Source organism: Aegilops tauschii, chromosome 2 (assembly GCF_002575655.3).
Source record: "Aegilops tauschii subsp. strangulata cultivar AL8/78 chromosome 2, Aet v6.0, whole genome shotgun sequence".
Taxonomy (NCBI): Eukaryota; Viridiplantae; Streptophyta; class Magnoliopsida; order Poales; family Poaceae; genus Aegilops; species Aegilops tauschii.
In genome coordinates, this window is record NC_053036.3 from 256,066,426 (window position 1) to 256,138,514 (window position 72,089).

The window sequence follows — 72,089 nt, forward strand, 5'->3', positions numbered from 1 at the left end:
CTCTCCTCCGAGCTCGAGATAGTCTAGAGCCCTCCCATGGCCACCTCAGCCATCGCCGGTCGCTGGCTAAATTGGCACAAGGCCGAGCCCATCCCTTTCTTCCTCCACCACCTAGGCCCTCCCCTAGTAATCTAGAGCCACTCCAGCGCTTCCCTTCTTTCCCGGTGGCTATGTTCTTCGAGTTCGCCGGAGCCCGAAGGCCTGGTCCGCCGGTGCCCGTGTTGCCATCGCCCTGGTCCACCCGGCCGTTCATGGATGGGCCCGGGAGATGCGCCGGAGTCAGCTGAGCTCGTCCATGTGTGGAGCCTCGCCGGAGATATCGTGTAGCTCCGGCAGGCCTCGTCAGGGCCGGCTCTGCCGTGGCTAGGTGCGGGCGAGAGGAAGGAGACGAAAGCGCGACCCCCTCCCTGCCAGCTAGCCGGTGGACCCCGAGGTCCCACCGTCAGGCGCACACCCCACTGACACCACCACCGCTGAGGTGGATAAGTGGAAGCGGTATTCTAGCAGATACGTTTCCCTCCGATGAAAGCGTACTCTTGTTTTCTGCGGTCTGAAATGCGCTTTCACTTCACTGAAAGCGTATTTTCTGGATCACGCTTTCTGTTTTTCGGTCAGGGACTTGTTTGTAGAGATAATTTTTACAGAAAGGTCCCTGTCAGAAAAACCCTTGTATCTTTTCAACCACACCTCCAAATGAGGTGATTCCAAAGCCCACTTCTTCATTTTTTCAAGCCCGTTCTGTTGGTTTAATTTTCACAATGGTTTGACACTATGAAAATGACCTTTTTGCCCTTGCACTTAATCAGCCCCCTCCGAGAGAGAACATTTTTCGGCGATTCTTTCCGCGAGCTTCTCGCACGTCTTCCCGGTGATTTCTTCCACCCCAGGCAAGCAACAACAATCACTTGCATGATAGTCATGCAGTAGCCATGATTTTCAACATGAATGTTTAATAAATGTTAGCTTGTTTTGATATGGTTAGCATTGTTTCGGTGATGCTTAGAGATATGTGTTCATTTTCATACTATGCTCTTTTGCATCTTATTATCTTGCACTTATTACTAGTATTATTGTTATATGTCATGCTTGGTAGTAGTAGCAGTGTGTTCTTTCGGATGCATGTTTACGATCTGTTATCTAGTGCCGTAGCTATGCATGTTACTTTGTATCCAGTTGGTTATGTGCTTACTTGGTAGTATTCTGGATGAGCTCTTGCATGGTATTTATTTATGATGCTAGTGGTCATGGCAGGCTCATGTGTAATGTTGTGCTCGGCAGTTTGCCATGCTCATTTAGTTAATGTTTCATTATGGTTATGCTCGATGATTATGTTGCAGTTCCCTCATGCTTATGTTGATATCATGCCCATGCATTGTAATTGCATCATGTTATTTTATCATGGCTCAGCATATTTGCATTCAAGTTTAACCGGATTAAATTGAACTTGAACAACTGTTGGCTGAGTAATGGTGCCACCATATCGAGCTGACCAGTGCAACCACACTTGCCTTTATGGGACAGTCCTAACTAGGTCTATTGTCGTGCCTCTCGCGGGTACCTCCAACGAGGGAAGGTTATGGGCACGCGCTACCCTGATCAGGTAGCCAGACAAAAGCCTTGTGTGCCCGTAGTTGTTGTAGCCGGCTTGTCCCTGTTTGGGACCGTTTTTGTTTTGCCACGATGGTGGCCGTTTTTCCACGACAGTGGCTGTTGGTGCCTTTGGTAGGCACGGGGCCACCCAGGACTTAGCCTAGTGAGGAGTGATCGGAGTGGCCGGGAGAGTGTCATGGCAGTAGGACGGTTTTGTCGGAACGCCGTTGGTCCACCCAAATGGGAGTGCGAGGCCATGGGTTCTGTGGTGTGGGTACAATGTGCTAACCTCTGCAGAGTGTATACTAAATCTATCGATAGCCGTGCCCGCGGATAAGGGTCCAGCTCGTAGTTGGTCACACTATGGGTCAACAGTAATAATAGTGATGTGCTTAATAACAACCCCGGTTCGATGATGAGATAAGTTGGTTATGTGATCCGTGAATGATCACCGTTTGGTTATGAGGTAACCCATTGAGCCCAGAGTGGTTCCATTTGTGACCCGTGAATGATCACCGTGCTATCGTAGATACCGTGTTGTTGGATATTCGTCATGTTGTGCGAGAATCATGGGTAAAGACCAAGATCCTTGTGGTCATTTAATGATTACTACGGTATTGTTTATACCAAGCTTGATTTGATCCTGAGATGATCTTGTGATGTCCGAGGTTGGTAAGTGATGCATGTGATGGTTATGAAGTAACCCGAGCAGAATAAGTGGTGCACATAGTGTCATCATGTTGCATGTTAGTATCGTCAGATTTATATGTTCATGCCATGCTCATATTGTTCTAGCTGTATCATGTTCATGTAGTTCATGCCATGTTATCCTCATGATCTCATGATAATTCCTGCTTAACCTGTAATTGTCGTGCAGTTGTTTGTCTTGAATGGTTATGGTTATTGTGAGCTTGCAAGTACGTTCAATGTACTGACCTGGCGTGTCATGCCAGTTTGCAGGTCATGCCAGATTTGATTGCTTATTTGTCGTGAATTCCTTATTTGCGAGCTAGGATAAGCGTTCCAGCCAGAGTCCCTGCGGAGTGGAGTTCACCACCGTCGTCGATGTTCCGCTGCTAGAGTTATTCTGATGCATCGTGTTGTTCTGCTACTTGCATAGAGCAACTGTAGCAGGCGTAGTGTCGCCGTGCCAATGTAATCCCTTTGTACCCATATAGATTGTAATAAAGAGTTGATTTGTTCTATGCTAAGAAGTGTCGTATGCCAGAAGACTTCTCCTTGATCTCTGGGCTGGAATACGGGGCGTTCCGGTTTCTCTGAGCCGGGGTGCCATAGGCTTGGTATAAGAGCAGGTCCGACTGTAGGACGCCCTAGTAAGTCCGAGCGGTAGAAATTGGTAGTTTAAAGTCCGGCTTGTTTATTGGATTTGGTTGCCGCATTTTTTTGTTGCATAGCATGGATATAGCCTTAATGTTTGTTGCTAGCGGTTTATCTGGTGAGTGTAGCTGGCATCGGTTTGGATCCACTACAGCTCAGCCTTTGCATTTCTCTAGTTTTCTTTTCTTGCTCGTTCTTCGGTGTTTGGTGTCATTTCTGTCCCAGCAGAGTGATGCCAAGTGATCCCGACACTGTTTGCAAAAATGGTACTCAGGAATTGCGCCGATGTCTTTCTGTCAGCCCCGCCGATTGTTTTGGTGATGGACATGCTTCTATCCGGAATCGCTCTTTCATTTTGTCGTGTTGGCAACCCTTAATGATCTTAGTTATCAAAAAAGGACAATGTCAGTAGCCTCAGTTTTTCCCCGCTATCCTATTTCTTGGACGAGTACCGATCTTTTTCCGTCCACTTGATAATAATGTGGTTGTGACCTTCGTGTCCCACTACATGATTACCGAGTGCGTCCTCGCCTCCGAGCTAGTCAAGGTTGCTACCTGGCTAAGCTAGCACTTGGTGTAGCGCTGTTTATACCAATTCTTCCACACATTTATTAGTCCTCGTGCACATCGTCACGGCATGCTAGATCGTAGAACCGGAGATCCCGTGAGATTTGTGTGCTTAAGTAGGCATACATATTGTGTGACTAGCAGTAATATGTGACACATATTGTGTGTGAATTGATTTTTTTTTACTGGGAACTGTAGGGGAAACCCCCACAGCATATCATCACTTTATTGAGTAAAAGAGATACAGTACAAGTACAAAGGAGGATTACAAGAGGTAATCAAAGTAACTAGTTAAAAGGTACAAGTTAAAAAGAGACAAACTAATGTCCTCAAGGTGGCAGAAATGAAATCCAGCGAAGAAGATCATCCTTGAAGGCAGCTTTCACTCTATATTGCATTAAAGTGATGTCATGGATGAAAGCAGATCTCCATCTATTAAATCTAGCCCTCTCATGCCTGAAGACCTTAGCATTCCTGATGATCCAGATATTCCAGCAAGCAATGAACACCACTTCAGTGAAGAAGGGCTTCCTAAAACTCCTGCTAGCATTAAGAACCAGATGAGCCATGGAGTCACCAGAAGCCCAATCAATTTGCAGATAGTTCCAAACTCTGACACTAAGTTGCAATTGAAGAACAGATGATCCCTGGTTTCCCTAGTCTGCAAAGGACAAAGAACACAGTTTACTCCATCCTCCAAATGCCAGTGTCTCCTATCCACCATGTCCTTGGTGTTCAACCTGTCCATAATAAGCATCCAAGCAAAAACCTTGATTTTCATTGTACAAGAGGACTTCCAGATCCAAGCAGTCAAAGGGTTGAAAGATGCTGAAGCAAAAGTGTGAGAGTAAAACAACTTTGGTGAGTATCCCTTTGCAGTGCCCTTCCAAAACCAAATATCCTTGGACCCAGGTGTTCTATTAAGGCCACCCAACATGGACTGGAGAATATTCAGATCATCAAAAGCCTGGCTGGACAAATGAAGGTGGAAGTGCTGGAAAATGTCCTGAGAGTCCAAGAACTCAAGAATGGTGATCCAGGGGTCCTTAACATAGGAATAGAGCCTGGGAAATCTGAGTTGGAGAGTAGACACCTGACGATCCAATTGCAAATTATCTGACCACATGAGAGCAGTGTCCCCTGCATTAATCTGAACCCAAGCACACTCCCTAAAATGATGCATGACCTTGCAAATATCCTTCCACCAGAAAGATCCACAATCAGAAGTTCCCTGGGGGACCCTATTATGATAGTAGGAATCCCAAATCAAAGAAACCCAAGGGAGCTCTTTTTTATTAAGGAAGTTATTCACATGTTTGATCAAAAGAGCAATGTTCTGAGAGCCAAGGTTGAGAATACCAAGACCTCCCCTGTTTTTTGGCCTGCATATAAGGTCCCACGCAGCTAGGGATGGGGTAGGCTGACCCCTATTCCTCCTCCAGAGGCATTGTCTCTGGATTCTCTCCAATTGCTTAAGGATTCCAGCTGGGACAGCCAAACTGCACAGGAAGAAAATTGGCATAGATGACAGAGCAGAGTTAAGAAACTGCAACCTTTCCCCCTGATTCAAAAAGGATGAGCTAGCTGTCATTCTCCTCTCCATGCAATCAACTAATGGCATAAAATCCACCATTTTAGGCCTAGTAGTTCCCACTGGCAACCCAAGATAAGTAAAAGGCATTTTCCCAATCTGGCAGCCAAAAGCAGTAGCTAATTCAGTCAAGGCAACAGTGTCCACATTGATGGGAATAATGAAGGACTTATGATAGTTCACATCCAGACCAGTGGACACAGAAAAGACCCTGAGCATGTCCTTGAGAGCTATGAGATGGTCCTTGACCGCAGGCAAGATGATAAGAGTGTCATCAGCATACTGAATCACAGGGTAATCCTGATCATGACAAGGAATTGGTAACTGAAGAATGCCCCTTCTGAACATGTCATTAATTACAGTCTGCAGGAGATCAGCAGCTAGGACAAAAAGGAGGGGGGAGACTGGGTCACCCTGTCTGACACCCTTTTTGCACCTGAACTTCCTACCAGGGACTCCATTTAGCAAAACTGATGAGGTACCTGTGGATAGAAGTTGCTTCATCCAGAGGATCCACTTGTCATTAAAGCCCTTATATTTCAAAATTTGCACAATGGCCTCATGCTCAAGGGAGTCAAAAGCCTTTTCAAAATCCAACTTTAGAATCACAATAGGTCTCTTGGACTGGTGGCACTGGTGCAAATATTCAAAGGTCCATCCAATACAATCTTGAATTGTTCTACTTTTTATGAAACCATATTGGTTCTTGTGAACACACTGCATAATCACCTCCTGAAACCTATTGGCAACCATCTTAGACAAGAACTTAAGACCCATTCCAGTTAAGGATATAGGTCTGAAGTCACCCACCTCCTCAGGGGAGGGCTTCTTAGGCACCAGAGTAATGTAAGAGTCATTGATATTCTCAAGTTGAGCAGTACCCTCAAAGAAAGCCTGGGCCAGTTCATAAAAATCATGTGAAATAATGTGCCAGCACCTTTTGAAGAAAAGACCATTAAAACCATCTGGACCTGGGCCTTATCAACTGGCATATGCTTGACAATCAAGTCCATTTCCTCCTTCTCAAAAGGCTTAGTGAGAGTATCCAATCCCACAACTGGTTCAATGAGGGAAAAAAGATCAAAACCCATATTAATTCCCCTGGAAGAACCCATTCAGTTCTTAAAACAATTCCAGATAATACCCTCCATTTGTGAATGATCAGTCACCACCGTACCATCAGACAATTTTAGGCTAGCAATAGAATTCCTTCGATACCTCTCTGTGGCCATAGCATGAAAGAACTTGGTGTTCTCACCAACCACTTTTATGTATCTGATAGTACATCTTTTCTTCCAATAGAGGCATTGAAGGTGAAGTAATTTCTCAACATGGGTTTTGACAACTATCCTGAAATTAGATTCATGTCTGTAGAGAGGTCTATATTCCTCAAGCTCATCCAAGAGCAAGATAACACTATTGCATTTGCAAATTAGAGTTTTCATTTTGGAGATGTTCTTCTGCCATCTCTTTAGACACATCCTCAAGGACTTAAATTTGTCAGCTATCCTGGCATAATATGGCCCTTTCTGGGGTGTTTTTGCCATGAGGAATCAACACAGTCCATAAAACCCTCCAACTCCAACCAATAATTCTCAAACCTAAAGATGTTAGACTTGGGAATAGAAGTTTTGATTGTAACCATACATGGCACATGGTCAGAAGCAGTTCTGGCAAGAGGTATCACTTCAGTCATGGGATAATCAGATATCCAATCGACAGAAGTAAAGAACCAGTCAAGCTGCTCAAGGAGTGGAGAATCCTGCATATTGGACCAAGTGTAAGACCTGCCTTTGATGGGCAATTCCAAAAGGCCGAGGTGTCCAATAATCTCATTAAAGATGAACATGTCATTCAAATCACCACCAGGTAGATTTCTGTTATCCATAGAACGTAAGAAATTAAAATCCCCCAGTAACAGCCAATTCTCATCCACAGGAATGTTCAGGTGATACAGCCAGGATACAAAATTGTCCCTAGCCTCCCCCTGACAAGGACCATAAACCACCACAAGAGTCCACCGCTCATTGTTTTGCCTGGAAACAAACTCGATCACCACTGCAAATTGTTGAATTTGTAATAAAGTCCCACCAAAAATAGACGAGTTCCAAACAACTAGAATTCCGCCAGAGGCCCCCAAGGAAGGAGAGAAAGCAAAGCTGTCAAATCTCTTGGGGCAAAAACTTTTAAGCATTCTGGAATCGAAAGAAGCACATTTAGTTTCTTGCAGGCAAGCAATAGCACAGTGACTTTCGTCAATCTTTTGACGAACAGCTCGTTGCCTAGCCTCAGAGTTTAAACCCCTGACGTTCCAGCACAGGACATTCCAGTTTCTACAGTGATTATTCATAAAGGAATAACATAACCAAGTCTCCCATCCATATGACACACAGTGTCAGAGGCCCAAAAGCACATAAAAGTTCCGAACCGACATTATTACATATCCAAGGATCAGAAAATAAAAACCAAACGCATAAAGCAGATTTATGGGCTTGCCAGACCCAGCAGCAAAAGAGCACACTATTCATTGGAAGCTTGAGTTGCAGCCGCAGCAGGGTCCACCATAAGTGCATCCTCCGAGAGCAGTGTTGCATCAATCTCCAGCTCCTTGCTAATAGCTTGTATGTGAATTGATTGTTGTTGTGTGCTTTTGTTTAGTTGAGTTTTCTTTTGCTTCTTTCTTTTTGGGCCCCGGTGTTACATTATTTTCCCCCATATAAAGAGTTGCTCATCACCTGACACTGGAGTCAAAGAAGCAACAAGGAGTTTAAATATTTGGAAACTCAGCTAAACATAATGGAATTCTCAGCCGACTGTAGTGAAATGGGGAATATCTGATTTTTTAGGCCGATAATCAATTTTGCATTAGTGTGCACTCCTCACAACAGTACTGATAACTCAAGTCTACATCAGTACAAAATCCTCACAACAGTAATGATCAAGTTAGCAGCAAGGCAAGTTAGGTACAAGATCAATGGTATATTTTCAGTCAAAGGTATGTATCATATGCAAAATTTTGGCTCAGCAATGCATGATGCTTGAAATATGCAATCATCCGAAATAAAGTCAGAATGTGATATGCTCAAGGAAGGCAGCCAAACAAATGTTCTCATGCAAATAATCAGCCACAGAACATTATGGGCGTGTGTGTAGATTTCAGTCTGCATATTAGTATGAAGCTCTGGATGTAAGGAACTTAGTCTTCTTCCACACGTTATCGGAAGAAATTTATGATGCAAGGCTACTTAATTTTCCTCAGCATGATATGTGAACAATTTCCGGTCCAAGATACCTCGGTAAAAGCTTCTGACAGACAGAAATGAATTTTTCTCAACAAGCAAACCCGAGGAGAAGCTTCTCAAGTACGGAACTCAGGCTTCTCCAACACAATAATCAGACCAAGCTTCATGTGTAAGCTATAGAGCCTTCTTCTTCTTGATACCCAGACAAAAGATTTGAGCAGAAGTTAACAAGTCTTCCTCAACAAGCTACTCGGATGGCTTCTCTCGTAAGCCACACAGCCCCTGTCAGTACAACACTATGTACCATCCTTAGAGGATATATGATGAGTTGCCAATGTAGGGCAGTGCCGCTCAAGAATCAGACTCGCAACATTTTTGTCGGAAGCACAAAACAGTCAGGGCATGTGTCTTCTTCAAGAATCAAGTGTTTGGTCGCATATGATTCTGATACATGGTGAGCATGCATCCCAGTCATATCAGTCACTCATACGAGATGCAGCAAGGATCCAACAGATATACCTAAGGACAGTAAGGATCCCACAACCTCACGAGTCAGACAAGGGAAAATAAGCAGAGATACATCTCCTGAATTACAAGAATCGACAAGATCTGGGGAGGACATCATAGAATCAACAGTCTTGACAATGGTCATCAAGGACATTATTCCCGCAGCTGACAAGGAGATGTCCTAAAACCTTGTCACCTTCCTGTATGACTGGCCTCAGTAATGAGCTCGTATAGCTACAAACCCCGGTATATGTCATATGTGAGCGGACCCAGGTCAGAAAACAGGCACAAGGAATAATCTCAAAAATATTGCACTAATCACGTCCCTGGTCATACGAAGAATCAAGGACGGGTGTGGCCAAGTTATTCTAGTAAGGTGTCCTCACAAAAAAATCATGATCGTTAAAGGGTGAGACTGACAACAAAGGTATGATGATTTTTGCACGACCATCAGGGTCCGGATACCCAAATCAGTTGGAGGCCGTTATTACATATAGATCCACAAAGGCATACTCTCAGCGGCCTACTCTGTTTTACAAGGATTTCATATCCCGCTGACCTGCTTGGAATGGTTAGTCTGGAAAAATCCAAATGGGTATACCAACAAAATGAGAAAATCAAAAGCCGAACAATCAGCTCAGACCCGGTATACTCATCGATGGAATCAAGTACACAGTCAGTCTGTCAGGCAAAAGCAATTATCTGTCAGCCCCCTGTCAGGCCAGCTTCAAGATGCAAATATTTGAGTTATGACACAGTTATAACTCAATACACCGTTATATTGCTCCAGACAAAAGGCAGTCGAATCTTTGGTACATATCTCATGCTTGAGCCAAAGGAATAAATCAAAGCAAATCAGTACCACTTATGAGCAGTCAGGTCCCGTCAGAAGATGGCTATGATTAATTCTCAGCATTTATTGAAACCAGAAGGCCTGCATTTATTTGAAGCAACCCCATAACAGAAGTAAAACGGTTTTCATGACCAAAAGAAAATTTATGCTCAGATCCATTGGATATCACCACAGGTATGGAGAATCAACGTCAGTAAAAAGGAATTGGTATATGAGCAAAGACCCATTAGAATTTGGGGAAAGGTGAAGCAAGCCACCCCAGAGCAAGTTAAGTTGATCATCTGAAATTCTTGGGGGAACAATAAATAAAGGAAAAAGGATACCCGAGCTGGAAACGGTGTCCTCAAATCATACTTGTTCCCTGAGCAAGCAAATCTCGAGGAAGAGATTTCTTTAAGGGGTAAGAGTTGTAACAACCTGGCTTTTGGCCCTTTTCTTTTTCTTTTGATTTATTTGGTTTTTGCTCTGTTTTTTTCTTTTTGGAGTGGTTCTGTGGCCTTGCCACCTGGGAAATCATCATCATTCCCTCTCCCAAGTGGCTCATCATTCTCAAAACATTGCCAAGATCATGTCACTTCAATCCTTGACCAAACCCTAAAATCATTTCTAGGGAATATTCTTTTTTTATTAAAGGGATAACCCTATCTTCCCTAGGTTGTGAAGCAACCTATATTTCTGTCCATCCAAAAATTCCCAAATAATTCTCATAATTCCTTTGGGTCATATGTTGCTCAAATATGCCCAAACTTTCTTGTCCTAGCCCAATAATAATTCCCCAATAATTATTTTTCATTTCAGTCCAATGTGGCTTTCTATGAAGGAAGTGCCACCTATCCTTTCCTGATTGCTCCCAAACCTTCTGGGCATTTTCTCATGTACAAATCATTGCCTCATGCCAAAATTCAACTTTATTTGCCTAGCCAATCTTCCTCAGCAATTTTCAAACTTTCTGTCAGACAGAAGGCATTGTGAAGGAAGTACTAACTAGGGTTACCCAAATGAGTTGAAATTTTGCACACTCCTTCATGTGCTCATATCATGACCCTCCTCCAAATTTCAGCTCCATCCTTTGATCTATGTGAGCACAGTATCAAATCTTTGATTCTGGCAATATTTTCAGGTTGTGAAGCAAGTGCATTTTATGTTGCTTCATTAATTCTGTGAAATTACCAGATTGTTCTCCTACCCAAATGACATCTCTCCACCAAATTTGGCACCATTTCACTTAGCCAATATTTCTCAATTATTCCAAGTTTCTGGTCAGCAAGGATGTTTGTGAAGCAAGTACCATTTTGGTGAATCCAATTGGTATGAAATTTTTGCAGCATCTTTATATGATCAAATCATCAAGCCTTGCCAAATTTCAGCCCAAATGGAATCACCATTTCAGTGCATCACCTTAATCTAGTTTCTGACCAGATTTGGCAGTTGCATAGCAACTATATTCATTATTGGTCCATTTCTCCTCAAACTCTCCTTCCTAAGCAAATCACCCCTGACAAACTCTTTGGCTCCAATCAAGTTCCTGTTGATCACCCGTGCACGTTCAAGTTTACTGCAGTAAACTTCAGAGGTTAATTACCATTTAACCAGAGTGTTTTTCATCGATCTACCACCGCAGTTGAACCCTACCCTGGAAGAACTTACCACTAGACAACAGTTTCCAGCCCATTGCCACCGCTACATGCCAGTGCACGCGCTCTGTGTGCAGTGGCCGCGTCCAGTCGCCGTTTGTGCTTCGTCACCTGCTCCTCTCGTCGCCTTCGTGCGTGTGACCATGTCCCTTGTCTTCCTCTTGTCGTCGCCATTCCCCTGGACAGCTCACCCCCTCCGTCCGCTTCCTGAACGACGCAAGCCGTCGCGCGCCCATGGGCGAACAGTGGCGGTTTTGGCTCGGAGCTTGTCGTCTTCTTCCTCCCTGCGCTCCATTGGCCTCCTCTTCCCCGTGAGCTCTCCCTCCCGTTCCCTCTAGTCGCCTACCTAAAGTTCTCGAGCACGCACACGCGTATGCGGCGCCGGACACATATCCACGACGACGAGAGCTCGGCCTCCTTGCCTCGCGCCTATTTAAGCCCTCCCCAGAGACCCCCGAGCTAACCAACCCCCTCTCCTCACTCCCAGAAGCCTCCCGACCTCTCCTCTGAGCTGGAGATGGTCCAGAGCCCTCCCATGGCCACCTCGGCCATTGCCGGTCGACGGCTAAATTGGCACAAGCCCGAGCCCATCCCTCTCTTCCTCCACCACCTCGGCCCTCCCCTAGTAATCTAGAGCCACTCCAGCGCTTCCCTTCCTTCCCCGGTGGCTCTGTTCTTCGAGTTCGCCGGAGACCGAAGGCCTGGTCCGCCGGTGCCCATGTTGCCATCGCCCTGGTCCACCCCGCCGTCCGTCGATGGGCCCTGGAGATGCGCCGGAGTCTGCTGAGCTCGTCCATGTGCGGAGCCTTGCCGGAGATGCCCTGTAGCTGTGGCAGGCCTCGTCGGGGCCAGCTCTGCCGCGGCCAGGCGCGGGAGAGAGGATGGAGATGAAGGCCCCATCCCCCTCCCTGCCAGCTGGCTGGTGGACCCCGCGGTCCCGCCCGTCAGCCGCACACCCCGCTGACCCCACCACCGCTGAGGTGGATAAGTGGAAGCGGTATTCCAGCAGATACATTTTCCTCCGATGAAAGCATACTCTTGTGTTCTGCGGTCAGAAATGTGCTTTCACTTCACTGAAAGTGTATTTTCTGGATCGAGCTTTCTGTTTTTCAGTCAGGGACTTGTTTGTGGAGATATTATTTACAGAAAGGTCCCTGTCAGAAAAACCCTTGTATCTTTTCAACCATAACTCCAAATGAGGTGACTCCAAAGCCCACTTCTTCGCTTCGTCGAGCCCATTCTATTGGTTTCATTTTCACTATGGTTTGACACTATGAAAATGACCTTTTTGCGCTTGCGCTTAATCAGCCCCCCTCTCCGAGAGAATGTTTTCCAGCGATTCTTTCCGCGAGCTGCTCACACGTCTTCCCGGTGATTTCTTCCACCCCAGGCAAGCCACAACAACCACTTGCATGATAGTCATGCAGTAGCCATGGTTTTCAACTTGAATTTTTATTAAATGTTTGCTTGTTTTGATACGGTTATCATTGTTTCGGTGATGCTTAGAGATATGTGTCCATTTTCATACTATGCTCTTCTGCATCTTGTTATCTTGCACTTATTACTAGTATTATTGTTATATGTCATGCTTGGTAGTAGTAGCAGTGTGTTCTTTCGGATGCATGTTTATGATATGTTATCTAGTGACGTAGCTATGCACGTTACTTTGTATCCAGTTGGTTATATGCTTTCTTGGTAGTATTCTGGATGAGTTCTTGCATGGTATTTATTTATGATGCTAGTGGTCATGGCATGCTCATGTGTAATGTTATGCTCGGTAGATTGCCATGCTCATTTGGTTAATGTTTCATTATGGTTATGCTCGATGATTATGTTGCAATTCCCTCATGCTTATGTTGATATCGTGCTCATGCATTGTAATTGCATCATGTTATTTTATCATGGCTCAACATATTTGCATTCAAGTTTAACCGAATTAAATTGAACTTGAACAATTGTTGGCTGAGTCATGGTGCCACCATATCGAGCTGACCAGTGCAACCACACTTGCCTTTATGGGAGGGTCCTAACTGGGTCTATTGTCGTGCCTCTAGCCGGTGCCTCCAACGAGGGAAGGTTATGGGCGCGCGCTACCCTAATCAGGTAGGCGGACATAAGCCTTGTGTGCCCGTAGTTGTTGTAGCTGGCTTGTCCCTGTTTGGGACCATTTTTGTTTTGCCACGATGGTGGCCGTTTTGCCACGACGGTGGCCGTTGGTGCCTTTGGTAGGCACGGGGCCACCCATGACTTAGCCCAGTGGGGAGTGAGTCGGAGTGGCCGGGAGAGTGTCATGGCAGTAGGACAATTTTGTCGGAACGCCGTTGGTCCACCCGAATGGGAGTGCGAGGCCATGGGTTCTGTGGTGTGGGTATAGTGTGCTAACCTCTGCAGAGTGTATACTAAATCTATCGATAGCCGTGCCCACGGATAAAGGTCCAGTTCTTTATTGGTCACACTTTGGGTCAACAGTAATAATAATGATGTGCTTAATAACAACCCTAGTTTGATGATGAGATAAGTTGGTTATGTGATCTGTGAATGATCACCGTTTGGTTACGACGTAACCCGTTGAGCCCAGAGTGGTTCCGTTTGTGACACGTGAATGATCACCATGGTATCGAGGATACCGAGTTGTTGGATATTCGTGATGTTGTGCGAGAATCATGGGTAAAGATCAAGCTCCTTGTGGTCATTTAATGATTACTACGGTATTGTTTATACCAAGCTTGATTTGATCCTGAGATGATCGTGTGATGTCTGAGGTTGGTAAGTGATGGATGTGGTGGTTACGAAGTAACCCGAGAAGAATAAGTGGTGCATATGGTGTCATCATGTTGCATGTTAGTATTGTCAGATTTATATGTTCATGCCATGCTCATATTGTTCTAGTTGTATCATTTTCATGTTGTTCATGCCATGTTATCTTGATGATCTCATGATAATTCCTGCTTAACCTTTAATTGCCATCTTGTTGTTTGTCTTGAATGCTTCTGGTTATTGTGAGCTTGCAAGTACATTCAATTTACTGACCTGGCGTGTCATGCCAGTTTGCAGGTCATGTGAGATTTGATTGGTTTTTTGCTGTGGATTCCTTGTTTGCGAGCTTGGATAAGCGTTCCAGCCAGAGTCCCTGCGGGGTGGAGTTCACCACCGTCGTCGATGTTCCGCTGCTAGAGTTATTTCGATGCATCGTGTTGTTCTGCTGCTTGCATAGAGCAACCGTGGCAGGCGTAGTGTCGCCGTGCCGATGTAATGCATTTCTACCCATATAGATTGTAATAAAGAGCTGATTTGTTCTATGCTAAGAAGTGCCGTATTCCAGAATACTTCTCCTCGATCTCTAGGCTGGAATACGGGGCGTTCCGGTTTCTCTGAGCCGGAGTGCCACACCAACGTTCCACCCCATCGAGCAGGTAGTCACCCATCGACAAGGTGTCGAGCCTGTAGGTGGTTATGTCGAGTTATCGGGCACGTGACAGCTTGCTGGAGGAAAGATTACCTTTATCAACACGTGTCCAAATGGCGTGTAAAGATAATAGAGAGGCGGTTGGGCAAGCGGTACAGGAGCCTTGCTAGGATACCTCCCCCTCACGACACCTAGCAGTGCATTTAATGCCTTTTGTTCTAAGTAGCAGAGTTAGGTATGATAACAATGTTGCCATTTAATCATTATGTAACGACCCTTTTGCCACTGTGGTAACCCCTTGAACTATAAAAGGAGGGCCAGGGCAACTTTTACAAGGGTTCAAACCCATTCCAGCCCCAAGCATACATACATGTGTAGCAGCCCTCTCCTTACGTCCTACTGGGGGAGAGCGCTCCGTGTACTTGTGCTCACATTCATCCAATACACCAAAGCAGGAGTAGGGTTTTATGCTTCTTAGCGGCCCAAACCTGGGTAAAAATCGCAGTGCCTTCTATTGTTCCTCCTCTTTATATTTAGTGCACCCCCTCGCCGAACCACAAAGGGGTCGAGCCACCCCATAGATCATCATTCAATGCCGACACAATTGCTCTTTTTGTTACAAGTTACCCCAAAATACTCTCTGTTGTCCCGAGAATCCTTTGAGCTTACTGCCTTGCAGCACTTTTCCGCACGAATACACCTACGAATAATTCCTGACACTTATCAAGGATGCGTTCATCCCCAGTTGCTCATGTGTTTCACGAAATTCTTCAAAATACAATTCGATCTTCCGAAATCCTCAATAGCCTATTGCTCTTGATCTTCCTTACCTGATTGCATTATGTTTAATTCCATATGTCTTGCAATATTTATTAAAATCCTTTGTGATTGTCATTCGGATCCTATTGATTCAACATGTTTGTGAATGGTCGCAATCATCAGTCATAGTTAGAATTCTTCCCCTAGGCTCAGACGTCACTCCAGACATCAGCTGGTGCCCGGCAAATCAAACCTTGATTGATTGTCATTCTAATTCTATTTCAACTTAGATATCTTTTGATCATAACATCTTCTTCTGATCCCCCAATTGGGAAATCATAATTTATTTGTATTTAAGCTTTGAAGTTATTCAGATATCTCTATAATCTGATGCCTTTGCATTCTTTCTTCCTTTGATTGAGTATCGATACTCACATCGGCTCCGGTGGATCGCCAGATCCATTGTTGGATTAGTATCTGATATTGTCCTTCATATTTAATCAGCTTGTGAGTTCTTTTCCTAATACACAATGCCTCTGGTAAATTGTATCCTCTCCTTTTGTCAACCATGCTCTGCTTTCTAGCTTGTGTTATGTAATCTTGAAGTTTATGGCATATGTCCTAAGATGCCCCTATGGGTTGAACCTATGCCTTCACTAATCCGTGTGAACCCGGGAGTTTTCACGAGCCATACTTTTCTGGTGTTTTGCCAAATAAAATTTCAACACTATACTTTATCAAAAGCGAGAAGTGAATGAAAGGTTATGCGTTGAAGAAGCGGGAGTCGACCTTGAACTTTGTGTTCATGCCCATGGACATGATGTATACCTGATCATTGAAGCTTCTCGTAAAAATAATTATCCCCTCGTTATAAGTTCTTCTTGTATCTTTGACTTGATCATTTGCAATCGTGGTTCTAACCATATTGTTCTCCTTTCATTTCATTTCTCAGACAAGTTAAAGCAAATGTCTTATGCAGATACATATGCATGTCCAACTTATATTCTGGTCTACCTTCGAGTATTACCCCTATGGTATCTCGAGAATACTACAAAACAGCATTACTTATGAGTTCTTCATCAAGTATTGTGATGACCCACAAGTATTGGGGATCTATCATAGTCCTTTCGATAAGTAAGAGTGTCGAACCAAACGAGGAGCAGAAGGAAATGACAAGTGGTTTTCAGCAAGGTATTCTCTTCAAGCACTGAAATTATTGGTAACAGATAGTTTTGTGATAAGATAAATCGTAACAGGTAACAAGTAGTAAAAGTAGACAAGGTGTAGCAAGGTAGACCAATCCTTTTTGTAGCAAAGGGCAAGCCTGGACGAACTCTTATATAAAGCAAAGCGCTCCCAAGGACACATGGGAATTATCGTCAAGTTAGTTTTCATCATGCTCATATGATTCGCGTTCGTTACTTTCATAATTTGATATGTGGGTGGACCAGTGCTTGGGTGCTGCCCTTCCTTGGACAATCCTCCCACTTATGATTAACCCCTCCCGCAAGCATCCGCAACTACGAAAGAAGAATCAAGGTAAACCTAACCATAGCATGAAACATATGGATCAAAATCAGCTCCTTAAGAAGCAACGCATAAACTAGGGTTTAAGCTTCTGTCACTCTAGCAACCCATCATCTACTGATTACTTCCCAATGCCTTCCCCTAGGCCCAAATAATGATGAAGTATCATGTAGTCGACGTTCACATAACACCACTAGAGGAAAGACAACATACATCTCATCAAAATATCGAATGAATACCAAATTCACATGATAATTGATAACAAGACTTCTCCCATGTCCTCGGGAACAAATGTAACTACTCACAAAGCATATTCATGATCATAATCAGAGGAGTATTAATTATCATTAAGGATCTGAACATATGATCTTCCACCGAATAAACCAACTAGCATCAACTACAAGGAGTAATCAACACTACTAGCAACCCACAGGTACGAATCTGAGGTTTTGGGACCAAGATCGCATACAAGAGATGAACTATGGTTTGAGAGGATATGGTGCTGGTGAATATGTTGATGGATATTGACCCTCCCTCGATGAGAGAATCGATGGTGATGACGATGGCGACGATTTCCCCCTCCCGGAGGGATGTTTCCTCGGCAGAACAGCTCCGCCGGAGCCGTAGATTTGTTTTGCACAGGTTTCGCCTCGATATGGCGGCGCTTCATCCCTAATCTTATCTATGATTTTTTTCTAGAGTAAAAGACACCATATAGCAGAAGATCAAAATCGGAGGCCTGCGAGGGGGCCCACAATGTCGGGGGCACGGCCAGGGGGTAGGGCGCGCCCTCCACCCTTGTGGCTGGCTGGTGTCCCCCTCTGGTTCTTTCTTCGCCCAATATTTTTTATATATTCCAAAAATAAGCTCCGTGACATTTCAGGACTTTTGGAGTAGTGCAGAATAGGTCTCTAATATTTTCTCCTTTTCCAGTCCCGAATTCCAGCTGCCGGCATTCTCCTTATTCATGTAAACCTTACAAAATAAGAGAGAATAGCCATAAGTATTGTGATATAATGTGTAATAACAACCCATAATGCAATAATATCGACGTAAAAGCATGATGCAAAATGGACGTATCAACTCCCCAAGCTTAGACCTCGCTTGTCCTCAAGCAAAAGCCGATATCGATAAATATGTCCACATGTTTAGAGATAGTGGTGTCGATAAAATAAAATACGGACATGAGGGCATCATGATCATCTTTAGAACAACAACATGTAATGCCATATAATTTCTTATGATAAAGTAACAATTCATTCACAAGGTAAAGTATGAATCAAAAACTTCATTGAAAACTAACAAACTATGATCTCAGTCATTGAAGCAATTGCAATTTATCATAACATCGGAAAGAGTCAAATAAGAGCTTTTCAGCAACTCCACATACTCAACTATCATTTAATCTTTCACAATTGCTAACACTCACGCGATACTTATGGGTACAAAGTTTCAATCGGACATAGAGAAAGATAGGGGATTATAGTTTCGCCTCCCAACTTCTTACCTCGAGGGTAATGTCAACACTAATACTTTATGGAAACCTACATCCGAGTGGATATATATAGCCGGATCGCTCCAACATATAGAGCTTGCCAAAGGAAAAAGTGTAAAAAGGAGAGGTGATGATCACCATGACTCTTGTATAAAAGTAGGAGATAAAAATAAAGGATAGACCCTTCGCAGAGGGAAGCAGAGGTTGTCATGCGCTTTTATGGTTGGATGCACAAAATCTTAATGCAAAAGAACGTCACATTATATTGCCACTTTTGATGAAGACCTTTATTATGCAGTCCGTCACTTTTATTTCTTCCATATCACAAGTTCGTATAAATCTTATTTTCTTCACACTAATAGATCATGCATATTTAGAGGAGCAATTTTTATTGCTTGAACCGATGACAACTTACTTGAAGGATCTTACTTGATCCATAGGTTGGTATGGTGGACTCTCATGGAAAAACTGGGTTTAGGGATGTTTGGAAGCACAAGTAGTATCTCTACTTGGTGCAAAGAATTTTGCTAGCATGAGAGGGAAAGGCAAGCTCAACATGTTGGATGATCCATGAAAATATAATTTCTATTCGGATATATGCAAACATAACCTATTATGTTGTCTTCCTTGTCCAACATCAACCTTTTAGCATGTCATATTTTAATGAGTGCTCACAATCATAAAAGATGTCCAAGATAGTATTTTTATATGTGAAGCCTCTCTTTCTCTATTACTTCCTATTAGTTGCAACAATGAACAAAACTGAGTTTGTCAACTCTCAACAACTTTTATTCATCATACTCTTTATATGTGAAGTCATTACTCTTCATAAAATCAATATATGATCTTTATATTTTCTTTAATTTAATTCCCTCAAGATCATAGCAAGAAAGCAAAGCCCTTTACTCAAAAATACTCTTTATTATATATCTCACGAACTCAATTACATAAAGGGAACATAAAGCAAAACTGAAAGCTAGATTATACTAAAAACTTTATTCTACTAGATCAAGATATAACCAAAAGGATCGAACTAAGAAAAACAATAAATATAAAGATCTGATGGTGATACGATACCGGGGCACCTCCCCCAAGCTTGGAAGTTGCCAAGGGGAGTGCCCATACCCATGTATTTATATCTCTTTCTTCGGAGGTGGTGATGATGGAGTTGTTGATGAGCAGGCTTGTCTTCGAACATCGAACGCAGGAGGTGCTCCAATTTACGAATAATGCCCTTGAGTGCGGTGATATGCTCTTGTAACAGAATATTTTCACGAGTTAGATACTTGTCCTACACCTGAACTATCTCAATCATCTTGAAAGCTTCAATTTCAGTAGGAGTAAGATGATTATAATAAGGTTGGAGGATGTCTTCTTCTTCTGCTACCGGAACTTGATCTCCTGTCGCCTTCTTGATCTTATCACCCTTGTTGATCTCCCCAAGTTCTTCTTTATTCATCTCTATCTTCATTAGCCAAGCATCGTAGCCCGCGTTGTTGGAGGAGAGAGATGACATGGTGCATGGCCTTGAAAACTAAGGTAGAAAACGGCTTGAAAAAAAACAGGAGGTATTGCCGTGGTACGTGGTCAAAACCTTCGGGAGATTATATAATGAATTTTTACCGACCATAAGAAGTATTCTGCAAGAAAACAGAGTCCGGAGGGCACATGAGGTGGCCACAAGGTCGGGGGCGCACCCAGGGGGTAGGGCGCGCCCTCCACCCTTGTGGTGGCCTCGTGTCTCTTTCGGACTACTTTTAATTTTCCTAAATTTTTAAATATTCCAAAATGGAGGAAATTTATCATTGGAAACGTTTTGGAGTCGGTTTACTTACCGTACCACATACCTATTCCTTTTCGGAGTCTGAAACGTTCTGGAAAGTGTCCCTTATGTGCTCCTGCGGGGTTATGGCATCAATTATATTGGTCTCAACATTTATGGGAGTACCTGAGATATAATGTTTGAGTCTTTGACCATTTACTACCTTCAGATTTTTACCTTCGACATTGTTGATTTTTATGGCACCGGAACGATAGACCTCCTCGATGATGTAAGGACCTTCCCATTTAGAGAGAAGCTTTCCTGCAAAAATCTTAAACGAGAGTTGTATAGCAAAACATGATCACCTACATTAAACTCACGCTTTTGTATCCTTTTGTCATGCCATCTTTTAACTTTTTCTTTAAACAACTTGGCATTCCAGGCTTGGGTTCTCCATTCATCAAGTGAGCTAATGTCAAAAAACCTCTTCTCACCGGCAAGTTTGAAATCATAGTTGAGCTCTTTAATAGCCCAATATGCCTTATGTTCTATTTCAAGAGGTAAATGACATGCTTTTCCATAAACCATTTTATAGTGAGACATACCCATAGGATTTTTATAAGCAGTTCTATAAGCCCACAAAGCATCATCAAGTTTCTTAGACCAATTTTTCCTAGATCTATTAAGAGTCTTTTGCAAAATTAATTTAATCTCTGTATTGCTCAATTCTACCTGACCACTAGACTGAGGATGATAAGGAGATGAAATTCTATGATTAACATCATACTTAGCAAGGATTTTACTGTAGCGACCAGACCTCAAATGGCCTGTGCTGCTGTGCACCAGTGTCATCCCTGGATCAGTAATGCTGACACGCACAGTACAAATGGAGGATTTATAACAGAGTAGCAATCACACACTTATTACATCGAATATCTCCGAAGAGATTAAGTATGAATAACATGGCTTAAGGCCATCTAATAACGATAACAGCGGAAGACTTGGAAGATAAGTGAGTCCATCAACTCCAGCGGCATCACTGAGTATAAGACCACGACCTAAGGCACCTTACTCGTCGTATGAAAAGTCTGCAACATGAAACGTTGCAGCCCGAAACGGGTCAGCACATAGAATATGCTGGCAAAGTAACACATAGAGGACAATGAACAATGATAAGGCTATACTATATGCATATATGGCTGGTGGAAAGGCTCTATGGTTACAGTTTTGCGAAAAGCCAATTTTATCCTACTGCAAAGGAATAAATTTTATTTAACTATCATGGTGGTTGAAACATTGAGAAGGTACCTCCAACTCAATCCCAATTAAGTGTCATCATTAACCCAACAAAATTAATTATAAGTATCACGGTGATGAGATTCAAATGATAATCCAGGTACTAGATACTCAAGTTGTCCATAACCGGGGACACGGCTAATCATGATCAGTTTGTACACTGCAGAGGTTTGTGCAATTTTCCCCACAAGACTCGATCGCCTCCGCTTGATTCTCGCACTGCATGATGTTTGAGAAACGGATGACCGAGACACAGTCTTTCAGAAACAGTCACTCTCTACTCTGGATGGACCGGTACACCTACTTTCCCCTACATCTGCTAGTCCACCTCTTCAAGAGATCATGTAACCTACTCAACTATGCTAGAGCCCATAATAGCTTGCGGCTGCACACGGAAGTTTCTAGCATGAATAATCTTATGATCCCTTTGAGCCTGGGTGGCGGACCTTATACATACAGACAACACTGGGTTCTCCAGGTGCCTCAATCCACCCAGATGTGAGTTTTAGTTGCCACCTTAAGTTGAACCATTAATAAACATCTCACATCTGTCATGGATATCTCTCAAACCCAATCCACGTCTACGAGCATAGCATGGCAATAATAAAAGCAACGTAGAAGTAACTCCCAAGGGTTTGATAAGAAAACAGGTAATAGGTACTACCTCAACTACTTCCCAATACCCACATTTTAATTAGATCCTAATCATGCAATGTTTGAGGGAATAGATCTAATGCAATAAAAACTGGGTATGAACGGGGTATGATCAAAGTGTTACTTGCCTTGTTGATGATCCGCAAAACCTAGCGAGTCGAAGTAACAAGCGGCACACTCCGGGTACTCTATCGCAAACAAACAAGCATATAATCAGTACTCATCTAATGCACAGGTAAAACTCGAATGAAAGATCCAACCAGAAAGTTCAACTTAAGAACACCGGTTTGCAAAAAGAATCAACTCGAAAGAAGCAACGAAAGTCAAACGGCGAAAGAAAGAAACTTCGTTTGCTAATCTGTATCTAGGTCAAATTTTACTGTAGCAAAAACTTGTTTGAGTAGATTAATCGGAACGAGAATTTTGAGACGAAACTCTAGGCGCTTGAATCGCCTGATTCCGATAAACGAGCGAAAAGTTAAACAGATTCGAAAATTCGATCAGAAATCGAATCTGAGAAAATAACGAGAAAATCCGACGAAAAAGAAAACGGACGAACGGTTAAATCACGGATGTTCGTTAACAGAGAAAAACAGACGAACGCGTTCGTTAAAACGAACAGTTCGGTGAACGCTCGTGAAATAAGAAAACCGAAAAAACCGATCTAGGGTTTTTTTTTAAACAAAAGGTTTTTTTTACAGAAAACCGGTCAACAGCAAAACGGCCGGCGGCAGCACTACCTCGGCGGGGCTCCGGCGAGGGGCTCCGGCGGGCGGGGCTCGGCGGCGTGGGGTGCGGGCTCGGGGGAGGGGGGGGGCTCCGGCGGCGAGGGGCTCCGGGCTCGGGCGCTCCCGGCGGCGGGTGACGAGGCAACGGTGGGCGGCGGTGGCGGCTAGATGCGGCGGCGGCGGCGGGCTCCTCCGGCGGCGGTGATGAGGAAAACGGAGGGGGGGTATTTATGAGGGGGGGTGCTCCGGCTTGGGGGAGGGGCAAACCCGAGGTGGCGGCGGCGTCGTGGCGATGGCGGACTCCGGCGGCGGCGCGTCGCGTGCTGGAAGAGGAGAGGCGACGGGGTGGGCCGTCGGCTGGGCTCGGCACAGTCGGCGCGGCGCGTTTGTTTTTTTTTTTTAAGGTTCCGCGGAAAATATTGCGTAGAAAAATAAAGAAAAATCAGAAAAATATGAAATAAATTTTCCCCGTCTAGTTAGAAAATCTAGAATAGGGTGAACATTTTTAAAATCAAAAATAAATAATTTGAAAACATGCATAATTTTTAAATGCAATAAAAATTGCAAATAAAATCCAGTTAAATTCCAAATAATGATTTTAACATTTTTCCTCCAGTATTTCAATGTTTTGGAGAAGTCATATTTTCTCCTCTCGTTTATTTAAAATGTAATATTTTTCCGGAGAGAAAAATAATTAAAAATCCAATCCTCGTTTGAAAAATCAAATAAGAAAATTCGAGAAAATCCCCAACTCTCTCCGAGGGTCCTTGAGTTGCTTAGGATTTATCGAGGATTTGTCAAAAATGCAACAAAACATGATGTGCAAATGATGATCTATGTATAACATTCCAAATTGAAAATTTGGGATGTTACAAACCTACCCCCCTTAAGATGAATCTCGCCCTCGAGATTCGGGTTGGCTAGAAAACAGGTGGGAGTGGTTTTTCCGTAGATCTTCCTCTCGCTCCCAGGTGGCCTCATCTTCCGTGTGGTGACTCCACTGAACTTTGCAAAACTTGATAACCTTGCTGCGGGTAACTCGGCTGGCATACTCGAGAATCTTAACTGGCTTCTCCTCATACGTCAAATCACTTTCCAACTGAATCGCTTCCAGTGGCACAGTATCTCTCAGCGGTATCTCAGCCATCTCTGCGTAGCATTTCTTCAACTGCGAAACATGAAATACATCATGGACTTCAGACAATCCTTCGGGCAATTCCAGCTTATAGGCAACTTCTCCCATACGTTCCAACACTCTGTATGGTCCGATAAAACGAGGCGCTAACTTTCCCTTAACTCCAAAGCGCTTTACTCCTCGAAGGGGTGATACTCGAAGATACACTCGGTCTCCGACTTCGTGAACTGTCTCCTTGCGTTTAGAATCAGCATAACTCTTCTGCCTGGACTGGGCTACCTTGAGCCTATCGCGAATCAACTTTACTTTCTGTTCAGACTCCTTAATCAAATCTGGTCCAAACAACTGACGATCTCCAACTTTGTCCCATAACAACGGTGTCCTACACCTCCTTCCGTACAAAGCTTCGAAAGGGGCCATCTTCAAACTGGTTTGGTAACTGTTGTTATAAGAAAACTCCGCATATGGCAAATTGTCGTCCCAACTTGATCCATAATCTAGTGCACATGCTCTCAACATGTCCTCCAAAATCTGGTTGACTCTCTCGGTCTGTCCATCTGTCTGTGGGTGAAATGCTGTGCTAAATTCCAGCCTGGTTCCCAACGTTTCACGTAACTGCTTCCAAAACTTCGAGGTAAATTGGGTTCCTCTGTCTGATACAATGGTCCTTGGAACTCCATGCAAACATACTATCCTGGTCATGTATATCTTTGCCAACTTAGCACTGGTGTAAGTGGTCTTCACTGGAATGAAATGAGCCACTTTCGTCAAACGGTCGACTACAACCCATATCGAGTCATAGCCTGAACGAGTCCTTGGTAATCCTGTGATAAAATCCATGCCTATTTTATCCCACTTCCATTCGGGTATCGGCAATGGTTGTAGCAATCCTGCTGGCTTCTGATGCTCTGCCTTCACTCTCTGACATACATCACAAACTGCTACAAACTCCGCAATATCCTTCTTCATTCCGGTCCACCAGAAAGTATTCTTCAAATCCAAATACATCTTGGTATTCCCTGGGTGAATCGAGTATGGTGAATCGTGGGCTTCTTGCAAAATCAACTTCCTGATCTCCGGATCATTTGGCACATATACACGGTCCTCGAACCATAAGGTATCGTGCTCATCCTCACGAAATCCCTTGGCTTTTCCTTTGCTCATCTGCTCCTTTATCTCTTCAATCTCCTTGTCTGTTTTCTGAGCTTCTCTGATCTTTTCCATCAAGGTAGACTGAATCTCCAATGTCGCTAAATAGCCTCTAGGGACTATCTCCAAGCATAGCTCACGTAGGTCCTTGGCTAACTTCTGAGGTAACTCTCCTGTCATGAGGGTGTTGACATGACTCTTGCGGCTCAACGCGTCTGCTACTACGTTAGCCTTTCCAGGGTGATAATGCAATCTCATATCATAGTCTTTGATGAGCTCCAACCATCTCCTCTGTGTGAGATTTAACTCCTTCTGCGTGAAAATGTACTTCAAACTCTTGTGATCCGTGTACACCTCACAATAGTTTCCAATGAGAAAATGTCTCCATGTCTTCAATGCATGCACCACGGCTGCTAATTCCAAATCATGCATAGCATAATTCTTCTCATGGGGTTTAAGTTGTCGTGAAGCATATGACACAACTCTTCCTTCCTGCATAAGCACTGCTCCAAGTCCTCGACGAGAAGCGCCGCAATAAACTTCATAGTCCTTGCGTTGATCTGGCAGAATCAACACTGGTGATGTAACCAATCGTTTCTTCAACTCTTGGAAACTAGCTTCACATTCCTCAGTCCAATTGAATTTGGTGTCCTTCTTCAATAGCTCAGTCATGGGCTTAGCAATCCTTGAGAAATTCTCGATAAATCTCCGGTAGTATCCTGCAAGTCCAAGAAAACTCCGGATTTCTCCAACTGTCGTGGGTGATTCCCAACTTGTCACTATGTCAACCTTGGCAGGGTCTACTGCTATTCCTTCTCCAGAAATAACATGTCCAAGGAATCCAACTTCCTTCAACCAAAATTCACACTTGCTGAACTTGGCATATAACTGATGCTCTCTGAGCTTCTCAAGTACCAATCGTAATTGCTCCTCATGCTCTTCTTCATCCTTGGAAAAGATTAAAATATCATCAATGAACACCACGACGAACTTATCCAGAAACTCCATAAACACTTTGTTCATCAGGTTCATGAAATAGGCCGGTGCGTTAGTCAGTCCAAATGACATAACGTTATACTCATACAATCCATATCTGGTGGTAAATGCTGTCTTAGGTATATCCTGCTCTCGAATCTTCAACTGATGGTATCCCGATCGTAGATCGATCTTGGAAAATACGTTAGCTCCTTGCAAGCGGTCAAACAAATCATTGATCATCGGAAGTGGGTACTTGTTTTTGATGGTCACTTCATTCAATCCTCGGTAATCAACAACCATCCTTAGTGATCCATCTTTCTTCTCTACTAGAAGTACTGGTGATCCCCAAGGTGACGAACTTGGGCGAATATAGCCTTTATCCAGTAACTCCTTGATCTGCTTCTTAATTTCCTCCAAATCCTTTGCGGGCATCCTGTACGGTCTCTTAGATATTGGCCCTGTGCCTGGCAAAAGTTCAATCAAGAACTCAATGTCTCCATCTAGTGGCATGCCTGGCAACTCTTCTGGAAATACATCCGGATAGTCCTTCACCACTGGTACTTCCTCCTGTACAACTCCTGATAAGGAATTCACTTGAGTCTTCTTCGGCATATGCCTGGATACATACTTGATCCTTTTTCCTTCCGGGGTGGTAAGCAAAATAGTCTTGCTGGCACAATCGATGTTTCCTCCATACAACGATAGCCAATCCATTCCCAAAATCACGTCCAAGCCTTGCGATTCCAAAACAATGAGGTCTGTGGGGAAAACATGCCTTCCAATGGCCAACGGTATCTGAAAACATCCTTGGGTGGCCATATACTCTGCTCCTGGCGAGGTTACTAACATGGGGCTTTTGAGAACTTGGGTGGACATCTTAAACTTGTTTACGAATCCCCTTGATATGTATGAATGCGATGCACCAGTATCGAAAAGAACAGTTGCAGTAAATGACTTAACCAAAAACTTACCTATTACTGCATCAGGCTGAGCTTCAATCTCCTCCACGCTCACGTGGCTCACATGTCCTTTGTTGAACGGGTTCGGCTTCTTCCCAGAGCTTCCATTGCCATTTCCATTTTGTGCTTCGGGACAATTAGTTGCATAATGTCCCGTCTTCTGGCACTTGAAACAAGTAATGTGACTTAGATCTCTCTTGGTTGGGGTAGATGGGTTGGTGCGGTTCTGTCCGTTTCCTCCTCCATTCCCATTACCATTCTTGGCGCCATTATGGCTGTGCGAACTACCTCCTCCATGGGTATGCTGAAACTGTCCTCCCGGCTTCGGGGTAAACCATGGCTTCTGCTGAGCTCCAGAATTATACTTCCCTTGTCCATACTTCCTCTTGCGGTTTTCAATCTGCTGTTGCTTCCCTTCAATCATGAGAGCTCTATCTACCAGCTCCTGGTAGTTGTTGAAGGTTGCTACCATCAACTGCATACTCAGTTCATCAATCAGTCCTTCCAAAAATTTCTCCTGCTTGGCAGCATCTGTAGCAACGTCATCTGGTGCATAACGTGCTAACTTACTGAAATCTTCCACATACTGGCCTATGGTGCGTCCTCCTTGGCGTAGGTTGCGAAACTCACGCTTCTTCATAGCCATAGCTCCTGCTGAAACATGAGCTGTACGGAAAGCTTGCTGAAACTAGTCCCATGTGATAGTGTCAATAGGGTGCGTGGCTGTATAATTCTCCCACCATGATGCTGCGGGTCCATCAAGCTGATGTGCGGCAAAACGCACTCTTTCCGCATCTGTGCATCCTGCAGTGGTCAACTCCCTTCCAACTTTGCGGAGCCAATCATCTGCAACAATCGGCTCGGTGCTACTGGAAAACACTGGCGGGTTTAGCCTTAAGAAACGGGCTAAGTGATCAACAGGTGGTGGTGGCGGTGGGTTGTTGTTGTTGTTGCCTTGGTTCTGAACTAACACTTGCATCAGGGCATTCTGCTGCTGAATCAACTGGGTGATCTCTGGCAGGAAAACAAACCCGGTGTCGCGTCTCGGAGGCATATGATAGGTTTAGAAAAGATGAGAATTAAGAATAGAATGAGGTCTAGAGAGAAAACACTACCCATATGCTCATGAGACAAATTCAATCAATATCACTCAATCAATCCAACAAGGCAAAACAATCGATCTATCTAGCGTTACAAAGTGCTTGAACTATACTACTAAATGGGGGAAAACTACTACTGATATGGTAATCTACTAAAAATTCTGATCCGTTGAAGACTCCATGATGTCTGCTCCAGCTTCATCAATCCATTCGTCTTCACTGGTTCCGAGTCGGTGTCGTCGATGATGATGTAGTTATCCAGACAAGTGCATTCGTCAACTTCTGCTTTTGGCACTGGATTTCCCACAGATGCTCCAATCTTATTCTCCAGGTCGTCAATCTTCCCGACTAGTGTGTTGATTTCCTCCAAATAATCTTCGCGTATAGTCTTGAGTTCTTCTTGGAGTTCCTTGATCTTCGTGAATGGCTTCTTCAGTTCTTCCTTGTCCGTGCACATCTGATTCTCCTGGCGTTGAATATTTTGGTTCTGCTCCAGGATGAAAGCTGCAATTGATCCATCCTTCTTGGTCTTGATCATCTCCCATTGCGCGTCTCGACGTCCACAAATTTGATAAATTGTATCCTTAAGCTCCTGGTGATAGACTTCTCCAATGCGTCCCATGGCGATATGTGCGGCCATGCTCTTCCCTAAACTCCAAGTTGGTGCTTCGAAAACCAATCTTATGGGTTCCGTAATTGGCACAAACGTCCTTCCTGGAATGATAACTTGAATCTTCCAACTCTCCTCTTCAGGTAATGTGGCGTTGTAGGTTCCGGTGACGCTTGGTATTCCTATGTTCAAGTACTTGGTGACTTCCTTCAAATGTCGTCCAAACGGCGTGTCTTCATCTGGTTGCATGAACTTGCTCCTTGCATTCGCCATTCCTAAAAGAGTAGAAAGTGGAGAGGGGTCAGAAATGAGAAGAGAGAAGTTTTTCTAGGGCTTAAGCTTAGTGGTCGTGTCCTACAGTCAGCGTGTGCTCTGATACCAACTTTGTAGCGACCAGACCTCAAATGGCATGTGCTGCTGTGCACCAGTGTCATCCCTGGATCAGTAATGCTGACACGCACAGTACAAATGGAGATTTTATAACAGAGTAGCAATCACACACTTATTACATCGAATATCTCCGAAGAGATTAAGTATGAATAACATGGCTTAAGGCCATCTAATAACGATAACAGCGGAAGACTTGGAAGATAAGTGAGTCCATCAACTCCAGCGGCATCACTGAGTATAAAACCACGACCTAAGGCACCTTACTCGTCGTCTGAAAAGTCTGCAACATGAAACGTTGCAGCCCGAAACGGGTCAGCACATAGAATATGCTGGCAAAGTAACACATAGAGGACAATGAACAATGATAAGGCTATACTATATGCATATATGGCTGGTGGAAAGGCTCTATGGTTACAGTTTTGCGAAAAGCCAATTTTATCCTACTGCAAAGGAATAAATTTTATTTAACTATCATGGTGGGTGAAACATTGAGAAGGTACCTCCAACTCAATCCCAATTAAGTGTCATCATTAACCCAACAAAATTAATTATAAGTATCACGGTGATGAGATTCAAATGATAATCCAGGTACTAGATACTCAAGTTGTCCATAACCGGGGACACGGCTAATCATGATCAGTTTGTACACTCTGCAGAGGTTTGTGCACTTTTCCCCACAAGACTCGATCGCCTCCGCTTGATTCTCGCACTGCATGATGTTTGAGAAACGGATGACCGAGACATAGTCTTTCAGAAACAGTCACTCTCTACTCTGGATGGACCGGTACACCTACTTTCCCCTACATCTGCTAGTCCACCTCTTCAAGAGATCCTGTAACCTACTCAACTATGCTAGAGCCCATAATAGCTTGCGGCTGCACACGGAAGTTTCTAGCATGAATAATCTTATGATCCCTTTGAGCCTGGGTGGCGGACCTTATACATACAGACAACACTGGGTTCTCCAGGTGCCTCAATCCACCCAGATGTGAGTTTTAGTTGCCACCTTAAGTTGAACCATTAATAAACATCTCACATCTGTCATGGATATCTCTCAAACCCAATCCACGTCTACGAGCATAGCATGGCAATAATAAAAGCAACGTAGAAGTAACTCCCAAGGGTTTGATAAGAAAACAGGTAATAGGTACTACCTCAACTACTTCCCAATACCCACAGTTTAATTAGATCCTAATCATGCAATGTTTGAGGGAATAGATCTAATGCTATAAAAACTGGGTATGAATGGGGTATGATCAAAGTGTTACTTGCCTTGCTGATGATCCGCAAAACCTAGCGAGTCGAAGTAACAAGCGGCACACTCCGGGTACTCTATCGCAAACAAACAAGCATACAATCAGTACTCATCTAATGCACAGGTAAAACTCGAATGAAAGATCCAACCAAAAAGTTCAACTTAAGAACTACGGTTTGCAAAAAGAATCAACTCGAAAGAAGCAACGAAAGTCAAACGGCGAAAGAAAGAAACTTCGTTTGCTCATCTGGATCTAGGTCAAATTTTACTGTAGCAAAAACTTGTTTGAGTAGATTAATCGGAAAGAAAATTTCGAGACGAAACTCTAGGCGCTTGAATCGCCTGATTCCGATAAACGAGCGAAAAGTTAAACAGATTCGAAAATTCGATCAGAAATCGAATCTAAGAAAATAACGAGAAAATCCGACGAAAAAGAAAATGGACGAACGGTTAAATCACGGACGTTCGTTAACAGAGAAAAACCGACGAACGCGTTCGTTAAAACGAACAGTTCGGTGAACGCTCGTGAAATAAGAAAACCAAAAAAACCGATCTAGGGTTTTTTTAAAACAAAAGGTTTTTTTTTACAGAAAACCGGTCAACAGCAAAACGGCCGGCGGCAGCAGTACCTCGGCGGGGCTCCGGCGGGCGAGGCTCGGCGGCGTGGGGTGCGGGCTCGGGGGGGGGGGGGGGGGCTCCGGCGGCGAGGGGCTCCGGGCTCGGGCGCTCCCGGCGGCGGGTGACGAGGCAACGGCGGGTGGCGGCGGCGGCGGGCTCCTCCGGCGGCGGTGATGAGGAAAACGGAGGGGGGGTATTTATGAGGGGGGGGTGCTCCGGCTTGGGGGAGGGGCAAACCCGAGGCGGCGGCGGACTCCGGCGGCGGCGCGTCGCGTGCTGGAAGAGGAGAGGCGACGGGGTGGGCCGTCGGCTGGGCTCGGCCCAGTCGGCGCGGCGCGTTTTTTTTTGTTTTTTTTAAGGTTCCGCGGAAAATATTGCGTAGAAAAATAAATAAAAATCAGAAAAATATGAAATAAATTTTCCCCGTCTAGTTAGAAAATCTAGAATAGGGTGAACATTTTTAAAATGAAAATAAATATTTTGAAAACATGCATAATTTTTAAATGCAATAAAAATTGCAAATAAAATCCAGTTAAATTCCAAATAATGATTTTAACATTTTTCCTCCAGTATTTCAATGTTTTGGAGAAGTCATATTTTCTCCTCTCGTTTATTTAAAATGAAATATTTTTCTGGAGAGAAAAATAATTAAAAATCCAATCCTCGTTTGAAAAATCAAATAATAAAATTCGAGAAAATCCCCAACTCTCTCCGAGGGTCCTTGAGTTGCTTAGGATTTATCGAGGATTTGTCAAAAATGCAACAAAACATGATATGCAAATGATGATCTATGTATAACATTCCAAATTGAAAATTTGGGATATTACATTTACGGAAAGCACCATGAATAAAATGTGAACCACCATCAGTCATTAAATATCTAGGGACTCCAAACCACGGAAAAATAACTTCTTTAAGCATCTTAATAGAAGTGTTATGATCCGCACTACTAGTTGGAATAGCTTTTACCCACTTAGTAACGTAATCAATAGCAACTAAAATATGTGTATACCCATTGGAGGAAGGAAAAGGTCCCACATAATCAAAGCCCCAAACATGAAATGGTTCAATGACAAGTGAATAGTTCATAGGCATTTCCTCACGTCTACTAATATTACCAATCCTTTGGCATTCATCACAAGACAAGACAAACTTATGGGCATCTTTAAAGAGAGTGGGCCAATAGAACCCGGATTGCAATACCCTATGTGTAGTTCTATCTCCAGCGTGGTGTCCTCCGTAAGACTCGTAGTGGCACTTGCGTAGGGTACGTTCCTGTTCATGCTCAAGTACACAATGTCTAGTAACACCATCTTCTCCTTCTTTATAAAGGTGTAGGTCATCCCAGAAGTAATGTCTTAAATCATAGAAAAACTTTTTCTTTTGCTGGTATGTAAAACTAGGTGGTATAATTTTAGCAAGAATATAATTAGCATAATCAGCATACCATGGAGCATTACGAGAAGCATTTATGACATTTAATTGATCATCAGGAAAGCTGTCATCAATAGGTAGTGGGTCATCAAGAACATTTTCTAACCTAGATAAGTTGTCTACAACAGTGTTCTCAGCTCCCTTTCTATCAATAATAATATGTAAATCAAATTCTTGGAGCAAGAGAACCCATCTAATAAGTCTAGGCTTAGCATCTTTCATTTCCATAATATATTTAATAGCAGCATGATCAGTGTGAATAGTTACTTTGGAATCAACAGTATAAGGTCTGAACTTATCACAAGCAAAAACAACTGCTAAAAATTCTTTTTTAGTAGTAGCATAATTTCTCTAGGCACTATCTAGAGTTTTACTAGCATACTGAATAACATTTAATTTCTTATCAACTCTTTGTCCTAGAACAGCACCAACATCATAATCACTAGCATCACACATAGGCCCAGTTCTTTTGCCAGAATGTGGGGATTCTCCCAGAATCCGACCCCTACCCAGCTTCTCCCAGAATCTTTCAGCCCCATTTGTTTTACAATCCTATCTAGTTAGGGTCTAATTAGATAGGATTGTAAAACAAACGGGGCTCAAAGATTCTGGGAGAAGCTGGGTAGGGGTCGGATTCTGGGAGAATCTTCAGATTCTGGCAAAAGAACTGGCCCATAATTTCAAAGGGTAGGTTCCAATCAGGTGGCTGAACGATGGGTGCAAAAATCAAGGCTTTCTTCAGTATTTCAAATGCTTCTACACAATCATGATAAAAACAGAAGGAATATCTTTTTGTAAGAGATTAGTGAGATGCCTATAAATTTTAGAGAAGTCTTTAATAAACCTCCTATAAAAACCAGCATGACCTAGGAAACTTCTTATACCTTTGATATCTTTAGGACAAGGCATCTTTTCAATAGCATCTACTTTGGCTTTATCAACTTCAATACCTCTTTCAGAAATTTTATGCCCCAAGACAATACCTTCGTTAACCATAAAGTGGCACTTCTCCCAATTCAAGACAAGATTAGTTTCTTTAGATCTTTGCAAAACTCGATCAAGGTTGCTTAAACAATAATCAAAAGAAGTTCCGTAAACGGAGAAATCATCCATGAAAACCTCAACAATCTTTTCACAAAAATCAGAGAATATAGCAGTCATACATCTTTGAAAGGTAGCAGGTGCATTGCATGCATAAACCAAAAGGCATACATCTATAAGAAAAGGTACCGAAAGGGCAAGTAAAGTTGCTTTTCTCTTGATCTTCTTTTGACACAGGTATTTGAGAGAAACCAGAATAACCATCTAGAAAGCAAAAGTGAGTATGTTTGGGTAGTCTCTCTAGCATTTGATCGATAAAAGGTAGAGGGTAATGATATTTTCTTGTAGCTTTATTCAATTTGCGAAAATCAATTACCATTCTATAACCTGTAACATTTCTTTGTGGAATCAATTCATTCTAATCATTAGGAACAACAGTAATACCTCCCTTCTTAGGGAGACAATGAACAAGACTTACCCATTGACTATCAACAATAGGATAAATTATACCTGCCTCCAAAAGCTTTAGTATTTCATTCCTTACCACTTCTTTCATCTTGGGATTTAACTATCGTTGATGATCAACAACTGGTTTAGCATCTTTCTCCAATTTTATTTTGTGTTGACATAGAGTGGGATTAATGCCCTTAAGATCATCAAGAGTATATCCAATAGCGACACGGTGCTTCTTCAGAGTTTTCAATAATTTCTTTTCTTCATGTTCCGAAAGGTTAGCACTAATAATAACAGCATATATCTTCTTTTCATCAAGATAAGCATATTTCAGAGTATCAGGTAATTGTTTAAGCTCAACCACGGGATCACCCTTAGGTGGAGGAGGATCCCCAAGGATTCCAATAGGCATATTATGTTTCAAAATAGGTCCCTGATTAAAGAATACTTCATCTATTTCCCTTCTTTCATTCATAAACATATAATTTTCATAGTCTAGTAAATATTGTTCTAAGGGATCATTAGGAGGCACGGCAATAGAAGCAAGAACAATAATTTCATCTTTACTAGGCAATTCTTTATCATGTGGTTGTCTATGAAATTTAGAGAAATTAAAGTCCTGAGACATATCCCTTAAACCAATAGTAACAATATCTTTCTCGCAGTCTATCTTAGCATTAACAGTATTCAAGAAGGGTCTACCAAATATAGTGGGACAAAATTATCTTGTGGGGAAGCAAGAACAAGAAAATCCGTAGGATATTTTATCTTCCCACACAAGACTTCAATATCTCTGACAATCCCAATTGGTGATATAGTATCTCTATTGGCAAGCTTAATAGTAACATCAATATCTTCTATCTCAGCAAGTGCAATATCATTCATATTTTCTTTATACAAGGTATAAGGAATTTCACTCACACTAGCACTCACATCACATAAGCCATGATAACAATGATCTCCTATTTTAACAGAAACAATAGGCATGCCAACAACAGGTCTATGTTTATCTTTAGTATCGGGTTTAGCAATTCTAGCAGCATCATCACAGAAATAAATAACATGCCCATCAATATTATCAACCAAGAGATCTTTAACCATAGCAATACTAGGTTCAACTTTAATTTGTTCAGAAGGTGTAGGTGTTTTAGTATAACTCTTACAAACCACAGTTGAAGCTTTAGCATGATCCTTTATTCTAACAGGGAATGGCAGTTTCTCAATATAAGCAGTGGAAACAATAGGATCAACATTATAAATAATAGTTTCTTCTTCAACTTTAATAAGTTCTACTACTTTAACCTTAATGGGAGGATGATATTTAAACCACTTCTCCTTAGGGAGATCAACATAAATAGCAAATGATTCATAGAAAGAAGCTACTATCTCAGAGTCAAGTCCATATATAGTGCTAAAATCACGAAAAGCATCGGTATCCATATAAGATTTAACACAATCAAACTTAAGGTTTAAAGATGACTCTTTACCTTCGTCGAGATCCCAATCTTTAGAGTTGCGCTTAATTCTTTCCAATAAATCCCATTTGAATCCAATATCCTTCTTCATATAGGAACGAGTACAAGAAGTATCGAGCATGGATCGATCATTATGAGAAAGCCGAGCATAAACTTTTTGAATAATAACTTCTCTTGAGAGCTCATGATTGGGGCGTGAATATAACATTGACTTAAGCCTCACCCAAACTTGAGCGATACTTTCTCCTTCACGAGGCCAAAAATTGTATGTATAATTCTGATCACGATGAACCAGATGCATAGGGTAAAACTTCTGATGACATTCCAATTTCATTCGTTTGTAGTTCCATGATCCGATATCATCCAACAGCCTATACCATGTCAATGCCTTTCCCTTCAAAGATAAAGGGAAGACCTTCTTCTTGACAACATCCTCGGGCATACCTGCAAGCTTAAATAATCCACAAACTTCATCCACATGGATTAGGTGCATATCAGGATGTAATGTTTCGTCTCCTGCATAAGGATTAGCTAGCCGTTTCTCTATCATACCAGAAGGAATTTCATAATAAATATTTTCAGTAGGTGCAGTAGGTTGAGGAGCAACTAATTATGGTTCCAGTCGAGGTGAAGATACCCCGAACAAACCCCTCAAAGGATTATTTTCCATAATAGCCAGTGACAGTAAATTTCAGCACGCTATATGTGACGCCCCTGATTCAATCGTACACTAATCATACAGGTAAACGTGTATGATCAAGATCAGGGACTCACGGGAAGATATCACAACACAACTTTAAAAAAAACTGAAGTCATACAAGCTCAATATTACAAGCCAGGGGCCTCGAGGGCTCGAATACATAGCTCGATACATAAGCGAGTCAGCGGAAGCAACAATATCTGAGTAGACATAAGTTAAACAAGGATGCCTTCAGAAGGCTAGCATAGAATCAACATGATCGAAGAGGCAAGGCCTCCTTCCTGGGACCTCCTAACTACTCCTGGTCGTCGGCGGGCTCCACATAGTAGTAGGAACCCTCGGGATAGTAGTAGTAGTCGTTAGGGGTGGCATCTGGCTCCTGGGATCCACCATCTGGTTGCATGAACCGGAAAGAAGAAGGAAGGGGAAAAGGGGTAGCAAAGCAACCGTGAGTACTCATCCAAAGTACTCGCAAGCATCAGATCTATACTAAGTATGCATTGGTATCAAATGGAAGGGTTGTATCTGTGGACTGAACTGCAGAATGCCAGAATAGAGGGGAAGGCCTAACCTATCGAAGACTAGAATATTCAAGCAGCTCCAAGCATCTTGCAGCATGTAGAAGAGTAAAGAATAGCAGTTTCTAATTAACAAGCATGTTGTAGAATTAATGCCCAGAGATCCTTCCTCGACTCCCTGCGAGAAAGCAATCTCAGAGCCACATATCCATCACATATCAAGTATCCATTTCTAGTTGTATAAGATCAAGATACAAGTCTGAACGTCCATTACCGTGGACATGGTATTCGAATATATATCTTCCCTGCAGGGGTGCACCACGTTTTCCAACACGCTTGATTACTCTGGTCGGACACACTTTTCTGGGACAATGCCCGGCCTCGGAAAATCAACACGTCGTAGCCCCACCTAGGCTCAGTAGAGAGGTCCCCGCTGGTCTACATCCTAAGCACTCCGTGGTCTGGGCCCATCGCCCGTTACACTCCGGGTCGTTGCGAGCAGGGCGGACCAGGCTCCACCACTACAGGATGGTGCCGGCCCAGCCGTGCCGCAATGCTGAACTAGACGTCTGACAAAGCTTCGGCTGATACTACGACATCGAGGCCCATAACTATTCTCGCGTGGTGGTTAGTGCATAAAGGCCAAAGGCCAATTCAGAACAAATACCCAAACCTGATAGTGCATTATTAAAAGAAGTGACGGCCGCCGGGACAAGTCCGGAGCTATCACCCCCTCCTGGGTGATACCGCTAAACAGCCAGCCCCCACCGTCACATCGCACGGGTGTTCTCCGGTCCCCCCTCCCCCCCGTCTTTCACAACGGTCTCAAGTGAAGTCAAGGTAATTGTGTGTCCAGACATCAAGGAGAAGACTCGAGGAATCACCCCCGGTGGATTCCACTCGATGTAATCATCAAGATGAACGTAAGAGGAACCACCCTCGAGGTTCACACTTGAGGTGTTGCACGACAGAGTCGTATCAGGAATGGAGAAGATGGAACCACCCTCGATGACCACGACCGACTAGCTACACTACAGAGATCTCATCAGGAGTGATGTATGAGAATCCACCCTCGGCACTCGATGATAACTTTGCATAGTCGAGCAACAGAAAGGGGCGTGATGTGATGTGAGGTGTCGGGCTTTGGTCGTCGATCACGTTGATCGAGTCATCGATGATGACGCATGGGCAACAAGGGCAAGGTGGGGGTCACTGATGGATCACTAACCAACCTATACTAAGAAGTTTAGGATAAGCAAGTACGTAACAATAAGCAGGTTACAAAAGTAGGCTATGCATCAGAATAGGAGCAATCAATAACAGTAGCAAAATCTAATGCAAGCATGAGAGAATGGACTGGGCGATATCGGGATGATCAAAGGGGGGGGGGCTTTCCTGGTTGCTTTGGCAAGAAGGAAGGGTCGTCGTCGATGTAGTCGATCACGGGGATATCAGAAGCGGTCTCGGGGTCTACCGGAAAGAAGTAACAGAGGGGGAACACAATAAATAACAGAGCAATCAAAGCATCAAAAAGCATAACATGACGATAAGTGGTGCTAGGAGTGTTCTAATGCAGCACTACATGATATAGGCGAAGGGGAAAAACATCCGGGAAAGCTTTCCCGAAGTTTGGCATTTTCGGACAGATGAAATGGAGGGGAAAGGTTTGATGTTCGCTATACTAGGCGCGTGTGGCAGATGAACAGAGGGCGTATGCCGATTCGTATCGTTGTTCTGAGCAACTTTCATGTATAACAATTTTTCATTCGAGTTACGAATTATTTTCTATGATTTTCCAAAGTTTAAAACAATTTCTAGATTTATTATTATTTCAAAATTAAAGACTAAATGCTAGGTGCACCCAGCTCTGCGTACACAGAAGTGTACCAGCGGCTGATAGGTGCGCCAGGGGGTCCCAGTTGACCAGTCAACACTTGACTAGTCAATAGGGGTGGGGTCCCCCTATCATAAGCTCATTTAACTAATTGCAGATTAAACAACTTGTTAATTAATTTATTCAACTTTTAAATTAATTAATTAACTAATAAATTTATTAACTATTTTAATTTTATTTATTTCGATATAATGTTTTTCTAGAAAAGGGGCGTGGGGCCCCGTGTCATAGAACTAGGGGGCCATAATGGGGCGGGCACGGGCATACGGGTGCGGGTGCCTGGGCGTGGGCGAACCCAACCGGGCGCCGGACAGGGGAGGGCGCCGGCCGCAGCGAAGGTACCAGGGCCCGCGGGTGGCGGGGCGCCGGTGGCCAGTGGGCGAGGCCTCACGGGGGAGGAGCGACGCGGGGCAGCAGTGGCGGGGGCGGTCGACGCGGCGGTGGCGGCGGCTGCAGCCGCGTAGCAGCAAGAGCAGCAGCGTAGCTCGACAGGAGGGGCGCGGGCGGACGGGCTGTGTAGCGGCGCTGGCTCCGGCAGGGCATGCGACAGTGAGACAGAGGCGGGGCTCGAGGCACTCGGTGCAGTGGCAGCAGCAGTATGCAGAGCAGCAGCGGCAAAAGTAGAAAGGCAGCAGCAATAGTAGGCAGGGGCCGGCCATGCCGCGGTCGGCAGCGCGGCGTGGGGCTCAATTGAGCTGCGGGCATAGCAAAGAAAGGGGAAGGATGCAGCAGCAGTTGCAGCAAGCGGCAGTGCCGACGAAAGCAGCAGCAAGCACCATCAGGTGGTCACAGGCACGCAAGCGGGCGGGAGCGCAGGGCTGCGACGGCAACGGCGACAGGAGCGGGAACATGGCGTGGACCGGTGCTAGGAACGAAGGCGAGCGGGGGAAGGCGAGTGGAGCTCACCGAGGGAGCTCAAGAGGGCTCGTTGACGGCTTAGGAGCTGCAGATCGACCGGGGTCGATGGAGAGGCGGCGACGCCGGGGTCGATGGAGAGGCAGCGACGGAGGCAGTCGGCGTTGGGGAAGAAGTGGACGAGGACAACGGTACAAAGGTGCAGTGCTTGAGCTCCAAGGCATAGTCGATGTAGGCGGTGAAGACGGTGCCCCTGGCGCGGTCTCCAGCAGCGGGGTGGGCAGCGGCGACGGCTATGCCGGCGACACGTCCATGGCGGAGCTTGGAAAGGTGGGGATCTGAGGAGGGGAAGGTGGAGAGGAATAGGGAGTGGCGCTCTAGGGTTCGGGGCGCCGGGGCGGCTAAGTAGGTGCGGGGCTCGCCGGGGGGCCGCCGGATGGCTGCCACGGTGACGTCCGGTGCCGTGGCAGGCATCGGCGCTGCCCATGATCCCCCCGTGAACAGGGAGGGGGAGGCACGGCGCTGATGGCCCGGCCTGGCTCGGCCAGTGAGGCCAACTGGGCCAATTGGCCTAGATGGAGGGGGACTTTCTTTTCTTTTTATTTCATTGTTTCATTTTTCTTTACTGTTTTTATTTTACTATAGCATACTTTAGTTTTATAAAAATATGAGACCAACATCTAAGTTAATGTTTTAGTTTAACCCTCTGTCACAAAAAGTTTCACTCACAAATAAAATAGTTTAACCTTTTAGAAATTATAAAAAGCCATTTAGTTAATTGTTCTAACTACAGTTTTAACCATTTTTATCACTTAAACACTTTACAGTATTTTGGTTCTTCACTAATAATACTTAGGAATTATTTGACACAATTTGCAGATTTTAATTTTGACACTTGAAAACTTTTGAATTTGACTTTATTTCAAATTTGAATTAGAACCGGTTTGAATCTAAGCGGGATTAGCAACAGTAACAGTGATGACGTGGCATTGTTAACGGAGGATTACTGTAGCTTAACTATCCGGGCGTCACACTATATGAATGTTTCCTTACCAAATTCCACTTACCAAAGGCACTTCACTCCCCGGCAACGGCGCCAGAAAAGAGTCTTGATGACCCACAAGTATAGGGGATCTATCGTAGTCCTTTCGGTAAGTAAAAGTGTGGAACCCAATGAGGAGCAGAAGGAAATGACAAGTGGTTTTCAGCAAGGTATTCTCTACAAGCACTGAAATTATCGATAAGAGATAGTTTTGTGATAAGATAAATCGTAACGGGTAACAAGTAATAAAAGTAGACAAGGTCCAGCAAGGTGGCCCAATCCATTTTGTAGCAAAGGACAATCCTGGACGAACTCTTATATAAAGCAAAGAGCTCCCGAGGACGCATGGGAATTATCGTCAAGTTAGTTTTCATCATGCTCATATGATTCGCATTCGTTACTTTGATAATTTGATATGTGGGTGGACCGGTGCTTGGGTGCTTTCCTTCCTTGGACAAGCCTCCCACTGATGTTTAACCCCTCCCGCAAGCATCCGCAACTACGAGATAAGAATTAAGGTAAACCTAACCATAGCATGAAACATATGGATCCAAATCAGCCCCTTACGAAGCAACGCATAAACTAGGGTTTAAGCTTCTGTCACTCTAGCAACCCATCATCTACTTTTTACTTCCCAATGCCTTCCCCTAGGCCCAAATAATGGTGAAGTGTCATGTAGTCGACATTCACATAACACTACTAGCGGAAAGACAACATACATCTCATCAAAATATCTAACGAATACCAAATTCAAATGATTACTTATAACAAGGCTTCTCCCATGTCCTCAGAAACAAACGTAACTACTCACAAAGCATATTCATAATCATAATCAGAGGAGTATTAATTATCATTAAGGATCTGAACATATGATCTTCCACCGAATAAACCAACTAGCATCAACTACAAGGAGTAATCAACACTACTAGCAACCCACAGGTACGAATCTGAGGTTTTGGGACCAAGATCGCATACAAGAGATGAACTATGGTTTGAGAGGATATGGTGCTGGTGAATATGTTGATGGATATTGACCCTCCCTCGATGAGAGAATCGATGGTGATGACGATGGCGATGATTTCCCCCTCCCGGAGGGATGTTTCCTCGGCAGAACAGCTCCGCCGGAGCCGTAGATTTGTTTTGCACAGGTTTCGCCTCGATATGGCGGCGCTTCATCCCTAAATCTTATCTATGATTTTTTTCTAGAGTAAAAGACACCATATAGCAGAAGATGGACACTGTAGGCCTGCGAGGGGGCCCACAAGGTCGGGGGGGGCGCCGTCCACCCTTGTGGCTGGCTGGTGGCCCCCCTCTGGTTCTTTCTTCGCCTAATATGTTTTATATATTCCAAAAATAAGCTCTGTGAAGTTTCAGGACTTTTAGAGTTGTACAGAATATGTCTCTAGTATTTCCTCTTTTTCCAGTCCAGAATTCTAGCTGTCAGCATTCTCCTTCTTCATGTAAACCTTATAAAATAAGAGAGAATAGCAATAAGTATTTTGATATAATGTGTAATAACAACCCATAATCCAATAAATATCAACATAAAAGCATGATGCAAAATGGATGTATCATATCGCTTCTCGCCTATTTCAGTTTTTCCCTTGGTTCTTAGTTGTTTGTCACTCGTGAACATCGATAAGTGAATCGAATCCACTTCAATTCAATACCCTTGGTAATTTGTTCCTTGGAAGTTTAAACTGAGTCTTGTCATTCTAGACTATTGGCTACATCCTTATTATGCTATCTTCGACCGTGCTACCTCGTCCTTCTATGGTGCACGAGTTCTTCAGACCGTGAGCAAGGCTTACGTCGAGTTTTCAACATCATTTTGTTGACTTCTAAAGCAACTCTGATTCGGAGATTTCATCCTATATGTGGTCCCAATAACCTTTCGTTTCACCATCCTTTTACTTTATGTCATCGTTAATTGATTACATCCTCATGAATCCTCTCGAAAAAAGTGTGTTGTGATCATCCCCAATGTTTTCACTTTTTCCAAGTTGTGAATTGAATTCATGATGATAATTACCATCCTTGCCCCTCGGTAATTTGTGTTGTCATCGACTACTTCCTTGCCTTCCTTTCAACACAAACTTGTACGTATTATGGCTGTACCTTGACTTCCTGGTTGTACAGCTTATGTTATGTTCTACCTTGAAGTATTACCTTCTTTTACGTCAAGAATGTCGTGAGAATTTCACCACCTCCTACGAATTCTTGATATAGTAATACTTCTTGCTAACTCCGTTCATATCTTGGTCCCCGTGTTGTTTCTAACCAGAATACCGACAATTGAACTATGATGTGTGAATTCAAAACTTCTAGCAACCCTATTGCTTTGAAGTGAATGGTCGATAGTTTCATTCTAAGTCTTTTGGTTCTTGAATCACCATTCTAACATTGATCGTGCTACTTGGTCCATATTTCCACGTGCACTTTCGTTCAATGTTCAAGTATGGATGTTATCCTCGAACATACTTCATTATATACTTTGGTGTGTCTAATTATATCACCTTGTTCACTTAAATGTGAAAATCCATGTTTATGGAAATCTGGATGAATTGTTGGTGAGCCCGTCAGCCAGATCCTCATCTTTTCCTTACTGAAATTGTATGACTTATTTTATAAGTTGTTTCCAGTGGACCCTTTGTGTATCCAAGGTCTGATCTTTACCTAATGACCATGTCAATGCTCCAGAAGCATGTCTGTGGTACTCCGATCATCAACAAGAACATTGGAAGCGCAATGCTAAATTTTCTTGATCAATTATTCAAACATGATTGTATGGGTAAACCTCATAAATTCCTTGCCCCTTTGTCTATGGAGCCTTATCATGCATCTCATGTTGTGCCTTTCCTTGGGAAAGATATACTCTTGATACTCGGGTATAAACATAGTTCCCTTTCCGTTGGCCTAATTAATATACTAATCATATTTTCCTTTCCATTTTTTTGTTTAACTTTTCCTGTAATCTAACTTATCTGAGCAGAGATAATTCCCTGCTTAGGTAAACACCTCGGTGTACAACTCAGTGAGTAAGACCCTGTGACTATTGTTTATGACATTCCGGTAGGCACTGAAGGATGAGAACTTTGCCTATTGGTCCACCTCATCTAAACGAGCAAGAAAATGGTTCTCTTCGTCCCTTGCCCTTGGTACCAATGTTGTTACCAACATAACTGATAGGATATCCTCTCACATACCTTGCTATCATAACCGTGCAAGATGTCACCGCTCTTTCTACTTTTAACCCTCATGGTGGGCCCATAACCCACAATTCTGCTGGATCAAAACCAGACCCTCCTATACACCCCTGTTTCTAAAGTTAATCCTTACGCTTGGCTTCGTACATAATTCACAAGCCACCTTCCTAGAGTTGATCTACTCTAGTATCAGACGCAATATTTATTTTCGTTGCTCTGGAGCCTTTTCACCTTCTGATTAGGCATCAAACGATAGCGTACCCGTTTGTACTTTTGTTCCTTCTTATATTACTCTCGATGATTTCCCTGAGTTTCAAACTCGAGAGTTAGCTTGTGCCTCATTCCGTGAGATAATTACTGAATATCAGTCCATACAGTCATTCGTCCTTATAGTTCCCCCTTGTAGCCTTTTCGTAAGTACGATGAAGATCCCGAAGGAAGGACGACAGTCGACAGCTTTGTCATGATGCACCGATGTATAGAAATAAATACATCAATGAAAGAGATCAACTTCATCGAGAAGAGCAGCCAAGAACGAGAAGATCCGTTAGAATTTCGTAACCAACTCTTTCCCCCTAACTCTACCACTTAAATCTCGGGACGAGATTTCTTCTAGTGGACGATATTTGTAACACACCGAGTGTCAAGCTACAGTAATCTCCCCCTAATGGTGCCATGTCATTACCTTTTTGCTAATCCATTTGGCATTTCATCAAAATTCAAATCAAATTCAATTAAAAAAATCAAATAAATTATTTGTTCAAACATGGAAACTAAAATGTTCAAAGTGTTGCAAATAATCCCTATATATTTGTGGTGGTGAAACCAACTTGTTATAAAGTGTTTAAATGCCCTAAATTTAGGGCTGGAAAAAAAGCTCGAAGCTCTCGAGCTAAATGAGTAGCTCGTGACTCGGCTCGAATCGACTCGAACTCGAAGAATAATGAGTCGAGCCGAGCTTTAGTTTAAGATTGTTTATATAATGAGTTAAACAAGCCGATCGCAGGAGTACTCCTGTAACTCGTTAGGCTCGGTAAAAGAGATTCGCCACGCACCCCGTGTCCCAGGCGCACAACACAAGGCCCAGCCACACAAGGCACCTTAAGAATATGACAAAAGTTATTACTTGCGAACGTAAAATGTACATATTAAACATGTACAATGTTCATAAACAATTTCATTTTTATCATATTTGTAAGGTTTTATGTTCATATCCATAACAAGCTTAACAAGATAAACGAGCCAGCTCGTGAGTTATATGAGTCGAGCCAATCATGGATTTGAGATCGTTATAGTAACGAGTCGAGTCAAGTTAGCTCGTTAAAGAAACGAGCTTTTCCGAGTCGAGCCGAGCTGGCTCGACTCGGCTCGAATTCCAGCCCTACCTAAATTAATTAAAACAGGGGATAAAACAATAATTCAAATGCTTTTTAAAATATAATAAATAGAAACTATTTTATTTAAATGCTAAACTTAATGTGGCAGTGCCCTTTAAATACTATTTTAGGTTTAAGTTTTATATTTTATAAAACTAATATAATTTGAAACTAAAAAGAAAACATAAATAAAAAAGAAATAGAAAATAGAAAAGAAAAAGGAAAGAGCTAGCCCAGACTGGGTCGTAGGCCATAGTGGCTGGCCCAGCCGGCCCAACCCACTCCCCCCGCTGTCGTCTTCCACCTCCCCTCCTCCCACTGTTCGTGTGTCCGAGCGCTCGGGCGCGTCCCCGTCGGACCGGGTGCACCGCCCCAGGATGCCATGCCGACGGGAAGGGGATAAGGATGCCTCCACACGGCGTCCCTCGGCCCCCTCGCCTCCCAGATCCACTCTCCCTCACTCACTCTTCTCTTCCCCCTCCCCTTTTCATTCGCGCCCAAGCGCCACCACGACTGTGTCATTGCCGTTGCCAAGGCCTCGAGCCCAACCTCACCACGACGACGCGTCTAGGAGCACCACCGCCACCTCCTTCGCCTCCCTCACTGCTGGAACAGAGCCGGGGAGCCCCACTACCCTCGCCCGCGTCTTCTTCCCCGACCTCGGCCACCACAACCGCTGCCACTGCTTTACAGCACCACCGCACCGCGTCGACCGTCGCAAGCACGCCACCGGCCTACTCTCGGTGAGCAGCACCAATCCTGCGTCTTCCTCCTTTGTTCCTATCAACGTAGCCACTGCCCACGTCCTCTTGAGGCCGCTCCTGGAGCTCTACTCCGGTGCGCGAGCACGCACCCCCTCCTGGCCGCTCCACCTCGCCCTAGATAGCACCCTTTGTCGCGCTGCACACGCCCGCGCATACCCACTCGTGCGCTCGGCCTTGCGCCACCGCGCTTTGCCCCTGCTCGCCGGACGACTGCGTCCGCCGCTGCTTCCGACCACCGCCCATGTCGCGCCCCTGCGGCACTTCCCCCGCTACGCACCCGCCCACGCGTGCGCTCGTCACGCTCGTAGCCGCCCGCTGTCGCGTTCCCATGTTCCTGTTACCCCCGCTGTCGACTTGCGTCGCCTGCTGCCGATGGCGCCCAACCGCCCCCGTTGTCGCTGCTCCGGCCACGCCCCCTAAATGAACCAATGACACATGTCAACACGCGACATTGTGGCCGTTCTAAAACATCCGGCCACGTGATACGTCTCAAACATATCTATAATTTTTGATTGTTCCATGCTATTATATTATCCATCTTGGATGTTTTATATGCATTTATATGCTGTTTTATATCATTTTTTGGGATTGGCCTATTAACCTAGTGCCCAGTGCTAGTTTATGTTTTTTTTTCTGGTTTTTGTCTTCTACAGAAAATCAATACCAAATGGAGTCCAAACGGAAGGAAACTTTTTGAGGATTTTTCTTGGACCAGAAGACAACCATGAAGCATCGGGAAGAGGCCAGGAGTCCCACGAGGGGGCCACAAGTCCTAGGGGCGCGCCCCAGGGGGGCGCCCCTAGGCTTGTGGGCCCTTGCTGATCTTCTTACCCTAATCTGTGCTCTATAAATACCCAAATATTCACCTTATGTCAGAGGGCACACCAAAAATACTTTTCCGCAGCCGCAAGCTTCTGTTCTCGTGAGATCCCATCTTGGGGCCTTTTCCGGCACTCCGCCGGAGGGGGATTCGATCACGGAGGGCTTCTACACTAACCTTGCTGCCCTTTCGATGATGTGTGAGTAGTTTACCCACAGATCTTCGGGTCCATAGCTAGTATATGGCTTCTTCTCTCTCTTTGATCTTCAATACAATGTTCCCCTCGATGTTCTTGGAGATCTATTTGATGTAATCTTGTTTTGCGGTGCGTTTGTTGAGATCCGATGAATTGTGGATTTATGATCAGATTATTTATGAAAATTATTTGAGTCTTCTCTGAACTCTTTTATGCATGACTAAGATTGTTTATGAACTAGATTGGTTTTTCTTGCAATGGGAGAGGTGCTTTGTGATGGGTTCAATCTTGTGGTGTCCTCAGCAAGTGACAGTAGGGGTAGCGAGGCATGTATTTGTATTGTTGCCATGAAGGATAAAAAGATGGGTTTTTACCATACTGATTGGATCTATCCCTCTACACCATGTCATCTTGCTTAAGGCGTCACTCCGTTCTTATTAACTTAATATACTAGATGCATGCTGGATAGTGGTCGATGTGTGGAGTAATAGTAGTAGATGAAGGCGGGATTCGGTCTACTTGTCATGGATGTGATGCCTATACTCATGATCATTGCCTTAGATATCATCATAACTTTGCTCTTTTCTATCAATATCTCAACAGGTAATTGTTTCACCCACCGTATGTGTTCTTTTAAGAGAGAAGCCTCTAGTAAAAACTATGGCCCCCAGGTCTATTTCTCATCATATATTTCAGATCTATAAGACAAAAAATACAAAAATACCTTGCGGCAATTTATTTACTTTTATTTAGTTTTGCCTTTTTATTTATCTTTTTACCTATTCTATCAGATCTCATCCTTACAATTAACCATGAAGGGATTGACAACCCGTTTTTCTCATTGGGTGCAAGTATTTGTTTGTTCTGTAGGTGCAACTATTGGAGACTTGCGTGTTCCTCCTACTGGATTGATACCTTGGTTCTGAACTAAGGGAAATACTTATCTCTCCTTTGCTGCATCACCCTTTCCTCTTCAAGTGAAAACCAGCGCAAGCTCAAGAAGTAGCAGGAAGAGTTTTTGGCGTCATTGCCGGGGACGTTCTACATCAAGTCTACAAAGTACCTATCATAAACTCACATCTCTTGCCTTACATTTTTTACCATTTGCCTCTTGTTTTCCTCTCCCCGCTTCTAAAACGTTTTCACAAAAACACAAAAATATTTGCCTTTTTTCGCCTTATTTCCGTTTGTCTTTTCATTTGCTTGTGTGCTAGATTACTTGCTTGCCATCATGTCCAAATCTGGGGAGGTTATCGTTGAAAAAGTTAGTGCAAATCTCGAGGAAAATTTTAAATCTTGTGTTCTTAATCATGATCCTTTTGAAACTGTCACTTCTACCAATCTTAAAACAACGATCTACCATGTGGGTGATGGTAATATTATTGGCAAGAATGTTATTCAAGAATTTTTCGATTGCACGGGAGTTATGCCTATAAATAGGGGAACCATCCTTGATAATACAAATCGCTATGCAGATGCTATTGCTATGCTTACGGTTAAATTGGAAAGAGAATTTTTACACATCCACCCGGCTTTACAAAAGATGTTTTACGAACTCCCCAATATATTTGATCCTAAAGCTGAAAAATTGCAACCATTATCCTTATGTGCGAATTTGATTAGATAGTCCGAGAGGCTAGGGAAATTTTTACTTTCTAAAATATGAATTTTGAGAATCCCCAAATATTAGAAATTTTTATGATAAAGAAACCTTGCGTGGTTTGGAATCTAAAACTATGTTGCTTATAGTGACAATCTATGAAAAAGAGCCCCTTATCCTGAAATTATCCAAGCTTTACACATTATGCTTATGATAGATTTGATTGGGTTACTAAGGAAATTAATTAAGGGTTTAATAAAGAGTGGATTGAAGAGATATCTAGAGAACCTATTAAAAGTGAGATACACGTTCCCAATAAGATGTTTATGGGGATGATCCTGAGTATGAAATTATGAATGTCAAAATTACTAATCGAATTCCTTTCCATGCTTTAAGTTCTCCCGCTAGAAGGGAGGAACATGAAAAGAGGGATTTACTAAGAAAGGTTTTGGAAGATTTGATTTTAAAACAATTGCATACCAAAGATGACAATACCTATATCTTTGCATTATGCCTAGCTCGGGGCATAAAACAATAACGCTTGTTGGGAGGCAATCCAATTTTATTTTGTGTTTTTTGTTTTTTCTTCTATTTTTTGGTAAATACACAATATTACTTTTGTAATAATTTTGTTTTGGTGTTTTAATTAGTGTTTGAGCCAAGAAAGACCTTTGGGATGCTTTGGTATATCGTTGATTTGATTTTGCTGAAAAACAGAAACTTTAACGTCCAGTAACAGCATTGTTAAAATTCCCTGGAGCGTGAAAAAAAATTGAATAGTTTACACAAGATTGATATATGAATTGCCTCTGTTGTCCTAATTTTTTAGAATATTGGGAGTTATAGAAGTATGACTAATATTCGGGTCTTTACAGACTGTTCTGTTTCTGACAGATCCAGTTTTTATGTGTTGTTTGCTTATTTTGATGGATCTATGGGTAGTATCGGGGGTATGAATCATGGAGAAGTTATAATACAATAACACCAATATAAAATTAGAATGAGTTCACAACAGTACCTAAAAGTGGAGATTTGTTTTATCATACTAACAGGTCTCACGAGTTTTCTGTTGATTTTTGTGTTCTGAAGTTTTCAAGTTTTGGGTAAATATTTGATGGACTATGGAATAAGGAGTGACAAGAGCCTAAGCTTGGGGATGCCCAAGCCACCCCAATTTAATATTGAAGGACAACCAAGCATCTAAGCTTGGGGATGCCCCGGATGGCATCCCCTCTTTTGTCTTTTATCCATCGGTAAATTTACTTGAGGCTATATTTTTATTCACCACATGACATGTGTTTTGCTTGGAGCTTCTTGTATTATATGAGTCTTTTAGTTTTAGTTTGCCACAATCATCCTTGTTGTACACACCTTTTGAGAGGGATGCACATTAATCGTGAATTTATTAGAATACTCTATGTGCTTCACTTATATCTTTTGAGCTACGCAGTTGCTCTATGTGCTTCACTTATATCATTCTAGAGCACGGCGGTGGTTTTATTTTGTAGAAATTGATCTCATGATTCACTTATATTGTCTTTAGAGTCTTAAAAATAGTATGGCAATTTGCTTAGGTTATGAGCTTTGTCCTAATATGATGGGTATCCAAGAGGGATATAATAAAAACATTCATAAAGAGCATTGAATACATGAGAAGTTTAATTCCTTGCATTTTTTGAGATATAAAGATGGTGATATTAGAGTCATGCTAGAGAGTAATTGTGGGTTAGTATAAATACATGTGTTAAGGTTTGTGATTCGCGAAGCATGCACTTATGGCCTATCGTTATGTGATGAAGTTAGAGCATGATTTATTTTACATTATCTTCCTTTTGAGTGGCGGTCGGGGATGAGCGATGGTCTTTTCCAACCAATTTATCCCCCTAGGAGCATGCATATTAGTACTTTGCTTCGATGGCTAATAATTTTTTGCAATAAGTATGTGAGTTCTTTATGACTAATGTTGAGTCCATGGATTATGCACACTCTCACCCTTCCACCATTGCTAGCCGCTCTAGTATCGCGCAACTTTTGCCGGTGCATTAAACCCACCATATACCCTTCCTCAAAACAATCACCATACCTACCTATTATGGTATTTCCATAGCCATTCCAAGATATATTGCCATGCTAGTTCCACCGTTCCGTTTATTATGACACATACCATCATTGTCATATTGCTTTGCGTGATCATATAGTTGACATAGTATCTATGGCTTGGCCACTGTTCATATCTTTATACATGTCACGCTAGATCATTGCACATCCCGGTACACCGTCGGAGGCATTCATATAGAACCTTATGTTTGTATCGAGTTGTAAGTAAATAAAAGTGTGATGATCATCATTATTAGAGCATTGTCCCATGTGAGGAAAGAATGATGGAGGCTATGATTCCCCCACAAGTCGGGATGAGGCTCCGGACGTAAAAAAAGGAATAAAACAGAGGCCAAAGAGCCCAAAAGAAAGGAAAAAGAAAAAGAAGAAGAAAAAATGAGATAAAAAGAGATAAGGGACAATCTTACTATCCTTTTGCCACACTTGTGCTTCAAAAATAGCACCATGTTCTTCATGATAGAGAGTCTCGTATTTTATCACTTTCATATACTAGTGGGGTTTTTTCATTATAGAACTTGGCTTGTATATTCCAGTGACGGGCTTCCTCAAATTGTCCTAGGTCTTCGTGAGCAAGCAAGTTGGATGCACACCCACTTAGTTTTCTTTTGAGATTTCATACACTTATATCTCTAGTGCATCCGTTGCATGGCAATCCCTACTCACTTGCATTGATATCAATTGATGGGCATCTTCATAGCCCATTAATTTGCCTAGTTGATGTGAGACTTTCTCCTTTTTTCTTCTCCTCACACCTCCACCAGACTCTATTCCACCTATAGTGCTATATCCATGGCTCACGCTCATGTATTGTGTGAAAGTTCAAAAAGCTTGAGAACATTAAAAGTATGAAACAATTGCTTGGCTTGTCATCGGAGTTGTGCATGATAAATACTTTGTGATGAAGATAGAGCATGACAAGATTATATGATTTTGTAGGGATAACTTTCTTTAGCCATGATATTTTGATAAGACATGTTTGCTTTATTAGTATGCTTGAAGTATTATTGTTTTTATGTCAATATTAAAATTTTGTTTTGAATATTATGGATCTGAACATTCATGCTACAATAAGAAAAATTATATTGATAAATATGTTAGGTGGCATTCCACATCAAAAAATTTGTTTTTATCATTTACCTACTTGAGGACGAGCAGGAATTAAGCTTGGGGATGCTTGATACATCTCCAACCACTGGTATAGCAAGGTGCTATACAAACGGTTTTTAACCCCTTTCCGTGATGGCATTTTGAACCGTCGCCTAGTGAGTGTGGGCGATAGGGGGTCCTTCCCACATGACCCAGAAACCGTCGGGGATAGGCCCTCCGGTCACCATGCCGGGCAAAATGAGCTCGTGTGCGACGGACGAGTGATACGTCTCCAACGTATCTATAATTTTTGGTTGTTCCATGATGTTATATTATCATTCTTGGATATTTTATAATCATTTTATATCATTTTTTGGTACTGACCTATTGACATAGTGCCAAGTGCCAGCTGCTGTTTTTTTGCATGTTTTTACATCGCCGGAAATCAATATCAAACGGAGTCCAAACACCGCGAAACTTTTTGTGGATTTTTATGGACCGGAAGACACCCAATGGGCCAGAGCTGCACCTGGGGGGTGCCCCGAGGGGGCACAACCCACCAAGGCGCGCCTTGGTGGGTTGTGCCCACCTCGGTGGCCTCCCGCACCCCCTCTTTGCACTATAAATCACCAAATATTCGAAAACCCTCGGGGGTTAACCTAGATCAGAAGTTCCACCGCCGCAAGGCTCTGTACCCACCGAAAACCAATCTAGACCCCGTTCTGGCATCCTGCCAGAGGGGGGAATCATCTCCGGTGGCCATCTTCATCATCTCGGCGGCCACCACGATGAGGAGGGAGTAGTCCCCCCTCGGGGCTAAGGGTTTGTACCAGTAGCTATGTGTTTAATCTTTCTCTCTCTCTCCCATGTTCTTGAGATGTCACGGTCTTGATGTATCGCGGGCTTTGTTAATATAGTCGGATCATATGGTGTTTTCCCCTCTCTATCTTGTTGTGATGAATTGAGTTTTTCCCTTTGAGATTTCGTTGTTATCGGATTGAATACTTTTATGGACTTGAGAGCACTTGAGATATTTCTGGCATATGAATACTCGTGGTGACAATGGGGTATCATATTGATTCACTTGATATGTGTTTTGGCATTCAACTCGCGGATTCCCATGGTGACCACTACAAAAAATACACTTCCGTGATGATACATGTTTGTCACAGTAGGTCACGTTTTCTGTCATGCATGTACATCCATGACAATTTTATGACAGAATCAAGATAGTCATACCTGTGCTGTCGTAGAAGTGTTCCATGACATTACCAAAATTATCATCACGGAAGTGTCCACTTCCATGACGATAAATCACGCGTCATAGATGTGTTTTCATCAAGGGTGACCGACACGTGGCATCCACCGTAACAGGTCACCGTTAAGCTATCGGGTCCGGTTTTGGATCCGATAACCCATTAATAGCCCGGACCAATGGGGATTTTCCACGTGTAAAATTCTCATTGGCCAGAGGAAACACGTGTTGGCTCACCGTTGGGACAGATGTCATCCACTTATTGGACAGGAGGCGCCTATGATACGTCGACACGTGGCACGGCCCAACAGAGGCCCATTCCGGTGAAAAGGCCGGCCCATTTGACTTGGTCAAAAGGTAATGGGCCGGCCCACGAAAAGCCTGTTAACGGCCAGTTCGTATATCGCCTATTTATGGCCCGCTAACTCCCGACCAGTTACGGCTTATCAGAATTAAGCCCAGTAGCTTCATCTGGGCCATCCAATATGATGTCTTTCGGCCCATATGAGGCCCTTCGTAACTCTGGGCCCAATAAAGGCCCAAGATGAAACTGGCCCATAATGAACAGTGTATCGCTTAATACCCATTAACGGCCCATTATTCGGTCGGCCGTTTCCAGCCCGTTTTAATTTTCGGCCTTCTAACGACTCATTTATTCTTGGGCTCATTTCTAGAATTCGGTTAGTTACGGTACGTTACTGGCCTGTTCCGTTTGTGGGCCAAATTCAGCCCGTGGTTACATTCGGCCCGTTTGTGGCCCATTAACCTGTTGGGCTGTTTTCATAACGTTATCAAATACAGCCTATTAATGGCCCCTTATGGTCCATGAATAGTACGGCCCATGTTTGGCGAAATGATTATACCCCCCGTAGAAGGCCCATGGATCCTACGGCCCGTAGAAGACCAATGGACCCTACAGCCTGTAGAAGGCCCATGGATCATAAGGCCCGTAGAAAGTCTATGGATCCTACGGCCCGTAGAAGGCCCATGTATCCTAAGGCCTATAGAAGGCCCATGGATCCTATGGCCCGCAGGAGGCCCATAGTTACAACAGTCTGTGTGTTGCCATTATTATTGTGGCCTAGTTACCAAAAATAGGTTATTGTGGCCACTAGAAAAACATGGAAAAAGAACTGCAGTGACTACAAGCAAACAACTAAACAAGACAATAAGGAAATAAATAAGCAAGCAACTAACGCTAGCCTATTACAGCTATTACACATATTGCATCCACTAGGCATCAAAGTTTGCCACGATTGCAAATATAGGGAAGAAAGCAGCATATTACATACACTGGCCGTTAAAATTGGCCACCAGTGCAAATAAACACGGCAGCAAAACAAGAGCATAACTAAAACAACTTCAGAAGAGCTCAAGAAACGTTATCCTGGGTATCCACCATGCTGGCAATAAGCTTAGAAAGCTTATTAGCTTTGTCCTGTTTGGTGCTAAAATCCTCCAACGCTTGCTGTTGCACCAGAAAGTATGCATCTGAATGCTCCAGAGACTTCCGCAGTCCTTCCGCTTCTTGTTGCAGCACAGCTGATCGGTGTCTTTCAGCTTGCAGTTGGGACTCAAGAAACTGAACGGATTCAGACAGTGAGTTTGAATAGCTTGTGCAAGCGGTAGTGGCCAGTAACTCAAACTCTAAACCAAGACAGGACTTTGGGGTTGTCTCAATGTCTTCAAGATAGTCCTCCTTAGCTGTTCTATCAGCTTTGTTGGAGACCAACAAGGATATCTCACTATCCTGAACCTTACCTGCATTACTTCCTTTACCATTGCTTAATAAGGCACTCTTCCCCAATATTCTGTCAGCATTCTAAAAGAAGAAACAAGCAGACACATAACAGGTTTAGCATCTACTAGTATATGAAACTCATTTCGGTGAACCAGTTCATTAGTAAGGTGGACAGGATTAAACTACCAGGTCTTCTATTGCCAAGTACTAGTACATAATAAAAGCATCAAACAAACATATATCTATGTCCTATGGTCACTGCATTGTCTTGCCAAATCAAAATGAAGACAAGGTTCAAATCATATCAGCTCAGGACAAAGCAGTAGTGAAAGAATACAAAGAGTGGGAAACTACATGGCACAACAAGATTTAAGATGGGTACCACGGGTCTACATGTACAAAAACACTATTGGCTCTGTTATGATGCTAGTAATGTGCATGATATGAGAAGTCAACTTTATACACAATTGAAATTGAAATCAACAGAGCTATTGATAAGACCAAACCTGTTAAAGAAACATGCGTGAACATACCTGTTGTGCCATTGGAGTTTTGATTGGATCCTTCAATTTAGAAATAAGTTTGGATGATTCAATACAGTGATACAAGAGCAAAGCAGTATGCACGATAGCAATGGAATCTTAAATTAGAAAGTTGTTCTTCAGGTTCAAGCACTTGTTCTACATGAATAGAGTACAGTAAGACACAAGAATACAATACTTAACAAATGAGCTCATAGACCTTACCACGTTCTTGGTTCGGGACCAGTACAGAACAAGGCGTTCCCAGTCATCGTCCAGTATATGTCTCTCAAGAGAATGTAAGGGAATTCGATGAGTTTCTTTGCCAGTGAAGTACGTTTTCTTCAGGTAATTCCAATACTGCCACCAAACATTCTTGAAGATAGCAGAGGTATTAGCACAGGTTACCTCATCCCGAGTTTCCAAATCGGTCCTTCTCTATAGAAAAAAATGGGAAAATGTGTTGTATTATAACCATCATGGAGGTAGAATGTATGGGACAAAGCAAAGTAATTGCCATGAATAACATTACTTACACCTAACTCCTGGACAAACACCTGCAACTGGCATTTTCCTTCATCTTCAGTATAATATTTCCAACATGGGTAGATACGCACATAGGATTTAACAACATCAAATGCGATAGATGCTAAACTACGACTGGCTCGTTGTGCTTCCTCCACAGGAATAGGCGTACTAACTGGTGGAGTTGGGGTTCGCGGTGGTAGGACTGGCCCTTTGGGCACTGGAGCTGCCTTACTAACTGCTCTTGTTTGGGATCTCTGTGGTGGAGATGGTGCTGTGTCAACAGGAACTGGGTTACTATCTGCTGGGGTTGGGGTTAGATTGGGTGAAGCTGGTTCTCTAACCATCATAGTAGGGGTACAATCTACGAGAGTCTGGGTTATGTGTGGTAGGGCTGGTTCTCGTGCATGTACAACCGGGGTGCTATCTCCACCAAGAGGTAGCACTTTATTATTTGAAGACCGTGTTTTTACTTCGCTAGATACTGGCATCACCCGCTCCAATTCAAATGACTGATAAACAGGAAACATAGTTGAATGTACATACATTGTATGAGAGACAGATGCAATAGATATTGTGGAAAAAAAGAGGGCATGAAATAGTTGACATGCATATTGTTTAACTAAAATGGATAGCATGACATAATTTCACATATATGATGTCTATCTAAACTAGATAGCATAACATAATTCAAAGATATGATGAATAACTAAACAGGATCGCATGACATAATTCACATACATCTTCTGTAAGTAATCAGGATCGCATGATTTAATTCACATATGGAATTTATATGCTAAACAGAGGGCATTCAATATGATGTCTGAACTAAGAACATGGTGTTGAATATTGTGTATATGATGTCTAAACTATGCAATGCAAGACACCATATGCATGATATGAGCAGTATAACCGTGCCAAGTTAGAGCATACACCTCGGTGGGGGAATATGACTGGTCATCCGTCTCTGAATCCATCCCTGGGGAGCTATCGGTACCCAACAAGAGATCTGCTTCGACAGGTACCACTGTCTGCTCTGAAGGCCTTGTTTTCAATCCAGATTTTTCCATCTCCCGCCCAAATGGCTGATTCACGGGAAGAGTAGTTTAATGTACAAACATTGTCGACAAATGGAAATGTAATGAAGAAAAGGATGGGCAAGATATCATTCAAATATATGATGCCTGGTTAAACAGGATGGCATTGCAGATTTCACATATATTATGGCTGGCTAAAAGACATGAGACTGCATAATTCCCGTATATGATATAGAAACTAAAGAGGTGGCATTACAGAACATGTCTAAACTAAGCAGATGACATATATGATGTCAAAAGTAGGCACTGCAAGGAAACATATGCATGATACGACTAACATCATCATGCCAAGGTAGAGCAAACACCTTGGGGGGTAAATAGGAGTGGCCAGCTGCGTCTGAATCCACCTCAAAACAGATATCTTCCTCTGGATTACAATCTGGAGAGGGGGGAGGGTTTGCCATTGAACCCACCATGGAGCGATGTCTGCATCACATTGTATTGCCGTGCAAAACTCTTCTGTTTTTCTCTACATGTTCAGCATGACTGTGTACAATATCTGACATGCATATGAAAAAATATGGTGAGATTATGTAAGGAGAGCATGCAAAAATCTAGAGTGATGGTAACAACCAGTGGATGGATCAAAAAATAATGATAGCAGGCTGATGATTGCTTTAATTTAGTAAAAAGACAGATGATGATTGCTTTACTATTTGTTTCCCACCAAGATGAACAACATAGGCATACCCTAGGTGAACCAGATATTAGACAGAGATACTATTCATTGCTGCCTCGATATGTGCCCCACAACTAATTTACAACTCAAGTTTGAACCTTAATTTGGACCTGACTTGGAGTGTAAGAGGTGAATAGGACGATAAAGTAGCTGGTAATTTTAAGCAATGCATAACATAAGCATAAACAAAAGAGTGCGACCTCTCTTGTGGACCTGTGTACTCCTCAGGTTCATCTACTGAGTCGATGATGGTGATGCCGTTGCGATGGGTGCCTGCGGCAGGAAAGGAGATCTGAGGCGGCGAAAGACGGTCAGGAGTAGTGATGTTTGGTTTGGTGGATGCTTTTGTCGATGGAGCAGCTCAGGTGAGGTGGGTGACGTCGCGGCAGGAGCAGGACAAACCACATAAAGTTTCCTTTGAAACCTACCTGTAACTGAAGTAATTCTGTAACTGCTCATTTGGCTTGCATGATTCTAAAAACGCAGGGATAGGAAAAACACCGGAATATGATAGGAATGCACATGGTAAACAGAGCATTTGTAAACACAGGATTTCTGTCAGCTTGGGTGTTTGGTTCACAGGAATTGGAAGAGCAGAGGAATGCAAAGAAACATGGCCAAAATAAAGTGAAACCATATGAAAGCATGTACAGTTAGAATGTTATTCTGCCACTAATGCACTTGGTCTTTTTTTCATGCATAGGATTTTGAAAAGTAGGTCTAGGTGGAGGTTTTGCTCCATTCCTTTCAACAAAATGCATGAATAATTGAATAGTAGAGTGCCATAGGAAAATTTCCTATTGCTATTTTTTTCCGTTGAACCAAAATAGCCCTAATGGATCGACATGAATGTAGAGTAATAAGTGATGCAACAAGTGTACAACCTCTTTGCTGTAGCCATGTCGACCTCATCGTCATTGGGTTGGTCGCTGGAGAAGTTGAGGCAGAGGTGGCTGTCGGAGGTGTGGAGGAAGATCCGAGGAATCTGTAGACGGCGTCCAAGGCACTGCTCTGTTGTGATGGATCGTTCTGTCATTGGAGCAGCTCCGGTGAGCAGTAAGACGTCAAGGCTGAAGCAGCACAAGAAAGACATAGTTAATCTCAAGTGGGATTCTAATAGCATCTTCAATAGATGATGTAAAATAGATGTAAAATTTACATCACCAAAAACCACCTAACTACAATAGATGAGGTAAAAACTGTTGACTCTGAACTTAACTGTCGAAACTGAAATTTACTGTTGAATCTGAATGTTACTGTCGAAACTGAACGCAATGGTAGCAGAGAGGCACTTGACATGTAGTTTAGGGTGGGCCTGCAGTTCATCTTCAACCTGCACCCCCCTGAGCCGCCAGCCACTACCGGCCGAACCACCGGCCCCCGCGCCGCCTCGTCGCCCCGAAACAACTCCCCATCGCCGGTCCGTCGCCACCACGCCGCCCTGAATCAACTCCCCACCGCCTGTCCGCCGCCGCCCCGGCCAGCCCTCTAGCCCCCCCTCCCGCTTCGAGCTTTTTCTGCAGCGATCCCCACGCCACCGCCCCACTACCACTCCCCCACCGCCCCCACCCTGACCCTAAAGTTAGATAGTGGGGTACCTCTCCGGCGAGCCCCCCTCCCCGCTGCGGGTGGTTCTTCCTTAACTCTGGCGAGCCCCCCCACCCCCTGAAAATCGACTGACCCAAAAGCGAGCGAGCGAGAGAGATCCGGAGCAGCTTCAGCAGCGCGAGCGAGCGAGCGAGAGCCGGAGCAGCAGCAGCAGATCCGGCCGGTATGGATGCCACCGCCGAAGGGGCCTCGCATTGGGAGAGAGCCATTTTGGAGATGTCGCCCGCGGCGCCGGCTTCGAGGTAGCCGCTCCATGGGGGTGCGGGATGGAGCATCGTCGGTGCTGGGAGGTCGAGTTAAGGAGAAGGTGTGGTGGGATGAGTGTACGACCTCTTTGGTGGCGCCGAGTAGGCCTCGGCTTTGTCCGAGGAGTCGGTGAGGATATTGCGGTTCCGGTGGAGTAGGTTAAGGCAGCGCTGTGGCGATGGAGTAGCCGCGATAGACGAGGAGATCGTTGGAGCAGCTCCTTGGAGGTGGAGGACGGGGCGGCTGAACAGGCGGGACGACGAGATGGATGACGGATCCTCATTCGGGGAGGTGGATGAGGGATCTCGAGCTGTTGCAGTGGATGACATCGTCGGGGAAGAGGCTCCGGCTGGGCAGTGGTGAGGTGGCGGACGGAGGAGGGTGGGGTTTTGCAGCTGGAGCGGAGTGGTTATGGCGGCCTGGGATTTCGAATGGCGAAAAGGAGGCAATGGGAGGGGGCCATGACTTAGGGATGCGCTTGTCCATAATGTAGGCTGTGTTACAAAAGTACCCCCACCGATTTGAACTAGCGGCCCTTTCGGCTCGGGGTTAGAAGGGGGATTTCGTGTGTCAGGATTTGGCACCTGGAGGGAGTTTTTGCGCACATTGTAATTTTGGGATCGCAAGGCGCGGGTTGTGAAGGCGCCAGTTTTGGGAGCACGATATCTGAACTTTCGGGATATAACAAGGTGCGGGTTGAATTTTAGGGACAAGCCTAACGTGTAATATTGTACTTGTACATACCAAATCATTTCGCACTTCCCTCAACGAAAAAAACGAAAAAAATAAAACTATTCACACCACACAAAGAGAGAGTCTTGTTCCGTTTTACTATACAAATGCTATTCAAAGCTACTCCCTCCTTCCATCTATATAGGGCCTAATGCATTTCTCGAGGCTAACTTTGACCAAATATTAGAGCAATAATATATGACATGCAACTTACACAAAGCACAACGTTAAATTCGTGTGTGAAAGGAGCTTTCAATGATATATTTTTCACATTGTGCATGTCATGTACTATTAATCTTGTCAATAGTCAAAGGTGGTCTTAGAAAAGGAATTAGGCACTATATAGATGTGTGACACCCAAAATTTTATTTGGCTTTTTCAAAACTTTTTCTTGTTTTGAGGGAAGTGATTTGAATTTTTCTTCTAAAAGGACTTTCCCTCTCAACATATTTTCTTTTGTGACTAGTACTTCATTTTTGGTTTCACTCAAAACTTGATTTTGGTCTTGAGGGTTTTCCTCTTTATTTTGGACTCAAACCAAAATGTTTTTCTCTTGGAAAAATGCCTTTTGAAAATTTCTTTGAAAAAGGCCCTAGAGCTTTTGGAAAGATCCTTTGCCACTTTCAAAAATTCCTCTTGCCATGGCCCAAGTGTAAATTCCCTCCCTTAAACCTCTCCTCACCTTTGGATCATGACTTACTTCAAAACCAGCAAGTTGAACCTCCCCATATGATTATTTTCCATTTAAATCTTATCAAAACAATTTCTGTCTCCTATTCTAGCCCTTGGAGATTTACAAAGGAGCTACCTTTTCTGTTTTGATTTTTGCCCCCAAACCTTTTCCCTTCCTAGTCCTTTGAACCCTCAACCAAGATCCATGAAGATCCACGGGTCTTCAGTTCAAATTTTTCAAACTATACTTGCTGCAAGTTTGGACCAGATTTGTCAAATTTGGTGAAATTCATTCAAATCCTTCTCCATAAATTCTGAGAAAAATCAGGCAGCCTCTGGGTGCATTGAGAGGTCACCTCACGAAGTCCCAGCTCCAGGAAATTTTTTCTGCTTGCCAAATCATTCTGTCGAACACCTGCAGGGCATTGTCAATGTCAAGTTCAGTAAATTCAGAGTGCAGTTCAGAAGCTGCTGTCGTTTTCTTCAGAACATCTCCTCGATCTCGCCAGTAACCGCGTTGGCAGCTTGCTCCACGTCCCCTCCCCCTTGTCCCTGCACCGCACGAACGCCTGGACGCTTGCGGGCGTTGGCGATGAGCTGGAGGAGGTGCGCCGCCCCGTGACCGACGCCAGCGGCGGCTTTGTGGCCGCCAGAGAGAGGCGCGGCCCAGCGCCGCCCAAGCCATCGGAGATCGCCGCGTGGCCGCCCACTCCCCAGAATGCGCTGCCACTCTCGTCATGAACCGCTGGGCGCGGAGTGCGCTCTCTGCCGCCGTCGAGCCCGTGCGGCCACCCCATCGTGGACCAGCGCCATTACGCCAAGACCGACCAGGATTAGGGGGGAACGGCACCAGTACACCTCACTGATGCTGCCTGGCCACTCAAACGCCCTGCTCAACCACTGCCTCGCCGTAATCGCTCGCCGGAGCAACCCCGTTCACGGCCACCCCCTCGATCCGCCTATAAATAGAGGCCCCGAGCTTCAACTCGAACCCACACCATCTCTGCACTCCACCTAGACCGCGCCAAGCCACTGGAAGAGCCCCGAGGGAGCTTTCTTCCCCAGCTCCGGCCGCCGCGACCCGCCACGGGATCCAGCTCGATTCGCTCCCGTGCGTGCACCTCTGCCTCCCATCTCTTGCCAGTAGCTCTCTAGTGCATCCCTCTTTCTGACCCGCGCTTCAATTCGAGGTTTGCAGCACCCACCGGAGTTCTCCACCATCGCCCGAGCCGCCGTCCGCCGGAGAAAGTGTCGCCGTCGACGTGGTGCTCTCCGACGGTCGAGACCACCACCCACCGACGCGGAAGGACACGCTGAAGCTCTTGGTACACTCCGATCTCCCTATCTCGCCGTGGTTCGACGCCGGCGACCACCGCAGTCTTCGGGCGCCGGCGAGCTTTTTAAACCCGACATGTGGACCCCCCCTGTCAGCCTCTATTCTCCTCTCCCACGAAACGTTTTCTGTTGGCGCCTTCGGGCAAATACGTCTTCCTTTTGAGCTGGCGCGTTTCTTTCGGAAGCGTTTTCTGTTTTCTCAGTTAAACCCCTGGAACTTTTCTGTTTCATTACAGATGAGTCCCTGGACAGAAACCTTTATAACTTTTTAATAAAAAGTGATTTTTGAGTGATTCTTTTTTTGTCAGTCTTGTATTTTTGTCTAGTTTTTTATATAGTATTTATTTGGAAATTTTTTGGAGAAGTTTTTATGCACGCGTAGGTTTTCACGTTAGTGCTTGTTTTCGTTATGCCGTAGGTTCCGGAAGAGGTGACGGAGCCGCGAACTTCGCCGAGCTAGACTCCGACTTCTCCGAACCAGGCAAGCATGTTTGAACCTTTGATATGATAGGTGTTTTTGCATGTTTGCGTGAGAGGTTGTGCGTGGCATATGAGTATCGGTGAGTACCTCGTTGCTTGTGAAGCAACTACCCGCATGTTCCAAAGTTGCGATGATCTCTGGTGAGAGATGGCCTAATCATGTGGTGACATGAAGGGTAGCAAGGTGGTACTGTTGTAGCATACCATCCTTGTGTCATCCGACAAATTCCGACGTTAACGTGGACGGAGTCACGTTATCGTTCTTCCACCTTCCGTGCTACCACATGTTTTCTGCCAGAATGCGGTTTAGTAAGTTGGTAACCTCTTTCCGTGTACACACCAAACAGAGGGGCCGGGATGATGGTTCCATGGCCCTGGATTAAAGCCAGTCATCCGGTCAGGGGGCATGGGTGTTTCCGGTTGGGACCGAGAGGGGGGCACCCCTTAGAGCGCGCGTATAGAAATTTGATCCCATGCTACGCGAGGTTGTAGCCTCCCCGTCTCAAGGTTTTTCTTGAACGTTGCCGAGGGTGATCCCTGGCTTCGGAATGTCGAATGGGTGTGTACTGGTTAGACGTATTTCTTCCAAAACACCGTAAACGGAACTAGTCCCCGTGACTACTGAAATCCGTTGGCTGTGGTTAAAGTACAAACTCTGCAGAGTCAAATCCTTCCGAGTCATCGTATCCATAGTCAAGTATCGTGATCAGCGTATCCATGTCTATGTCGTAACCTCGTGGTATATCCTTCGTTCCGGTAAGTAAGCTTGAGTAGTAGACTTGGCGGAACGTTACTCCTGTGGATGGACTAACCCTGTTGTTTATCTCATGTCTGATTATTCTCGTGATATGATTTAAAAATTCATGAGCTACTAAGTTACGAAAATAAGCCCTTTATGTGATGTCGATCAGACGTCCGACTGTGGCATGTTTGTCTCTTACTTTCAATATAAGCCCTGTATGTGATGTCGCTCAGACGTCCGACTGTGGCATGCACTGCCTTCATTTTCTGTTATAAGCCCTTTATGTGGTGTCGCCCCGACGCCCGACTGTGGCATTATTATCCTTGCAGTTTCCTCTCGAGGAGTCACTCAGACCCTCGTTTGGCACCAGTATTACTATTCTTGCAGTTTCCTCTCGAGGAGTCATTCAGACCCTCGTTTGGCACCCAGTATTTACTTTGGGATTTCTGGAGGACTACCGCCCGACTTCTCTGTTATTTTCCCATGCATTATTGTCTCTATGTCTGAACGCACTTGTTATTCCATCCTTACGCTTCATGTTTACATTTGTTATATCTTATGTCCGAACTGTCTTGCGAGTACTTTCATAGTACTCACCTGGCTTGTTGATTTGGCCAGATGTTGACGAAGGCGATCTCTTGGATGAAGAATTTGATAGTGCGTCCGATGCCTAGAGGAGTCCCAGTCAGTCCTGTGCGATCCCAGATATTGGTCACTTGTATTATATACGCTTCCGCCACCCGCAATAAGTCTCCTCGAGCCTCACTCCGTCGCTCGAAGAGCTGTAGTTTTCATGAGTCATATCACCCACTTCGCGGTGATATTTCTACCATCGTTGTTATGGTGAGTTAGTAGTTATGCCACCCTATCCGCCGTTATGTTTTATCGGCATTCATGTAATAAATTGTTGAGCAGTCCCCGCTCAACCTTGTATTATATTCAGTACTCCTGGTATTTTTCTTCTGTGACCAAGATATTGTCTACCAGTGAGAAGGAATTCTTCTTTACTGGTCCGTAAAAGGGATTGGTCTCTCAATAAATATTTTATTGAAAAACCGGTCGTGACAAGCTTGGTATCAGAGCCAGGCTGACTCTAGGAAGCCACTAGGTGCGATCGCTAATCGGTTATTAGCGTCTTTTGTGCTTTTTCAGCATTTTGCAATTGTAGCTATTTTCTGTTAGTCATCATAAATTTATGACATGACTACTCAGAATTTTTGCCTACTTTTGTAGATGGCTGGCAGCAGCTGCGAGACTCGAGTGTTCACGAACGTGCCCGAGGGGTTTGTCAAACTCCTCGTCTCCATCACCAAGCTCGCGATCGGGCCAGCGACTCGCCCGGAGTTCACGCTTTACCAGCACAAGCTCAGCGACGACGTGTCTATGCACCAAGCTGTGGTGCAATTCAAGGGAGGACGTTCTGCAGCTCGCCACTTCCGTTTTGTGGGAAGGGCCATGCCTACGCAGAGGCATGCCATGCAGATGGCTACCCGTGAGGCGATAGCTCGTCTTTGGGACATCCTTCCTATGATGACGGCTCGCCGCTACCGCTACCTCCCATGCCACGTGCCATATACTAGTCACTATGCATTTGCCTGCCATCGGGGAGAACGAGATGAAGCCATCGAGATGGTTGTGGAGTATCTCAAGGCTCTGGAGGAGTCTTTCGACAACCTCGTGGACGATCTTGTGGCTGCCCGCATGGACTTAGTCCGGGGAGGTCTTGCCAGAGGAAGGAGCTTCTTCACACAGCACCGCCTCTGACATTCGTTTTGTCCTCAGCATCTTATGCACCGGCCGTTTTGGCCACTGCTCACCGTCTGCCTAACACTGAGGAGTTCGACAGAGTCATCGCTCCTATTCCAGTCAGAGCTGCACCGCCTACCACTCCCGCACTACCGCCAGTCGCCCCCGCGCCATCACCACAGCGCAGCATTACGCGCCAGGAGCCTGCTAGAGAGGAGGTGGAGGTTGAATCTCCTGGACCGCTGAGTCTTGCCCTCGGCAAGGGGAAGGACATCGTCACCATCTCCGACTGAGAGCGCCAAGTAGCCGCGCGTTATGTCTGCTTATATGATGTGTTTTATCTGTACGCTAGTTTATTAGTGTGTTCGCTGCTTTCCGGAGGAGTACGCTAGTCTAAATAACATGTCAGGATTGTGTACGCACATCCTGAGTGCTGTATCGTGTGTTTGCTTTTCGCGTGTAAGATATATGCTAAGCAGTTCTTCTCCGTGCAAAATCATTTATGTTTTCTTAAAAACCTGGAGGTCTTTTAAATTGTTGCCTTTGCAAGATTTTCCTTGTGCTACACAGTTCTTCTCATGGGTTTTGCAAAATACTACCCCAGACTGGAAAAATGTCTCGCCCGTGGACTCGCTCCAAGCCCAATCAGCCAGAAGAAGTTTATGGGACACAGACTAGCAACAACCTCACTCAGGAACAGTCCAGTCAACAAGACAGCGAAGCAGCCTTGTCTCAAGTATGCCGTCTCTTCGAACAAAGCCAGCAACAGCACCAAGAGATGATGAATCACGTCATCAATATGGGAAACCACCGTGAACCCTATCAACCTCATTCCAAGTTATCTGAGTTACAGAAGACTCGCCCTTCAACATTTGCTCACACTGATAAGCCGCTGGAAGCCGATGATTGGCTTCGTGACATCGAAAGGAAGCTGATTATTGCTCAGTGTTCAGATCATGAGAAGGTGCTTTATGCACTACACTACCTTACTGGAGCAGCTGCAGCATGGTGGGAAAACTTCCTACACATGCATCCCAGTGAACACAACATCACCTGGGAAGAGTTCAAGGAAGGCTTTCGTGGGGCACATATCCCCAGGAGCATCATAAAAATCAAGAAGAGAGAATTTGACGACCTCAAGCAAAGAGGCATGTCAGTGATAGAATACAACGGTCAGTTTACCCAGCTATCTCGTTACGCCTACGACGAACATATGACAGAGAGCAAGAAGCTGGAAAAATTCCTGGACGGCCTGGCACCGGCACTGAAATGCCAACTGGTTGTACACACTTTCCCGGATTTTAAAACTTTGGTTGACAAGGCCATTAACTTGGAGAATGAGCGCCGTAGTCTGGAAGATATCCGTAAGCGAAAGAGGGACAAGACGACTCTTGCTCGCAACAACCGAAGCAAGACTGAGGTTCCAAGGACAGAAGCAAGGAAATCCACGACTACTGATCTAAGGCTCGCCAGACAGTTTCATGCCAGGGACAAGGAGTTCACGTACCGTCCAGGGGTCACCTGCTATGCTTGTGGTGAAGAAGGGCACTATGCTAAACAATGCCCAAAGCCGAGGAACTCGCCCCCCAAGCCAAACAATGGTGGAAACAATCCAGCCCCCAAGCGCAACAATTTCAATCCCAACAACAACCACAAGAAGGGTCACCTGAACCATGTGACCAGGGAAGAAGCGCAGAATGCCCCAGACATCGTGCTCAGTACGTTCCCTGTCAACACAGTACCTGCCACGGTTTTGTTTGATTCTGGAGCTTCCCATTCGTTCGTTTCGAAGAGTTTTGTTTTGCAACATGGTTTTTCGATACTTCCCTTGGAAAAATCTATGATCATCAAGTCCCCCAGAAATAAGCAAATCGCTCAGAGCTACTGCCAAGGAGTAATCGTTGAGTTCGAAGGACTACAGTTCCAAGCAAATCTCATCGTGTTGGAAAATAAAGGACTGGATGTCATTTTAGGGATGGACTGGTTGACCACCAACAAAGGATTCATTGACTGATTCAATCGGACTGTGATTCTCACTCACCATCATGGCAAGAAAATTAAGGTTACAGCTCAAGAAAGGCCACGGTCACCGCAACCAAAACTGAACAAAGTGGACATTTCAGAACTGAGAAAAGTTCCAGTGGTATGCGAATTTCCTGATGTGTTCCCTGAAGAACTGCCAGGCATGCCACCAGACCGAGAGATAGAATTCAGCATCGAACTAGCACCTGGCACCGCTCCCATCTATAAGAAACCTTATAGAATGGCACCCTCAGAATTGGTGGAGCTGAAGAAGCAGATAAAGGAATTATTGGACAAAGGATTTATTCGAGCCAGCTCCTCACCATGGGGTTCGCCAGTTTTATTCGCCAAGAAAAAGGATGGGACACTGAGACTGTGTATAGACTATCGAGCCCTCAATATGGTCACCATCAAAAACAAATATCCGATGCCACAGATAAATGATTTGTTTGACCAGCTCGCACAAGCCAAGGTGTTCTCAAAAATTGATTTGAGATCGGGATATCATCAATTGAAAGTACGGACAGAGGATATCCCTAAAACATCATTCACCTCCAGATACGGACTATATGAATTCACAGTGATGCCTTTTGGTCTAACAAACGCCCCCGCATATTTCGTCCACCAAATGAACAAAGTGTTCATGAAATTCATGGACAAATTTGTTGTGGTGTTCATCGACGATATTCCGGTATACTCGAGGACACCGGAAGAGCATGCTGAGCATCTCAGAATTGTTTTGGGAGAATTAAGGAAACATCAGTTGTACGCCAAGTTTAGCAAGTGTGAATTTTGGCTAAGGCAGGTTGGTTTCCTAGGCCATATATTGAACCAAGAAGGCGTGGCCGTAGACCCGGAAAAAGTCAAAGCCATACTTGACTGGAAGCCACCCGCCAATGTTACAGATGTGCGAAGTTTCCTGGGAATGGCCGGATATTACAGAAGATTTATTGAAGGATTCTCCATTGTGGCAAAACCAATAACACAGTTGCTCAAGAAAGACAAGAAATTTGTATGGACGGAAGCGTGCGAGAAAAGCTTCCAAGAACTCAAGAAGAAGTTAACAACCGCACCAGTATTAACCGTGCCAGACATACACAAGAGTTTTGAAGTATATTGTGACGCCTCCCGAAAAGGCCTCGGATGTGTACTAATGCAGGATGGCAAAGTTGTCGCATATGCCTCCAGGCAGCTGCGAAAACATGAGGAAAATTACCCAACACATGACTTGGAGCTAGCAGCAGTCATACATGCACTCAAGGGGTGGAGGCACTTTCTGTTGGGAAATCGCTGTGAAATATATACGGACCATAAGAGCCTCAAATATATTTTCACACAGCCAGAGCTAAATTTACGCCAACGACGCTGGTTGGAATTGGTCAAGGACTATGATGTCGGCATTCACTACCATCCAGGGAAAGCAAAATGTAGTGGCTGATGCCCTTAGTCGAAACCCCAGCCCGGACAACAACGATCCGCAAAACTTGAGGCCTGAGTTTCAGCAAGAGTTCGCTAGGCTCAACATGATGTTAGTCTCTAAGGGCACCGTATCAAATCTGGAGATACGACCCACCCTAGTGGAACAAATTAAGAAGGCTCAACAGGGACATCCCAGCATCGAAGGTATAAAGAAGAAAATGAACCTTGGTAAGGCTTCAGAGTTCGTCACAGACAGTGAAGGAATATTATGGTACGGAGACAGACTTTGCGTACCTAACATTGAGGAACTCAAGCAACAAATCCTAACCGAAAGCCACACCGCTTCATACTCGATCCATCTTGGAGGAACCAAAATGTACAAAGACATTCAGGAAAGATTTTGGTGGCACGGTATGAAAAGGGATATAGCCGCATTTATTGCTTGTTGCGATTCATGTCAGCGCATCAAGGCCGAGCATCAAAAGCCAGCAGGGCTACTCCAGCCAAACAGGATACCGGAGTGGAAATGGGATGAAATAGGAATGGACTTCATCGTCGGACTACCACGATCACAACGCGGAAATGACGCCATATGGGTCATCACAGACCGACTAACCAAGGTTGCTCATTTCATTCCCGTGAAGACTACCTACTCCACACAGAGACTGGCCAAACTTTATCCCTCCCGTATAGTTTGTTTGCATGGAGTCCCAAAGACCATAATATCCGACCGAGGCACACAATTTGTCTCCAAATTTTGGGATCACCTACAACAAGCTCTGGGCACGCAGCTAGCTTTCAGTACAGCGTACCACCCTCAGACTGATGGACAAACGGAACGTGTAAACCAAATCCTAGAGGATATGCTGAGGGCCTGTGTGCTCACCTATGGATCCAGTTGGGAAGAAAGTTTGCCGCATGCCGAGTTTGCTTACAACAACAGTTACCAAGCCAGCTTGCAAATGGCACCCTTTGAAGCATTGTACGGACGGAGGTGTCGTACCCCGCTGAATTGGTCGGAAACAGGTGACAGCCGTATCTTCGGCCCAGACATGCTTAAAGAGGCCGAGGAGAAAGTTAAGCAGATCAGGGACAGACTCAAGACAGCGCAGAGCCGACAAAAGAGCTACTACGATCAAAAACATCGTGAAGTCAGCTTTGAACCCCGTGATTCCGTATACCTATGAGTGTCTCCTATGAGGGGCATGCAACGGTTCAAAATTAAGGGGAAGCTAGCCTCGACATTTATTGGACCATTCCGTATAGTCGCACGAAGAGGCACAGTAGCCTACAAACTAGACCTACCCAAGGAGCTGTCAGACGTCCATGACGTGTTCCACGTCTCTCAACTGAGAAAATGTGTAAGTAACCCGGAGAAGCATGTACCTCATGAAAACATTGATGTGCAACCAGACCTCACCTACAGGGAGAGGCCAGTAAGGATTTTGGAAGAGTCTGAAAGGAGGACCCGTCAGAAAACAACAAAAAATTTCAGGGTTCAGTGGAGCAACCACACTGAGGATGAAGCTACATGGGAAAGGGAACATTTCCTTCAGGCAGAATATCCATACCTATTTGAGGATCAGCTGAAATCTCGAGGACGAGATTTTTCCTAAGGGGGTAGGTGTTGTGACACCCAAAATTTTATTTGGCTTTTTCAAAACTTTTTCTTGTTTTGAGGGAAGTGATTTGAATTTTTCTTCTAAAAGGACTTTCCCTCTCAACATATTTTCTTTTGTGACTAGTACTTCATTTTTGGTTTCACTCAAAACTTGATTTTGGTCTTGAGGGTTTTCCTCTTTATTTTGGACTCAAACCAAAATGTTTTTCTCTTGGAAAAATGCCTTTTGAAAATTTCTTTGAAAAAGGCCCTAGAGCTTTTGGAAAGATCCTTTGCCACTTCCAAAAATTCCTCTTGCCATGGCCCAAGGGTAAATTCCCTCCCTTAAACCTCTCGTCACCTTTGGATCATGACTTACTTCAAAACCAGCAAGTTGAACCTCCCCATATGATTATTTTCCATTTAAATCTTATCAAAACAATTTCTGTCTCCTATTCTAGCCCTTGGAGATTTACAAAGGAGCTACCTTTTCTGTTTTGATTTTTGCCCCCAAACCTTTTCCCTTCCTAGTCCTTTGAACCCTCAACCAAGATCCATGAAGATCCACTGGTCTTCAGTTCAAAATTTTCAAACTATACTTGCTGCAAGTTTGGACCAGATTTGTCAAATTTGGTGAAATTCATTCAAATCCTTCTCCATAAATTCTGAGAAAAATCAGGCAGCCTCTGGGTGCATTGAGAGGTCACCTCACCAAGTCCCAGCTCCAGGAAAAAATTTCTGCTTGCCAAATCATTCTGTCGAACACCTGCAGGGCATTGTCAATGTCAAGTTCAGTAAATTCAGAGTGCAGTTCAGAAGCTGCTGTCATTTTCTTCAGAACATCTCCTCGATCTCGCCAGTAACCGCATTGGCACCTTGCTCCCCGTCCCCTCCCCCTTGTCCCTGCACCGCACGAACGCCTGGACGCTTGCGGGCATCGGCGACGAGCTGGAGGAGGTGCGCCGCCACGTGACCGACGCCAGTGGCGGCTTTGCGGCCGCCAGAGAGAGGCGCGGCGCAGACGGCGCCACCCAGCGCCGCCCAAGCCACCGGAGATCGCCGCGTGGCCACCCACTCCCCAGAACGCGCTGCCGCTCTCGTCGTGAACCGCTGGGCGCGGAGCGCTCTCTCTGCCGTCGTCGAGCCCGTGCGGCCACCCCACTGTGGACCAGCGCCATTACGCCAAGACCGACCAGGATTAGCGGGGGAACGACACCAGTACACCTCACTTATGCTGCCTGGCCACTCAAACCCCCTGCTCAACCACTGCCTCGCCGTAATCGCTCGTCGGAGCAACCCCGTTCACGGCCTGATCTCTGTCCAGGAGTTGCAACTAGTTTCTGGTGTTTGTAGGTAGTGTTAGTAGTCTACCAAGTGGCACCCGGTACAGGTGGGCTTGGGACAGACTAGGCACACGTGGCCTGGTGTACCGAGTGGCACCCGGATGGTGGGCTCGGGAACCCTGCACACATCGTTTGGGGCCGTGAGCGACACCCCGGCCGGATCTCCTTGCGGATGGAACCCGAATAGGCGATAAACCTGGACTAGAGACTTGTGTGGTTAGTCAGGTCGTGGCCGACTCCCTCGCCAGGCTTCCGCTTGAAGGTTGCCGAGGTACACGAGGTGTACATGGTGGTAAGTGGCGAGAGCGTGTGTGACGAAGTACACCCCTGCAGGGTTAATATGATCTATTCGAATAGCCGTGTCCGCGGTAAAGGACTTCTGGGTTGCCTGTACAGTTCATAGACAAGTGAAAGTGGATACTCTAAAATGCGCATGATAAGCGTGAGTGCTATGGATGGTGTTCTCGTAGGGAGACGGGAGCAGATCCATAGTGGTGTATTGATATGGTGAATATGTGGACTCGTGTGCGCCACCTCAAAAGAGTTACTTGCAGTCATAGTTAGGATAGCCACCGAGTCAAAGCTGGCTTGCTGCAGTTAAACTC

At 44.3% G+C, this 72,089-nt stretch overlaps 1 protein-coding gene across 1 annotated transcript; it reads right to left on the bottom strand.

The window, feature by feature from the left end:
* Positions 1-3,892: 3,892 nt before the first annotated feature.
* Positions 3,893-39,987, bottom strand: LOC141040926 (uncharacterized). Its single transcript, XM_073507039.1, has 6 exons — positions 39,704-39,987; positions 39,001-39,353; positions 6,874-7,144; positions 6,688-6,756; positions 6,049-6,187; positions 3,893-5,980 (listed from the first exon to the last, which is right to left on the bottom strand). The coding sequence occupies exons 1-6, from the start codon at positions 39,985-39,987 to the stop codon at positions 3,893-3,895; spliced, it is 3,204 nt and encodes a 1,067-aa protein (XP_073363140.1).
* Between the last annotated feature and the right edge of the window lie 32,102 nt (positions 39,988-72,089).

Excerpts from the sequence above, each read along its gene's own strand:
- LOC141040926 (XM_073507039.1), bottom strand. The coding sequence starts at position 39,987 with ATGCCTGCCACGGCACCGGACGTCACCGTGGCAGCCATCCGGCGGCCC. Across the intron at positions 39,354-39,703 it reads AAGCACTGCACCTTTGTACC|CTCAATTGAGCCCCACGCCG; the intron begins GTTGTCCTCGTC and ends CTATGCCCGCAG. Across the intron at positions 6,188-6,687 it reads CCCAAGTCTAACATCTTTAG|GGGAATTAATATGGGTTTTG; the intron begins GTTTGAGAATTA and ends GGGTTCTTCCAG.